Genomic DNA, 72,089 nt, shown 5'->3' with positions numbered 1-72,089 from the left:
TCTGCCGCTGAATGAGCTCCTCTGCCTGGTGATGGTGCTGTGCAGAGGGTGGTGAACATTGTCCATGATGTTCAGCAGCTTGCTGAGGGCTCTCCTCTCTGCCAGTGGTGTTAAGGACTCCAGCTCTAATCCCAGCACAGAACCAGCTTTCCTCACCAGCCTGTCCAGTCGTCCAGCATCCCTCTTGCTGATGCTGCCTCCCCAACACACAACAGTGTAAAAGAGGACGCTGGCTACCACAGACTGGTAGAACATCAGCAGGAGTTTCTGGCAGATGTTGAAAGCCCTGAGCCTTCTGAGGAAGTACAGTCTGCTCTGAGCCTTCCTGTAGAGGGAGTCAGTGTTCACTGACCAGTCCAGCCTGTCGTCCAGGTGCACACCAAGGTATTTGTAGGATTTGACCACCTCCACGTCGACCCCCTCGATGGAGATTGGCTGCTGAGCAGAGGGCCTGGACCTCCTGAAGTCTATGCACATCTCCTTGGTTTTGGAGATGTTCAGCTGCAGATGGTTCATCTTGCACCACATCACAAATTCCTCAACCAGGCTTCTGTACTTCCTCTCATCATCATTACGCACACACCCCACAATTGCAGTGTCGTCAGAGAACTTCTGCATGTGGCATGACTCCGAGTGGTATTTGAAGTCTGATGTGTACAGTGTGAACAGGACTGGAGAGAGAACAGTCCCCTGTGGTGCTCCTGTGCTGCTGATCACTGTGTCAGAGGAGCAGTCCCTGATCCTGACATGTTGTGGTCTCCCAGTAAGGTAGTCAGTGATCCAGGTGACCAGGTGCATATCCACCTCCATCACCATCAGCTTGTCTCTCAGTAGTAGGGGCTGTATGGTGTTGAAGGCACTGGAGAAGTCGAAGAACATGACCCTCACAGCACCTCCCCCCTTGTCCAGATGAGAGTGAGCTCTGTGCAGGAGATAGAGGATGGCATCTTCCACTCCCACCTTTTCACGGTACGCAAACTGCAGTGGGTCCTCAGCATGGTGGACCTGAGGTCTGAGTTGGTCCAGCAGCAGTCGCTCCATGGTCTTCATCACATGAGATGTCAAAGCAACAGGCCTGTAGTCATTCAGCTCCTTCGGGTGTGCCTTCTTGGGAACAGGAATGAGACAGGTTGTCTTCCACGTGGCAGGAACTCTCCCTATACGCAGACTCAGGTTAAAAACATGTTGGAGGGGCTCACCCAGGCGCTGTTCCATTCAGTATTCAGTTAATAATATGATTTTTTAATAAAATAATAATGTACTAAAAATGTAATGTAACATAAAAATACAGAAATGTAACTAAACACGTACCACGATATGAGGATGCAGAATATTTAGAGCATGCATATAAACTTCAAACATGAACAACAATGATACAGAAATACTCCGAAAGCTTCATAGACTGCTTTTAATAAAAAATACATAACTTTCTTTATTGTTTCAGAAATTATCACAATGCTATGTTCAATCTCTAGTGCTGAGGCTGTGCTATTGAACAAAAACTGCTGTGGATTAATTAAATAAGAACATACAACATGTGATCTGCTCTCACCGTCTGTGTGAAAGTGTGATGGAGTGATGATCAGGTTTGCAATTTAAAAAGGAGGGTAGTCTTTACCCTGTAAGGATCGGGGGTGACACCACATCTCAATTTCACATATTAAGGGATAAGAGGGGAAAAAAGAGAAAAGAAAAACTGTGAAAAAAAAGCAAAAAATACACAAAGACATTATCATTGATCAGGAACTAACATGCATTCTTTCCATGATTTCTCAGTCTGTTTCTCTGCCTATTTAACCCTCCTATTATATTACGGGTCAAACTGACGTTTTAAAGTTTGAAGATCTAGGAAAAAATAGTTAAAAGTATTTTATTTCAGTATGAAACTTCTTCTGCTGACCTTAATCAGTGTAATCAACATATAATATGAAAATGGTTCATCTTACAAATTCACAACCAGCCTTTGCTAAAACTAAAACTAAATTGTAATGTTACGTGTGAATGTTGTGTAAAACTATTGTGTTTTATATGTCTATAGGTCTTTTGAAGGTAATAAAGTAGTAAAAATGTAAAAAAAAAAGTTTGAACATGTATTTTTTTATGAAAAACGAGTGAATTATCCTAATTAAAGTATTACCTGTTAGAGGTGAGGAACACCATTGCACTAAATATTGATAGAATAATTAGTAATGGAGCAAATAAAGAAATATTCACACTGTTTTTTGAGATTTTTTTGGTTTCAGACATCTTTTGGATAATTAAACATGCAGCAGTTAAAATTAACCCAGGAACACCATTGCTGTTTTTGACAAATGAACATAACATAACCACGCCCCGCCCCAACCAGTCAGCCCAGACCAATCTTCTGGCTCTTATTGGTGTTACATTGGTGCACCATGCACTACATGGGTTTCAGGTGAACCCCCTGTCAAGTCATAATGTAAAAAGATAAATTAATCAATAAAAAAATAATAATGGAAAAAAAGTGAGAAGGCCAAGCTCAGTGTGAGTAAAAGTGAAACTTAGCACTGCACCAAAAGCCAGTTTCTGAAACTGAATATGTTCTGTTTAGTTAAAAATTAATTGATGTTTTGCAAATGGCATGCCAGGTGTTGCTACAATACAAAGTTTATGTGACATTACATGTGAGAGACGTGGGTAGATTGAGCATTCCCCTTTAATGATGAATGTTTTTTTTTTTGTCAGTCAGAATGTGAAACAGTATCACATCACATGTTCCATTGTATCTAAATTCTGGAAAGATTTTTCTTCTTTGTTTTTAAAGGAAACTGTTGAAAATGTTGGTGAATATGAACCTTGGTGATATAATGTTATTTTTTCATACACTGATCTTGATATAGAGTATATTACTAATTTTATTATTTTATTGATAAAATTTTACATTCACCGTAAATAGTTGATATCTGCATACTGGACTTTACTCCCCTTTTGAAATCCTTTAGAATTGCTAAGAATAAGAATAAGAAATGGCTAAAAACTGTAAGAATTTATGATGAGCTTTCACTGGCCCCTCGTTAATATTTCTCTATTTTTATCTCTTTTTTAAACTTATTTAAAGTTTCAAGATGATACATATATACAACAATAAAAGACAGCATAAAAATATACATTAAGGAAACACCTTATATATAATTACACCTCTTAATTGAACGAGATTCACACTGTATAACTGTAAGTAATAAACCATGTTTATCCAGCGCTCATAAAAGAGCACTTGCCTTTCCATTCCGCTCTTGCTCAGTGTAAACTAGAGGTCTGCACTCCCGCGGGAGCAGAGGCGGTTCTTTAATTAGGCAAACCTAGGAATTTGCCTAGGGCCTCAACCAAATCTGTCCCTCATAGGGGCCCCCAAATCTGACCATCCCAGCTACAGTAAATACACCAAAAACAATGTTAATTTGTTACTTATGTAAAGTAAAGAAAAAACATTTCTATTCATATTTCTATTAAAAAACAACAGAAATATCAGTAGAATTAATGTCTAAATACTAATTGTCCAAACACACATACCCCCATCCGTTGCTTGCATTGAACTACTCCATAATATGATGACGTAGCAATGTGCCACACGACGTGACTTCAAACCAAAACAGCGGGAACTGTACAAGACTAGAGTGAACTACAGCTGTCACAGTGAAAATGAAGCGGAGTTATGAAAGTGGTTCTGCTAAACGAAAGAAACGGGCAGAGAGCAAAATTCACCTCCTTTTTCTACACCTCCTGGACCGATCAGTGTTTTTGGGGCAGATTCCGGTCGTCTTTCACCACGATCGGCCGATCGTCGATGCCGATATTGGGCGGGGCCAAATGCCACATTAATGCCACACAGGTGCCTGACAAACCTGGTACAGATTCCTCTAATTACATCCACGCCAAATCAAACACTGGTAATTTACGCTGCTAGTAAATAAACACGAGTGTGACTGACCAAAATAAACGCTTTTTAGGAGAGATATAAGTTATGTGTAAATATTTATAAGATAATACCTGACAAAATCAGTTTTAATGATGTTAATAAACATCACTGTGACAGCGCTAGTCGCAGTTTCACCGCAGCAAAGTACGAGGAGGTGAATCACTTATCTAACCAGCCTGTACTGATTTCTGCTCCAATAACCCTTTCAATAACCTCCAATAGCCTTTAATAGTCTTCAGTAGCCTTCAACAGTCTAACCTTGCAGCCGTGGTGTGTTCTAAACTCCGTAGTTATAAACATCCTGAGGTTAGCAGTGCGCTAACTGACCTGTTTATAATGTAATCCGAGCAGTGACTCCGTGACGGCTGCTCTAAACTGCTGCTGTTAGCTGCTTGGGCTGAAAGATGAACTGTAGAGAGCTGTATTATCCGGTTAGTGGGGTTAAAACCTTTATTTCCTACACAGATGAACTTAAGAAAACTGATAACATAATGATTAACTGCTTAACCCTAAACTCCTGAATCAGATCGGCTAAAATCAGAAGAATATCTGCCGATCGACGATACCGTATTTTGGCTGAAAATCGTCCGATACCGATACACTGCCGATCGATCGTTCTATCTCTAGTTATTTGGTTTGTGTGTGTTTCAAGAATGCCCCTTGTTTATATTTTGCCTAGGGCCCCAAAATGGCTAGATTCGCCCCTGCGGGGAGTCCTGAAGGACTCGCGGGACCCGTCAGAATATGTTGCGGTGCAGTACAGAACTGAATTGTTATTGGCGGGAGCGGGAGTTTAATCAATCCAGGCGATGTGGGAGCGGACGCACATTAACATGTAGTCCCGCTACCGCAAATTAATAAATAGTTAAGAAAATTATAATAATCACACTATGATTCCCATGCGAGCAACAATAAAAACCCTCAAGAAAAATCTCTCAGAGGGTGGACTGACACACACAGACACACACTCACGCACACACACACACACACACACACACACCAATGGGAGATTTTCAGCATGTCCAACAGGCACGTGCAGAGGGGGGTGGCGGAGGTTGCTTGAGCACCTGCCCATTTGGGTCGTTCTCACCTGAATAATTCCCCCAGCAGTACATTTGAAGCATTAAATGTGATTCATTCCATTCCTATACGGACCGCGGGGCGGGAGCGGCAGAAATGTGTATGTGGCGGGCGGGTGCGGGATTAAAAAAAGAAATTTTTGGCGGGAGTGGGCAGGAGCGGGTTTAAAAAAGCAGTCCCATGCAGACCTCTACTCCGTAGGACTGTCCCGTTTAAATATTGCCATCGCAGCCTACCCATCTTTAGAAGAACACACCTTCGTAGGCCACGTCCTTCGAAGGATGCAGCCCCTGAATTGGGACACACTGATATTCTGACCCAGAGACTGTAAAAAAGATGGACGCCATGTCGCCGCTCCCATTCATTCAGTGAAAATGAAGCCAAAATCTTCCTCCATGTTGGCGATCCTGAAACCCGAGTCTGTAGAGCGCAGTAGAGACCAGAGGAGGGAGAAAGACTGTGGAGAGACCGCCTACTCATTTAAATAACCCCGCCCCTGAGGGCTGCCTCCACAGAGCTCACACAGTCTATAGTCCCGCCCAAACAGTCATTGGTCCCGCCCCGGCTAGGTGTAACCCAGCCCTTTTACAATAAACACACCTTTTTTAATTGAGCTGAATAACATTTAAATAACAAATTTGGTAGGGATATAAAAATTTGACAATATAAGCAGAGGTTACACTAGCTGCTGCATTTAAATAATTCAAGATTCAAAGAGTTTAATGTCATGTGCACAGTAAGAAACAAGTTTCCTCGTACAATGAAATTCAATGAAAAATAATGGAGGTAGAATTACAGTATATTAGAAAAAAAAATGTGATTGAAAGTTGTCTGTTTCTCCATTGAAACCTATGGGGATGGGTGGGGTTACACAGCTTTCTGCAACCGAACAGCAGGGGGCGCCCGACCTGTGGTGGCTTCACACTTGAGAGACTATGCTCTGTCCAGCTATACACAGTCTATGGCAGGGGTGGGCAATTAATTTTCACAAGCGGCCACATGAGAAATTGTAACAGTTTTAGAGGGGCAGACTAACACACTTAGCTCGACTCTGCTCAATACATATATATAGTGTAGCTTCACTATCAGAACTTTACACAAACAAAAATACTTTTCAAAAGACCAGCATCATTTCATACAAAAAATTGCAATAAATGCTTTTGTATGTTTGTTCTACATCAGTTCTTTTTTTGTCTTCAGTAAAAGAAATCTAGCATGTTTTGGGCTTGAACAAGAGCATTAAAGTCAGGCTGAAAACCTGATGTGGAAATGTGGAGGACAGCACAAAATTGTGATCAAATCTATTTTATGAACAACTGAATATAGATTTTTCCTAAGTTTGGTAACTTATCCCATTATTCCAAAATGATACAGATATATCACTTGAAACATATGTTTTGAATACATGAGAAAGAAATCTTTAAGAATTTAGTGATGTGATATAATAACCCTTTGATGTTCCTGTTTTATTTGACTCAAAACTCTTGTCTCATTTTTCAGTAATATTACTGGAAACATACATTATGAATACAGTTGGCAGTGTTAACTGTTAATAACTGACTTTTGGGCTATCATTATCATTTTACAGATAGGTAGTTGTATTTCTGGTGTACATTAGTTGATTATATCTGGTAAATCATGTTTATTTAGCTGTGAAACTCGTTTCTGTTCCATTTTCAGTGTCTGCAGGAGAAGCGCGAGCCTCTGCTCCTCCAGCACCGCTGTGCACGCGGCCACTGTAATACACCGTTTAGACGCGCACACCGGTTTTTGGTGCGGATAGCGCAACTTACAGTTTTACTTTTCCCTTCTAATAAATTTACCAAAAGTCTCACGCGTCTCACAAATAGTCAGAGGGTCGGTTGTGGCCCGCGGGCCTTAAAGGTCACCTTCCGCGAAAATCCGATTTTTCTTGTTTTTTGTGGAATACAGTAGGTCTCTCCGAGTTGAATGTGTACACCTGCACATTAAACTGTTTTGCAGCCCCATTGTCTGCAGGAGCTAAGCAAAGAAATCCCCCCTCCCCCCCTCCGAAAAACGGGTGAATTTTGAATTATCTTTCTGCCTACGTAGGCAGAAACTCACAGACCAGCCCACCTTGGCTCGAGAAACTCCCAGAGGCGGAGCTGAAGCGACGCAACATCACCGCTCATCAGTTAGGAGGTGGGAGGCAGTGAGCGGCAGAGCGGTGGAGGGGCGTCGCAGTGCTCCTAGCCAATCAGAGGAGAGATATTTGCATGCTGTTTGCATGTATGAATATTCATGAGCAAAGCTGGAATCCGGTCATTTTGGACACACCCCTAAAACAGTCCATTAAAAAAGAGCTATACAGAGACACCTGAGCACTTTTTTTTTACAAAAACGGCTCACATGTCATTCATTCATACTAGAGACCACAACTAGACATTTTAAAATGAAAGAAAAAACGACGGAAGGTGACCTTTAAGACACCAGTGCAGGATTGGAGAAGGAGACTGTTGGACAGGCGCCCACACGGAGGAGAGAGGAGAAGCTGAGTTGTGCAGAGAGGTGTTTCAGCTCGTGTTTGACTGCAGAGAGGAACTGGTAGGATCTAACGTGCCACCGAGCACCTGTAGAAGTTTAAGTATTGATATAATTTGCAATTGTTAGTGAAATAGTACATGTATGGTGTGTATTTGGTGTATATTTTAGGTTATCAACATGTTAACTGAATCCTGGAAGTAATAAAGATCCTAAAAGGAGACAAAGTTTCGTCTGTTGTGGGGAAATTGAGTAAGTGCGATTACTGTTTTCACACCTGCTCAATCAAACCGCACTAACGTTACAAATGGACCAGAGTTCATTTTACCCAGATCAAACAGTGCTGGTGCGAAAACGCCCTAAGATAACTTGACACCCACACATTCACCTCATGGAAACGTGAGGTCCGATATAGGCGCTGTTCCATTCAGTATTCAGTTAATAATATGATTTTTGTATAAAATAATAATGTAATAAAAATGTAATGTAACATAAAAATGCAGAAATGTAACTAAACACGTACCACGATATGAGGATGCAGAATATTTAGAGAATGCATGTAAACATCAAACATGAACAAAAATGATACATAGCTTCATAGACTGCTTTTAATAAAAAATACTGTTATTATCATCATATTATTTTCTTTATTGTTTCAGAAATTATCACAATGCTATGATCAATCTCTAGTGCTGAGGCTGTGCTATTGAACAAAAACTGCTGTGGATGAATTAAATAAGAACATACAACATGTGATCTGCTCTCACCGTCTGTGTGAAAGTGTGATGGAGTGATGATCAGGTTTGCAAATCAAAAAGGAGGGTAGTCTTTACCCTGTAAGGATCGGGGGTGACATCACATGTCAATTTCACATATTAAGGGATAAGAGGGGAAAAAGAGAAAAACCGTAAAAAAAGCAAAAAATACACAAAGACATGATTGCCATGATTTCTCAGTCTGTTTCTCTGCCTATTTAACCCTCCTATTATGTTACGGGTCAAACTGACGTTTTAAAGTTTGAAGATCTAGGAAAAAATAGTTAAAAGTATTTTATTTCAGTATGAAACTTTTTCTGCTGACCTTAATCAGTGTAATCAACATATAATATGAAAATGGTTCATCTTACAAATTCGCAACCAGCCTTTGCTAAAACTAAAACTAAATTGTAATGTTAAAATATATAAAAAAAGTTTGAACATGTATTTTTTTAATGAAAAACGAGTGAATTATCCTAATTGAAGCGTTACCTGTTAGAGGTGAGGAACACCATTGCACTAAATATTGATAGAATAATTAGTAATGGAGCAAATAAAGAAATATTTACACTGTTTTTTGGGATTTTGTTTAATTAAACATGCAGCAGTTAAAATTAACCCAGGAACACCATTGCTGTTTCTGACAAAAGAACATAACAGGGGGGTTAAACACCACGCCCCGCCCCAACCAGTCAGCCCAGACCAATCTTCTGGCTGGTAGGGCTACATAGAAAAAAAATAAACAAACAAAACCTTAACACGATACGCAATAAACACATAAAACTTACAGTACACTATTTCATACCCCGGAAGTATATACAATTATTTTTTTTCAGTTCTAACCCTTCTCCTCTTTTTCTCCACAAGTTCCCAGACTTTACCTCTCCCGTGGGCTCTTCCAGACAGTATTAGAAGAAGGCATCCAGCATCAGCACTTCCCCATAGGATCAGCACAAAGATCAGCCCCACAGGTAACACAAGTAACACATGTGCACCACTTACCATTACATTCCTGTTATCTAGGCATTTTACTATACTTTACTATACTTTAACCCTTTAAACTCTAGTCTGTTTTGGTGTGTTTTTTATTCTTCGTTTTTGTCAGTTCTCTCTCTTTCAGGTTTTATAACACAGTAATTATATCAGACAGACACATGCCCTGATCTCTTTTACTCCAGAAGACATACGGCTGCTCAAAAATATCATCATTTAAAATGTAAAAGGAAGCAGAATTGTTATATTTTCCTGGAACTGATCATGATTTGCTCAAAATTTTACCAAGCGCCTGTTTTTTTTATTTACTTATTTTTAAATGTATAGACTTTAAATATTTTCACACTTAAAATATATTTTCAAAAATATAGGTTAGACTAGAGTGTTTATAAGTTATGAGAAAGCATAAGAATATTGATGATTTGAGTTCATTACATGGCTTATTAATTATTACTTTGATAAAATACATGGAGAAACAGCATCAGGTGGAGTTATTTAATTTTTCTTGATAATCAATAATCACACCTCTAGGATACATGTAGATACTAAAAACCTGACCCTCAGAGCAGCCTATGCCTTTCAGTATTTTAATCAGGACACACAAAGAAAACTAAATACAAAAATTAAAACTTTTAGTCTAAATAAATAAAAATGTTTAGTGCAAAATAAGTACTTAGTAAAAATGTGCAGGTAAATTAAAAACGATATAAAGTAGTGCACACACCATACCTAGCTTTAGTTTGAGTAAAGCAGGTAGTTTCACACTTTTTCTGTGGACACTTTTGAGTCTTTATTTACTGATATTATTTGGTTTGAAACATCATATAAATATGTTTGAAGCACTAAAGGTAAATAATATTGGTTGGGGAAGGAGATTTTTCACTTTTTTAGGTGTTTTTCTCTCAGTGGGTTTCTTGTAGATTTAGCTTTACTGCACTGGGATGTGATTCATCACTATTTTTAGAAAGAGTAAGCTCCGCCCTTTCTAACCATATATGGATTATGTTTATGTGTGAAGGGATTCCTGAGTAATTAAGCTGAGATGTAAAATCTGTCAGGTAGGGTTCTATGGGTTAAATCCCAGTGTCCTTTCACAGTCCTCACTAACCCCATCACAGTCTGCTATAATGTGTTATTTCTCATCTTTATTTTAGAAAACTACGTCTTAATAGAAGAGTATGAAGACCATGATCTCACTCCTGTACTCTGCAGCTGTTTCATGGCTTATGCTCTGTATAGGTGAGTAAACAAATAAACACTTCTTCTTTTTTTGCTGAAATCAGCTGTTTTAAAGCTGTTTTAAATTTCTGAGATGGGAAGCGACAGAGTATTGTAATGACTGATATCACAGCCCTGCAGCATGTCGTATATTCATTCTAAAAACAGAGTGGTCTGGTAGGTTTGTTGGATGTAATCATTCTCTACATTTTGAAAGGATTTCATAAATAAACTAAATTAATTAAACAATTTTATACTCAAACAAGTACTCTTCCAAATGATCTGTGCAATTACAATTCTCACCTAAAATCTCCAAATCCTAAAAACTTACAGGGTGTCTCTTTAAGTTGCATCCTTTGCTGATACAGATGTGCAAATGCACAAAAACAGCTGGTCTAGTCCCTGAATTATCCCTGGTTTAATATATTAAACCGTGGGCTATAGAGGGGTATAAAGCCTCCAGTAGTGGGACTGGAGCAGTAGAACTGTGTTCTCTGGAAAAATGGAGCTTCATCCAATACTTTTAGGTGAATGAGCGGCTGAATGCAGTCAAATCCTCACAGCAGTGACTCAGACAAATCAACTAGATGGTGTTCTCTGAACAGTAGATTACTGCGTATATAATATCTCCTAATATGTCCCAAAACATTCTAAATGGGTTCTAATTTTTCAATGCTTCCACCACAGGTTGTCTTTCAGCAGAGTCTCGGATCGTAATGACGGTGAAAGCCGGCTCCTCGGCTGTTCTGCCGTGTGATTGGACAGCAGTCTCCAACATTCAGCCGTCCAGCCAAATTCCTCACGTTGAATGGAGGTCGATTGCTGGGACGATTTTTGAGCGAAGGGGTACAGAGCAGTATGCGGGTGAGGGGTATGAAGGTCGGGTGGACGTTCCTGAAGATAAACTGGTCAGTGGTGATTGTTCCCTGGTGCTGAAAAACGTCAAACCTGAAGACGCTAGAGTCTATGAGAGTTACCTGCTGATGAATCGAAAGAAGAGATCTCTACAGTCCAAACGAGTTCCCATCCAGAGGGTGGAGCTCTCAGTAGATGGTAAGCATAAATCCACTGTATGTATATGTATATATATAGGGACTGGACAATGAAACTGAAACACCTGGTTTTAGAGCACAATAATTTATTGTGGTGACGGACAGTTCTGGTGGAAACAGGAGAGTTGAGGTGCACATTGAATTCTGCCGTGATTTGATCAGTTTTTTGGATACAATCCGGGTTAGCACCCGAACATCCCTTTCAGACAGCTTCCTCTTACAGCGTCCACAGTTAATCCTGTTGGATGTGGTTGGTCCTTCTTGGTGGTATGCTGACATTACCCTGGATACCGTGGCTCTTGATGCATCACAAAGACTTGCTGTCTTGGTCACAGATGCTCCAGCAAGACGTGCACCAACAATTTGTCCTCTTTTGAACTCTGGTACGTCACCCATAATGTTGTGTGCATTGCAATATTTAGAGCAGAACTGTGCTCTTACCCTGCTAATTGAACCTTCACACTCTGCTCTTACTGGTGCAATAATGTGCAATTAATGAAGATTCACCACCAGGCTGCTCCAATTTAGCCATGAATCCTCCCACACTAAAATGATGACAGGTGTTTCAGTTTCATTGTCCAACTCCTGTATGTAGCCACGCCTGTTCTCAATCAATAAATCACTTAAATAAAACCTGTCTGACAAAGAGAAGTAAACCAAAATATCCTCAAAATCTAGACATCATGCAAATATCCAAATAAATTCAGGAACAAATGAGAAAGAAAGTAATTGAGATCCATCAATCTGGAAAAACTGAGCAGGATATGGGTAATCCATACTAGATCAAACTAGATATATTTATTTTAGTTAAATGCTTAAAGTATATCTGTCTCTAAATTAAATACAATCTAAACTATCCTTTCTTTTTATTTTCCCCCAAAGAGACACCTGAAGAAATTCAGGAAGAAAATCCTGTAGCAGGTGAGTGAACACTGAATCTAACACTACTGATTATCATATTTCATCATGTCAAAAATGTTTCACCTCCATTTTTACTACTTTTACTCATTAACATGAATGGGGCAGTACTTTATGTTGAGTCAGAATTTTATGATGAATGGACCAATAGAAATGCTCTTGGAAAATACAAGTATATAAAGTAAAAGTCACAGTCGTTCCTTTGTGTGTAACCTAGTATTATGATGGTTCCTGGGGGATCTGATTGATTAGTATGAAGTGCAGTATAAAGTGTGAACAGAGCCCAGGAGGGGCTGTGGATAAAAAAGATTAAATCAAATTAATGATATAGCAGTTCATGCTCACTTTTTCTTTAATTCAAGTGAATGATTTTTATGTGCACGAAGACAAGATGCTCAGAGTGAAAGAAGCATTTCCCACTCATGATCTGTTACAGGGCTGCTGTGATTATCATCAGTTAATGCTCTAGTTTTACATTTACATGTGCAGATTTTGCCGTAGTAATGGCGTCCCGGTAGCGGAGGCACCTCCCGGGCTCACATATGTAATAACCACAATACTATACCATCCACCGTCCACGCGGGTTAGCTGAGCACGCTCCAATAACAAGCTAATGATAAAAGATAATGGTGATACTTTTAGCTGCAGCACAAGCCAAACTAGCTGCTCATTTGAACTGAGGACTAAATGTAACTAGCCATGCCTCCAGTGTAAATGAAGTGACCAGAAATAGCAGATGTAAATTGGTGCGTTTTGGGGTTTGGATAACATTTGTGATCAGATCATTCAGGACTCATTAATGCCAGGTGTGAACAAACCTGTGCTAGTACAGTGGGGGGAAAAAAGTATTTAGTCAGTAACCATTTGTGCAAGTTCTCCCACTTAAAAAGAAGAGAGAGGCCTGTAATTGACATCATAGGTAGACAGAAAATCACATTGTCTGATTTGTAAAGAATTGATATGCAAATAATGGTGGAAAATAGGTATATATATCGTTTGTTGGCGATGACAGAGATCAAATGTTTTCTGTAAGTGTTTATATGGTTTTAACACACTGTTGATTGTATGTTGGCCCATTCCTCCATGTAGATTTCCTCTAGAGCAGTGATGTTTTGGGGCTGTTGGCGGGAAACATGGATTTTCTACCTTTCCTTCCAAAGGTTTTTTTTATGGGGTTGAGATTTGGAAACTGGCTAGGCCACTGCAGGACCTTGAAATGCGTCTTATGATATGTACTGGCTTAAGCAGGGGGACACGGCTACGTCCCTGGGGGTGTAGTGTGTTACTGACGGTAGCCTTTGTAACGTTGGTCCCAGCTTTCTGCAGGTCGTTCACTGGGTCCCCTCGTGTGGTTCTGGGATTTTTGCTCACTCTTCTTGTTCTGAGATCTTGCGTGGAGCCCCTGATGGAGGGAGATTAGCAGTGTTCTTGATGGTTTTTCTTTCATTTTCTGATTTTTTCTCCCACAGTAGATTTCTTAGCACTGAACTGCTTACCTATTGCAGATTCAGTCTTCCAGCCTGGTGCAGCAGGTCTACAGTTTAGTTTCTGGTGTCCTTCCACAGTTCTTTGCTCTTTACCATAGTGGAGTTTGGAGTGTGACTGTATGAGGTTGAGTTTGAGGTGTGTTTTATACAGGTAACGAGGTCAAACAGGTGCCATTAATACAGGTAATGAAAGAAGAAGTTGTTACATGTTTGTGACAAAAAATGGTAAAAACCAGCAGCACTTGTTGACTGGAGAATTTCAGATTTATTGACAATACAAAAATAACCAACGTGTTTCGGCGCTCAGGCCTTCATCAGGGTTAAAAGACGAAAGTTAATAGCATTCCTGCTTTTAAAACACACATGATTACAAAACAACCAATGAGAACACTCCAAATACTAAAGGTCACATGATCAGCCAATGAGAGGCTGGCTGCTCAATTCCACAGAGGAACCACTTCCGCCCAAAACTTCTTAAAAGTCCTTCTGAAATTCATAAACACAGTTAATCCATTTTAGGGAAAAATACTTTTGCTCAAGAACACAAACACACATACAGAGGTAAAAAGGTAAAAACAACCAAACTGACGATACAGACACACATTTCCCCAAATTACCTAAAGAAACTCTTTTATTGTAAAATCCTCGTTCATACCTTCAGGAAATAGACTTTTAAGATAAAAAATCCAGAAGGCTTCCCTCTTTTTTCTTTTTTGCTCTGTATTACCTCCTCTTTGTGTAGTTTGTATTTGTTCAATACCCAAAAAAGAAAAAGAAGAAATAGAATGGCCTTTTCTTTAAGGTGTCTTGCTACAGGGTTGGTTAAATCATTCCTTGAAATCGAGCTTCTATGTTCTGTAATTCTGTCTTTTAGTGGTCTAGACGTCTCTCCCACATATACTTTTCCACATGGACATTGGATCATATAGATGTTTGTGACAGACAGAAATCTTGCTGGTTGTTATTGACCAAATACTTTCCACCATTATTTGTAAAAAATAATGGTGTCTCTCTTAGTTGAGGTTTACCTATGATGTCAGTTACAAACCTCTCTTGTCTTTTTAAGTGGGAGAACTTGCACAATTGGGGACTGACTAAATACTTTTTTCCCCACTGTGTGCTTTATATCTGCATGTATGTTATAGCTTTGAATTGACCTGTAATTGATCCCTCCTCTATCTCAACTAATGACATCTCTATCTCTCTCTCTCTCTCTCTCTCTCTCTCTCTCTTTCTGTCCAGATGATGCTGGAAGAAACTCTCCATATCTGCTCATCTTAGCCTCTTATCTATTAATCTATTATCTTGTCCAGCCCCTCCTTTAGCTTAACTTGACAGAAGCAGTCATCATCTTGACTGGCTTCTGGAATTGCAGCTCGTAAATCTGATGAATCAGATGAGTCAGACTTTAAATAACTCCGACTCGTTTACCTCGCTGAGCGCACGCATGTTTTCATGCAAGTATGAAAAATAAGGTACTCAGTGGTACAGATATATTTTGGTCTGTATTTCCTCATATAAAGTTTAAATGGCTTAAACTCACAGCTTTGTGATGATCAGAGAACATGAATTCATACACAATGAATATTCAGGTCCCCAGATTTGAATATTATTGTAAATCTGTGGTGTGATTTAAAGCGTAAAGGCTGTTCATGATCAGAAACCATCAAACCTGACTGAACTGGAGATGATTTATAAAGAAGAATGATCCAAAATACCTTCAACCAGAAGCCAGACTCTCACTGGAAGCTATAGGAAGAGTTTAGAGCCTTATACTTCTGTAAAAGGAGGATCTGCTTAATAATGATGTCAAATAATAAACAAAAGGTTTTTAGGAACTTTAAACAAAGATAAAAACAAGGATTGCAAAGATAAACCAAGCATTAACTAAAACAAAAAAGGTACAAGCTCTGTAGCAGCCTGGGCTTGTGGAAGTGAGGTAAAAGTCTTCCTGCTCTGGCCACGCCCTCCAGGTAGCAGCACCTGTCCTTATTGACAATGGCCCAACCATAGCAGCCAATAGATGAAGTAAACTCAAAAAATACACAAAAAATTAGAAAACACAAACTTAAAAATGACAATTTTGGCTCCTACAGCACCACAGTAATTTGGCCAACACTATTAATGACTAAACAAATGGTGCCCCCTACTGGACTGGATAATTTTGCACGTCATACTTTTCAGATTTCAATTACTTTTTTTTATGTGCTACTCCGTGTTGGTTTATCACTTAAAATACATTTGAGTTTGTGGTTGTAAGCTGACAAAATGTGAAAAAGTTCAAGGGGTATGAATACTTTTGCAACTCACTGTATGTAATAATTGTGATACCCCACCATCTACTGCTCAGGTGGGTTAGCTGACATACAATAACAAGCTAATGGATAAAGGCTGATCCACATCACCCTAGTAGTGATGAGGGAAAAGAGCTCCATCTACTGTACCCACCCAGAGAGAGCAAGACTAACTGTGCTCTTTCAGGGCTCTGGCAGCTGATGGCAAGCTGCATAACAGGGATTTGAACTGGATCATAGTGTCAGCTGTACCACTTGGAGCCCTGTTTTTTAAATCCCACATTTCCTTCTGGGTGGAGCTATTTCTTTAATAATTCGTGTAATTTGCACACAGGATAAGGAATATTTAAAATAAGTTAATAGTAAAATACATTTTAAACATAATTATCTGTATATATTCAATATCAACTGGGGTTAGTTAAATGAAAACACATTACAATTGCACAATATCTTTAAATATTTATTATTACAATGAACAGCAGCGTTTAGATTTTCAAAAAGTACCTAAACATGTCATGGGAATGTGTATTCATTTAAAGCCCTGCTGTGATTGGATAGACTGAATGAGTGCATCTGATTGGCTGCCAACTGATATCAATGTAACAGAACTATGAGATGAGACAACAGTAAAGACCAATATATTAGAAATCAGTTTAAAGATTTCTATTTCTATTGATCAGTCCGTGGCTTTTTTCTGTAGGGTTATTTTTGATTAAGAATTTTACATTTATTTGCAAAAAACAGGTCAGTGCTTTTTTTTTTAAACAATTTTATCTGGTCTTCCCCTAATGGCTGTGTGTGGAAAAGGAAGATAAAGGCAGAATTAAAGCATGTGTTTAATCATCTTCAACATTTTACAACCCAAAGCACAGATGTTTTTATTTATTCATTTACAGTTACATTTATTTATAACTAAAGAGAAGTACGGCTACCTAATAATCCTGATTAAAACTGCAGATTTAGGAGTCTTACCGTTTTATTTATACAGCAATTTTAATGATCAAACTGAAATAAAAAATAAAATGAGCCACATTTCTACCATCACGATTAAAACTGAGAGCAATGCAGTGCTGCACTGTCTCAACGCAGAAGTACCAGATGTAATGTAAGAGAAATGCAGTGTAACTGAAACATAATGTAACAGAACTGTAGTGTAACAGAAATGCAGTGTAACAGAACTGTAGTGTAACAGAAATGCAGTGTAACAGAAATGCTGTGTAACAGAAATGCTGTGTAACAGAAATGCAGTGTAACTGAAGCATAATAACAGAACTGTAATGTAACCAAATGCAGTGTAACAGAAATGCAGTGTAACAGAAATGCAGTGTAACTGAAAAGCAGTGTAACGTAAATGCAGTGTAACAGAAATGCAGTGTAACTGAAATGCAGTGTAAGAGAACTGTAGTGTAACAGAAATGCAGTGTAATGTAAATGCAGTGTAACAGAAATGCAGTGTAACTGAAATGCAGTGTAAGAGAACTGCAGTGTAACAGAAATGCAGTGTAACTGAAATGCAGTGTAAGAGAACTGTAGTGTAACAGAAATGCAGTGTAATGTAAATGCAGTGTAACAGAAATGCAGTGTCACTGAAACGTTATCTAACAGAACTATAATATAAAAGAATTGCAGTATAACGGAAACAGTGTATAAGAAATGTAGTGTATAAGAAATGTAGTGTAAGAGAACTGTAGTGTAACAGAAATGCAGTGTAACTGAAATGCAGTGTAACTGAAACGTTATCTAACAGAACGATAATATAAAAGAACTGCAGTATAACAGAAACACAGTGTATAAGAAATGTAGTGTAAGAGAACTGTAGTGTAACGGAAATGCAGTGTAACAAAAAAGTAATGGAACAGAGATGCATTGTAGCTAAAAGATAATATAACAGAAATGTAGTGTAATAGTAATGTAGTGTAACTGAAATGCAGTGTTACTGAAACGTAGTTTAACAAAAATGTAATTAAACAGAAATGCAGTGTAACAGAAATATAATTAAACAAAATGCAAAGAAACAAAAATATAATATTACACAACTGTAGTGTAACAGAGATGCAGTGTAACTGTAACGTAATGTAACAGAAACACAGTGTCACAGAAATGCAGTGTAACAGAAATATAATATAACTAAACTGTAATGTAGGCCTCACTGTAATCGGTGAGGAATACAGTAAAGACACTTCCCCACATCTTCCTTCAGTTTGTCTTGATTGATGCATCTCTTGTGGTGATTGGCAGCGGTCACTGTCCAGTTAATCCCTTGCAGTGATGTTTTACTCACTGTAAAACATCCAATACAGCCTCAGCACATAAACTTAACTGAATGTGGTTTAATTAATTCAGAAATTTGATCAGAAATTCCCATAAAATTAAGAGGTTGTGCAAAATGTGTAAACGTGTAAATAAAAACAGAATGCAATGACTAGTAAATTGTGTGGACCCATAAATATTTCACAATAGAACTTATAGAACACATATCAGATTTACTATTTCATATAAATCAGATAGAACTTAATGCAGCAGCAACACGTCTCAGTAAAGTTGGGACAGGGCCATGTTTACCATGGTGCAGCATCTCCTCTTCTGTTAGCAGCAGTGTGTAAAAGAAGTGAGGAGAGCAGTGCTGGAGTTTTACATTGGTGTCTGATTCTATCTGATCAAAAGTCCTGGCTCTTCTTTACCAGACTTTTCCTTTTATGAATGCCAAATATTTCCCAATTCAGCCCAAGACTCTTCTTATATGAATGCAATGCTGTTATCCTGTCCCAACTTTCAACATCTGATGTGTGTTCTACGTCCTGTTATGAATAAAATATGGGTCTATAATATTTGCAAATAGCAAAAAAGAGCAGGACTGTGGAGCAATAATATGATCCTTATAAGCCGGTGCTCCTTATGTATGAATTCTACCAGTCAGGTATTAAGGAGCAGTAAAGTAAAGAAGTAAAGACACTCTGCTGAAGTACAGAGTTATAAGGATGAGTTTTCAGTGAAGTTTCTCCAGCACTAAGGCTGGAGCAGCAGCAGTATTAGCATTAGCCTGTAACCCACATGTGTCAAACACAAGGCCACAAAGCGAGAGCTTGTAAAATCTTAGTGTCTATAATAAATAGGTCAGAAGCGTTCTTTGACCAAAAACTACATTTCCCACAATGCTTGTCGATTGTATTTCCCGCGAAGTTACGGCTTACTGCCACTACACGGCAGTGTAGTCATTGATGTGGAAACCCTGCCGGAGGGAAGGCGTAACTTCGCGGGTGTAATTGAGACATACAAATGTTTATCCCATAATGTCCAGAAAAAGAGAAGCTGATGCAGACGGACGGCTGTGCTTCAAGGCGAAAGACCGGTATGCCTTTTGTGTTACGAAGAGTGTTACTGACCAAAATAAACGCTTTTTAGGAGAGATATAAGTTCTGTGTAAATATTTATAAGACAATAGCTGACAAAATCTGTTTTAAGTACGTTAATAAACATCACTGTGACAGCGCTAGTCGCAGTTTCACCTCAGCAAAGGACGAGGACGTGAATCACTTATCTAACCAGCCTTTACTGATTTCTGCCCCCAATAACCCTTTCAATAACTGGAGGTTAGACTGTTGAAGGCTACTGGAGACTATTAAAGTCTATTGGAGATAGACTTTAATAGTCTCCAGTAGCCTTCAACAGTCTAACCATGCTGCCGTGGTGTGTGCACTAAACTCCGTAGTTATAAACATCCTGAGGTTAGCAGCGCGCTGACTGACCTGTTTATAATGTAATCCCAGCAGTGACTCCGTGACGGCTGCTCTAAACTGCTGCTGTTAGCTGCTTGGGCTGAAAGATGAACTGTAGAGAGCTGTATTATCCGGTTAGTGGGGTTAAAATCTTTATTTCATACACAGAAGAACTTAAAAAATTTAAAAACGCTCCAGACTGGCTCAGCTGAGCCCTGTAGCCCGTGGCTGGGCTGTAGCTCTGACTCAGTAAAGACTGCGGGCTTGTGCTGCTGCTGCTGCTGCAGCTCCAACTAGTGGTTGGATGAGGAACTGCTAAATCTGAGGAAACGCTAAATCTATCACTAAATGCTAAATGTTCTTAACAGCTCACAATTTTTGATTATATATTTATTAAGCCTCTTTTCAGTATCAAATGCTTTGATCAAAGTTAATATAACTTGTATTTTATGTCATTTCTATTCACTTGAATAGTTTGGTTCTTGATTGATGGAGTTTTTGGATTTCATAACATGACAAATTAAAAGGATTTATGTTAATAGAGCAACAAGCAACCATTTTGTCCATGCAACTGTAATATTTGATTGAATAAATAATATATTGAGAGTTATTTAACATTAAGGAGTAATTACTAGGGCTGGACCCGAATATTCGGGTATTCGGATATTCGTTCGTTGAGTAGGTATTCGGTTTTTAATTTTGGTATTCGGATATTCGTTTTTTTTCTCCTTTCCAGAGTTCCACCTCACTCTAACCACTTCTGTTTTCGCGGGTCCCGTCAGAATATCTTGCGCGCGGGACAGAACTGAACTGTTATTGGCTGGAGCGGGAGTTTAATCCAGACGATGCGGGAGCAAGAAAACTGTAATAATTGTAAAAGAAAAAAAAAAACCTAAAGAAAACTCTCAACGCGCAGGATGGACCGACACACACACGCACACACCGATGGTGTTTGGACTGGGGTAAGGAACGGGACCACACTATTCAGCGCTGCTGTTTTAATAAATATATAAGTAAATTTGAAGCATTAAATGTAGTTTATTTAATTTATATTAGGAACGTGGGGCGGGAGCGGCAGAAATGTGTATGTGGCGGGCGGGCGCGGGATTAAAAGAAGCTATTTTTTTGCGGAGCGGTAACGAGACAGAAACGCGGGAGCGTGGAAGAGTGGGTTTAAAAATCAGTCTCGCGCAGACCTCTATTATACATGATAAAAAAAATGCAGGCTCTTCGAAACTGATTTATATAATAAAACGTAAGGGGTAATGTGGCAACAGTAGGGGCTAAATCGGTTACAAAAGCCTGGCCTACAAAAAAGATGTTTGAACGAATTTCCTCTTATCTAATATAATTTAAAATGGTTTAAAAATATAAAATAATTTCTAAGCAAACGAAATATTTAATATTGAGCTTATAGCCCAAGTGCAAAAATACAAAATCAGTAATACGGCTATGCCCTGCACAATGCTTAAACCGAAATAGACCAAGTACAATAACGTCATTAACAATGACTTTCCTCTACTCTAATATAATTTAACATGGTTTAAAAATATAAAATAATTTCTAAACAAACGAAATATTTAATATTGAGCTTATAGCCCAAGTGCAAAAATACAAAATCAGTAATATGCCCTGCACAATCCTTTAACCGAAATAGACCAAGTACAGTTTACAATGACTGTCCTCTAATATAATTAACAATGTTTAAGAATATAAAATACTTCCTGAACAAACGTTTTTTTTTGTTTGTTTTTTTAAGCAAATAGCCTAAGTGTGAAAACACAAACAGCAATTTACTGGGCTGGCTTGCGCAGCGGAGAAACCGTGCAGCAGCCTCCTAGCCTGCTTACGCAGCGGATAAGCCGCGGTGTGGGGCAGCAGAAATTCCGGGATGAAAACAAAGAAATCTGGGCTAAAAACACAGAAAAAATATGGGGTGAAAACACAAAAATCCGGGATAAAAACACCAAAAATCCGGGGTGAATATGTCTCGTCGGTCAGAGCAAATTGAACATTTTTCAGTGGATTAAAGGGGCCGTGATTTCCTTTTTTTTTTTTTTTTTTTTTTACCTCTTTTTTTAAAAACGAATATTCGAATATTCGCTTCGAATCAGTGCCGAATATCCGGAGCTCAAAAAACGCTATTCGGGCCAGCCCTAGTTTGCAGAAGGTCCTCAGGGACCGCAGGATCCATTTCGCCCGTTCCGCTCCTAAGAGGACCCTCTTTTCTCTCTTACTCTCCTCAGACGCCGCCATCCGAAGATCCCCCGCGACGTCACCTCAACTTCACCCAGGCGGCGCGGCCGCCCCGCCCACACTCCCTCCAGCCGCTCCACCCCCCCCCGCCGGAGAGGCGGGCCCCTCCCTTTCCACCCGGCCCATTACCACTCTTTCTTCTGTCTTTTCTCGCCTTTCTCCTCCCTTCGTTGCTCCTCTTCCTTCTCTCTCCTCTTTGCCCCCTCCTGAGTTTTCCGCTCTTCCCGCCAGTGGCCTCGTTTCTTCCTTTTTCCCCCCCGTTTCTGTTTCCGCCCCCTTGGTTCCCGTTCCCGCCCACAACCCCCCCGTCCACCGAGTTCCCCGAGTCCCCCAAGCCCCCCGAGTCCCCCAAGCCCCCCGAGTTCCCCAAGCCCCCCCTGTTCCCATTTCCTCTGATCCCCCCCAGGCCGTTCAGCAGCTAACATCACTTTCTCTTCCTTTCACTCTCTCCTCAGGTGCTCCGAGTGTACAAGCTGCCCAGCCTCTCCTCCCCACTCCTCAGGTCCACGACGGCTCCTTCTCCCTCTCCACCGCAGCTCCCGCTCCGCCTCCAGCCGGCGCCCGCTCCTTCTGCCCTCCTCTGGTTCAGCCATCTCTACGCCAGCGAATTCTGCAAGGTGCGGACTTTCCTCTCTCCTACGTCCATCAGCTGCCGCTGCGGCGCCCCGCCTTCTCGATGTCGGGGGCGTATCGCTCACGCTCGGATCTTCTGAATCCCGCGCCTCCAAGATCCTTACCGTGCCTGAGTTCGCTCTCGCGTTTTCTACCTTCCGCGATGTTATCTGCGCTGTTTTCCCTGCCCGCCGGCAGGAACTCGATGATTACCTGTCCATCATCCTTGACATGGCTGTGCGATACGGAGGATCGGGATTTTATGAATACCATCGCCTCTTCTCCGCACAGGCGGCTGCGCGCCTGCAGCAATGGAACATCGCTACCTATTGGGGCACCCTGAACCTCGAGCTTTATTGCCGTATTTTCGCTGGCCGTCCTTCCCTCTCCTGCGAACTGTGCGGTCAGCCGTCACACCCCGTCTCAGCCTGCTCACTGGTGATCTCTGCTCCTGTCACCGCTCCTTCTCCTGCCCCCCCCCTCTCTCCTTTCACTCCCCTTTGCCGGCGCACCTTCGGCTGCACCGCGTCTCAATACCTGCAGTTCTCGCGATTCGCGCGGAAGGCGCCTTTATTTTCTCGGGACTCAGGCTGTGTGCAATAATTTTAACATGAACGGGTGCCGTGCATCTTCGTGTCGTTTCCTGCACATCTGCTCCTATTGCGCTCAGGCTCACGCCCGCCCTTCCTGGCCCCACCATCCCCCCAAGTTCGGGCGGAGCTGACTGCTCCGCTATCTGTCAACCCCGGTAAACGTACCTGAACTCGCTGCTTGCCTGTCTTCTCACCCTGACCCTGTATCTGTACGCTACCTACTCGATGGTTTCACTTTCGGTTTTTCTCCTGGGCTCGTTTCATTGCCGGACTTTTCTTTCTCGGCTCCCAATCTCCTGTCAGCAGAATCTGAACCCGACGTTGTCTCCTTTCTCCTCGCCAAGGAGGTTTCTGATGGTTTCATGGTCGGCCCCTTTTCCTCTCCCCCTTTTTCTACTTTTCGGATTAATCCCATCGGCATTGCCACGCGCAAATACTCGGGGAAGAAACGCCTCATCATCGACTTATCCGCTCCCCATGGCTCTTTTGTTCCTTCCGTCAATAGCCTGGTGCCCAGTGACGAGTTTTCTTTGTGCTATGCCCGCGTCGATGATGCGATTTCCCTCATCAAACTCGTCGGACGCAGCACTTGGATGGCCAAAGCAGATATCGTCTCAGCTTTTAAGGTCTTACCCATCCATCCTGACTTTTGGCACCTATTTTGCGTGCGCTGGAAGGGGCGTTACTACTTCACCACCCGGCTCGTTTTCGGCTGTAAGAGCAGCCCCAAGATATTTGACTGTTTCGCTGAGGCACTGTCCTGGATCCTGCTCAACGTGTGTCGCATTCCCTATGTCGTGCACCTGCTGGACGACTTTCTGGTCCTCGACGCCCCGTCTTCTCCGCCCGCTCTTTGCATCACCTCCCTAGCATCAGTTTTTCACCGCCTGGGCTTTCCGCTGTCCGCCGAAAAGACCGTTGGTCCGTCTACATCGCTTGAATTTTTGGGGATTTTGCTGGACTCTGTCAACTTACAGGCTTCTCTTCCCCGCGATAAGCAAACTTGCATCTCCCAAGTTCTCTCAGAGTTTCTGCAACAGCCTCGTTGCACCAAGCAGCAGCTCCTGTCGCTTCTCGGGCATCTGAATTTCGCCATGCGCATCATCCCACAAGGTCGCGCTTTCATTTCCCATCTCCTCCTCCTCGCTTCTTCAGCTACATCCTACTTTCAGTTCGTCACCCTGGATGAGGCTTGTCTGCCCTGCTATGGGGACACGAATGGACGCGACGCGTCATTTTCACACACTCTGATAATCTAGCCGTAGTAAACGCAATCAACAAGGGTCGGTCAAATTCCCCGTCCTTAATGCCATTGCTCCAGAGGCTCACGTGGCACTCCATCATGCATCAGTTCATTCTCAAAGCTGTTCACATTCCTGGTTCATCTAACCCCATTGCTGATTCTCTGTCTCGTTTCCAATTTCAGAAATTCAGGACCTTGGCTCCACTCTCAGACCCTCATCCAACCCCAGTTCCACCTTATTCGGACACCATCTTCCCGCTGCACATGCCTTCTACAATTTGACTCTCCAATCCCAGGACCTCATTCTTAACGCCGTTTCCCCTAACACTCTTTCAACTTACTGGACAGGATGGCAATGTTTTCGTCGGTTCCACGTTTTTCTTTCAATCCCCTTTCCCTCCTTTGATCTATTTAGCACGGCCAACTTCCTCACCTTTACCAGCTCCCGCCTCTTCATTCGATCATCCTCCCTCAAAGTTTACCTGTCAGCTATCAACTTCTTTCATAAACTCCTCCATGGCTCACCTCATCCTTTCATTAGTCATCCTCAGATCACACTGCTTTTAAAAGGCATTAAAAGGAGCTAACCTCCTCTCACTCACAAACGTCTTCCCCTAACCTCTCACATTCTCTCCTGCTGCATTTCCACTCTACGTTCCGGACAATATTCTCCCAACATTTCTCAAACCTTGAGCTAGCTTTCTTTGGTTTTCTCAGAGTTTCAGAATTTACCACTCCTTCCACCACTCATCATCCCTCTCTCCACCCCTGTCTGTCTGATATCACCATCCTGGACACCGACACCCTCATTTTCAACATCAAGAGAAGCAAAACTAACCAATTTGGTATATATACTCCAGTTTACATATTCAGACTTCGTTCATCTCTCAGTCCTTACGAACCTCTCCAGCTCTACCTCCAGTTCCGTCTCTCCCAAGGTGCTCGTCCTCATGACCCCCTGTTTATCAGCGAATCCGGTTCCCCTGCTACCAGTCATTGGTTTCATTATCACCTCAAGAACGTACTCAACCTCAGTGGATTCAACCCCGCACATTTCTCCGCCCATTCTCTCAGAATCGGAGCAGCCACTACAGCTTCTCACCAAGGTTTACCTGACCACACCATTCAGATCCTCGGCCGCTGGTCCTCCCATGTCTATCACAGCTACATCCGCACTCACGCCCGAGACCTATTTGCTGCCCACGAACTTCTAGCTTCTGTATTTCCTTAATTCCATTAGTTGCCATACTTTCTTCCATTGTTTTGGGGTTTACGCTTGAGACCCACTCAAGCAGTACAGAACTGTGCCCAAGCATACCTCATACAGTTCACGCCCCCCCGCGTCGTCTGGCGCGATCCATTATGGCAAACCTGTATTAATTACACCTGTTTAAACTCGTAAAAATCCACCAATCACACTCCAGCCTCTCCACCATGACCAAGATCAAATATCTGTCTAAGGACACTTTACTGTATTGTTGGGAGCAAACTGCACCATGTTTAAGGGAGGATGGATGAGGTCATGTAGCGCAAGATTTTGGCCAACAACCTCCTTCCCTCAGAAAGAGCATTAAATATGGGTTGTGGCTGGGTCTTCCAACATGACAATGACCCTGTAATGTCTCTGTAAGAAGCATTTTAAGTTCTTGGAGCGGCCTAGCCAGTCTCCAGACCTGAAGACCTGAAGGAGCTAAAACTCAATGTTGCCCAGCGAAACAGAGATCTGGAGAAGGTTTCTGTACCAAATATTTAGTTTTATTTTTCTATTGTAACAAATACTTATCAGTTTGATACAGTTTACATACTGATCTACCAAAATGAAAGGATGTGTGTTTAAGGAATGGTAGAAATGTACGTTTTTGGTGATGCTAACACATGTCATTTGATATTTTCTGCTGGTTTTGACTGAATTTTCCAGCATTTTTCTTTACATTTCTAACATGAAGTTTGAGAAAAGTTTTAAATTCTCTGCAGCAAGCCTGGGCAATACACACACACACACACACACACACACAGCTTAATAATGCACTGGGATAAAGTTACAACAGAAGAAAAAAAGGTAAAAATTACATATACCTCTTATTTTAATGTAATTTAGCAAGCTGTTAAAAATTAGACTGGAATAATTCATTATCAGTTTGCTTTCTCACATTTCCCCACCATACTGATTAACGTGTGTATTGCAGTAATATTGTATTACCTGTTGTGTTGTTCAGAATACTTGAGTTAAGATGTTCTGATCTATAACGTTTTAATTTCAGTTTACTTTATTAATAAGCATCCTCAGATCGCATTGAGTGCTGTGTTTTTAATGTGTATATTTGATATATTTTAGTGCTTATGCATTGAATGTAGACAGAAGGGAAATTGAGTGTTATATTAAGTGTTACTCTGTGACTCAAACTGTTTAAATTGTGGCAGATAATAGCCGTTTATTTTCATCTTAATATTGATATAACAGAGTCTGAGTCCAGGTGCTTACTGTTTAAATATCAGCTGTTTATATTTTTTATTATATGTATTTTTACTGTTTTATTTTCTGTCACATTTTTACATTTGCTGGATGAGCTGAATATAGCCACTTTACCAAAGCCTTTTCATTTAAATCAACTATTGCACTTTTTTATATATATATTTTATTTGTATTTTTCTTTTACAGTGTATTTTATGTTTACATATTTGGTCAAAATGTTAAATCTATGCTGGAATTCTCTGGATTTGAACCAGAAATTAGAGAATTACCTCTTAAAAATAGAGAAACGTTATAATTGAAAGGATTGTCTATCAGTAACCCGGTACAGAATTGTTTTTTACCCTGTCATTACATATTTTGTATTTAACTTTTAATTCGCTGGCATCTGTAGCATTATTTTATTTCCTAGGGACTTCTGGTTACTTTACCTGCCCAGTGTTTCAGAAAGTGTAGGAGCAGTGTAAATGTTTATGATCTTCTGCTGCTTTTTTAGCTTTTAAATTAGATCTATATATTACTATATTTTTCTTGATGCACTTTTTCCTTAATTTGTAGCATAAGAACAGATATATAAACGTGTGGTTTGATGTTTATGGAGATTGGCAGCTTTTGATCTGATGCTGTATTCTTTATTATATTGTACTTTGAATTTCACTGAGTACTGTTTTTATTAATAAATAAAGGATTTAATTTTTGCTTATCCACGTGTCCCTGAATTAATATGATCTTTTAACGTTTGTAAAAAATGGGGCTCTGTAGAAAATAACTTCTTTTGTTGATACTTTAGGAAATGTCACTGACTGTATATGTATGTGTAACATATGGACGTAAAAATAAGGACATATTTAATATTATATTTAATAATAAAAATAATAATAATATTACAGTTACAAATTACTTATTTTCTTTGTGTTTCTGTTTTTTAAACAGTAACTTTTAAAAGATACACATCCACTGACAAATCTTAAGTTTCTAAAGATCAATCACACTGTCTGATTAAAGTTGAATTGCATGTAATTAGGTAATTTCTACCACATTACTTTTTTTGTAAAGTAAATGAAAAATAATATTTTTAATTATTTACTATATATTTATGTAGTTTATTTTTTCTTTTTTTTTTTCAAAAAATACCCTAAATGTGTACCTTTTGTACACATTTAAAAATGATGTTTTTCTTTGATTTTACCAAATTGAAAACCTCTGGAATATAATCAAGAGGAAGATGGATGATCACAAGCCATCAAACCACCAAACTGAACTGCTTGAATTTTTGCACCAGGAGTAAAGTAGCATAAAGTTATCCAAAAGCAGTGTGTAAGACTGGTGGAGGAGAACATTCCCATCAAGAGCTTACCATTTAGACAAGATCTCAATAGTTTAGTTACGTTCCACTGTGTTCCTGTTAGTGATATATATATTGCCTCAAATTACTAAAGTATCAAAAGTATTGATATTTTGATTTGAAAATCGATTTTAGAGCATAAAGATGTGGTATTGGAGGTATTGATATTTCAGAATCTATCTGCGCATCACTATTGTACGGCCAGTCGGTCACTCTGTAAATGCCTGGAGTTGTACCAAAGATAAACTGAAACTTAAGAATTGATCTTATCACACAAGTATCGATCAATACCAAATACCAACATTAGTATCGATACTATCAATGTTTTAAATCGATCCGCCCACCTCTAGTGGAGGGTCATCTATGGGGCCTTAGCCACTAATAAGCTCCTTGTTCACCTGAAGCCCCTTATTGATGACGGCTGTGCTTTTTATGGGAGGCCTGAGACTGTAGAACACGTGTTTGCTGTGCACCCTGTATCTGTTGGCAGGATTGTGTGAAGCGTTGGAGGTTATTTTGCTTTGCCTTTGTTTATTCTGGGTCCACGCTACTCCTCCTCTTTCTTTCAAACTTTCTGTTTGGACAAGCAAAGCTAGCAATCTGGCTCACAAGCATAATAATAACCTTTGAGATGAAGGTGTGACGGACCCTGAGCTGCTGTTTAAAGCCCTGGTCAGATCAGGTATCATCAGTGTGGAGTTCTCATATTATAAACTGAGGAACGATGTGCTAACTGGTGTGTTTAGGGACAGTGGTTGATGTGTGTACATTGGATTATTAATGTATGAGCTGTGTTATTTGTGTGTTTTTATTTTTATGAGATTTGGTGCATCACCTTTCTGATGATATTTTAAAGTTCATGTAAAAGTAAAAATCTCTCTTTCTTCTCACAGGGTGAGGGTCATAGCAATTCAATAGCAATTTCCAGGCCTGGATAAGTTTTGGAAAAATAAAAATACCTAGAAAGTCATGGAAATTTGTTCTACCAAAAATATATATATATATTATATTTTTATTATTAAAGACGGCGTATCAGTATTTTATTTAATACATTTTAGGCCTACTATTATCAATTTTGATTATAGTTTTAGTTGATTGTTGGTTTTATTGTCCATGTCTGCACTGATGTTTTAAAAATCGTATGGTCATAAAATTTTGCCATGAAAATATCATGGAAATGTATTGGTTAAAACGTGTATGAACCCTGTTCTCGGTTTCCCCTCTATCGGTCTCTCTCTCTCTCTCTCTCTCTCTCTCTTCTTGATTTCTCCATCTGTCGGTCTATTTATCTCTTCCTCTCGCTCTCATCTCAGTCTGTCCCTCTATCATCTTTCTCTTCCTCTTTTTCTCTCTCTGTATCACTCTCTATATTTGTTTATCTCTCCCTCTTTATAATAAACATCTGAGCATTGTTACTTTTTGTGCTATAATAGTTTGTAAAATTCTTATGATTGATATCATAAACGTACCGCTGATGTTTCCAGCATTATTAAATATTAAATATTCTATAATCTCTAAGTATATAGGGGCGTTTTCTCCGTTTTACTGTAATTCTAGGCGGGTAAATATGTAAATATGCGCGCTGAAGCGTGGGCAGTTTGAACTCAGAGCTCAGAGCTCAGAGCGGAAAAACCAGCAGCGGCTTTTCTGAGGGGAAAAAATCCGCTTCTTAAACCGATTTAACCGGATCAGGAGCGGAGCGCGCGCAGGGATGGAGCTGTACGCGATCCTGTTCGTGATCGTGGTGTGCACGGTGGGGGTCCTAACCCGCGGCGGTAAGTCCCGAACCGACACCCAACACCCGACACCGACCCCGACACCGACCGCGACAAACGGAAACTAAAATATAGTATATATATTAATATTCCTAAATACCTGAAATACACAGAATAAAAGGATTATAGCAAACACAATTATTATTATAGACTATACTTAAATTAATTTGGTTAATGGTTATAATAATTATAATAATAATATAATTGGTTAATAAGGTTAATTCGTCATAAATGAGTATTTTACAGTAATTGTTAAACACGGCACTATCACACCCACACAAAGAAGTGTAACGTTAACTGTACACACACGTGTTTCTTTGTGTGTGAAATGAGACTTAAATACACTTCTAATACATTATTTATTTACATAAAACGCTTAATTATGTGTAAAACGCTTCTCAAACAGTTGCACTGTACATTAAGGAAATATATTTTTTATTGACTGCGAAATTTAAAACGTTTTTAAAAATATTATTTAAATATAAAAGCATTTAACATATATTTCTCTTCCATATGAGCAGAACAGCAACAATGGCTTCATTAAATTTGAAATATATTCATTCATTTTTTTGTTTCATTACTTTTCTACATATTAGACACATTTGTCACAGGAAATGTAATGGTTTGCTTTAGTATCAAGTGTTAGCTTCTTATTTAATGCGAATAATGTTGTAAAAGTGTACCTGTACAAAAAAATCAAATATATTGATTATATTTGAAACAGTTGCAGTACATTTTTGTGTATTATGACATTTTAATGTTTAACATTTAAATTGGTTTCTAAATTCATTTCACATATATTTTTTTCCATATGTGCAGACCAGCAATGGTATCATTATATTTGAAATATATTTATTTATCTATTTGTTTCATTACTTTTTTACAAATAAGACAAATTTGTCAGCGCATGCTGCATTAACACTCGACTGGTTTCCTTTAGTGTCAGGATGAGCGTTCTCCAATTTATTTAATGAGATTATTGTATATGATGTGTATTTCTTTACATGCGAAGTACACTTTAAATATATTGCTTATTCTCAAAATGACAATGCAATTTGTAGCAGTACATTAGGGATAATACATTTTTGAATGTATTTAAAATGCATTTTATATATATTTCTCTTTATGTGGGCAGACCAATTACATTATTTTATTATTAATCAATCAATCAGTATAATCAATTTATTTACACATTTATTTAGTTTGTTTACTTACTTACAGATTTATTTTATCACAGCTGGATTGTTTAGCACCCGACTGGGTTTATATTGTATCCGGACCAGTGTCATGCAGTTTATTTAATTAGATTAATGAGATTATAAGAAAATACATTTGAGATGTTCATACATTTCAACGTTTTCTATACACATATGTTACACATATTTACTTTACACATGGGTAAGCAGGCATTCAACAGTGTCAAATTTACATACATTATCTTAGTGTCTAGATCATCGATCTACGGTGGTGCTAAACAGTGTTTGAATGGCTGTTTCAGCCCATATGGAAAATTAATATATTTCCAGTATGCATTTCTAAATATATTTGCATTTGTAAAAAGTAAGAAAATAAAATCCCTAATATTTGGCAAGCAATTAAAAAAAAATTAAAATGTTTAAAATGTATTTCACATATTAAGAAACAAATGCCCACATATATACATTTTCTATGTGTGAAGAAAATGGTGTATTTACCATTCTGTTTGAACTCAGTCTAAACTGGTATATGATGTTCAAGTTCAGACAAAAAAAATCATACCCTGTACTGGTGAGACATCTAGTTGACCAGCTTAGCTCTTAACCAGCATTAAACTCCTGAGAGGGGTATCCAGTTAGTGTTCTGACACTGACTGTATTGGGCGCAGCAATGGTTGTGTGGACAGTTTGAATGATCTGTTTCTGCTCTCTCTTTCTGCTTGTGTGCTTCAACTTCCAGTCAGAACTAAACTTCTCAGCACAGGCTAAGAGCTAAGTCGGTAGGGAGTTGCTAATAGCAACAGTGCTACAGCTACATTTTCTGGGTTACGTTCATTGGATTTGCAATCTCAACAGACTGCCTATGTACCGTGTATTCTGCATGCGTTTACACGAACCGAACCGTGACCCCGTACCGTGACGGTTTGTAAAGAATACACGTACCGTTACCCCCTAACTGTACATGTTTTAAACTCAATACATTTAATATAGTTGTCTTATGTTGGTAAACATAAGACTTTTTAAAACCCTGTTTTAAATTTTCTTTACAGTATCTCCTCCAGAGAAACACTCCCTGTTCTACATTTACAGCGCCCTCAACAAAGACGTGTCTCTACCAGGAATCCACCAGTTCACAGCTCTGGGGCTGCTGGATGACCGAGAGATCGACTACTACAACAGTAAGGAGCAGAAGAAGATTCCTAAACAGAGCTGGATGATGGAGAAGATGCAGGAAGATTACTGGGAAAAAGGAACCCAGTCTCGCAAGAGTAAAGAACAGTGGTTCAAGGTCAACATGGATATTCTGATGAAGAGGATGAACCACAGTAACACTGGTTAGTGATTCATCAGATCTCATTGTTTCCTTCTCTCGTGATCTGTGTCAGTGATTGTGATGGTCTTTATTTTCTCCTTCTTTTCAGATCTTCATGTTCTTCAGTGGAGACACGGCTGTGAGATCGATGAGTCCAATGGAGAGGTGAAGTTTCTGAACGGGATTGATCAGTACAGTTATGATGGATCAGATTTTCTCTCCTTTGATAATTCGCACAGGGTCTGGGTCGCTCCGGTTCCAGCTGCAGAAGAAACCAAGAGGAAATGGGATGGTGTGGCCATCCTGAACCAGTACACCCAGGGCTACCTGGAGAAAGAGTGTGTGGACTGGCTCACCAAATTCATGGAGTACGGAAAAGAAACACTACGAAAACACTGTGAGTTTCCGTTTTTTCCATTTTTGGAAACATTGAAATTGTAACCCTGAGGTGAAGCTGGTACAGATTGTAGAAGGACTGCATGATACTGGGAAGAAATGCTTCTACATTGTGATATTGTAAGTGATACACACTGGTACTGATGCACTCTTGAGAGGAGTATCCTGTTAGTTTTCTGTTGATATTCTGAGTACTGGGCTAAGCAATAGACTCTCTAAAGGGGAATTCGATAGCAATAGACATTCAAAAGGGGGAATCCGAGTAGTGTTTTGATTATGCACACTGTATTGGGATGAATGATGCACTTTTTCAAGAGGGGTATCTGGTTAGTGTTCTAATGATACTTACTATACTGTACAGGGCTCAGTGATTAACTCTTTTGAGAGGGGTATCCGATTAGTGTTCTGATGATACTCACTATACTGTACTGGGCTGAGTGATGCACTCTTTCGAGAGGGGTATCTGGTTAGTGTTCTGATGGTAGTCACTGTATTGGGCTGAGTGATGCACTCTTTCGAGAGGGAAATCCGGTAAGTGTTCTGATGATACTCACGATACTGTATTGGAATGAGTGATGCACTCTTTCCTTTTTCAAGAGGAGTATCTGGTTTAGGGTTGGGCGGTATTGAAGTTTTTCATACCGTCGTCAGATTATATGGCGGTATACGGTGCAGCGCGCAGCGCCTCGCAGTCCGCGGAATTGCTTATATTTACAGCGCTCAAGCTAGCTGCGAAATAATGACAGAAAACTCTGAGGAAACTGCAGAATTCTGTACGGTATTAGAATATGAGCGCGAGTGAAATAGGAGATGAGGAATATTTAAGGAAACAGCTGTAACACACTGAACACCCCATGCTGCAGGATAAACTGATAAATTTGATCATTTCGGTGGTTGGTTGGTTGGTTAGTTGTTAGGGATTTATTGTCACTTCAGCACAAATGTGGTTATTTGTGGCGATAATTTTGGTGAAAATTAGTGAAACCTGTAGAGTTTATTGAGTTTTTGCTGTATGATCTCCTCACTGAGAATCCCCACCCCATAACCAATCAGGGAGCTCCAACTGCTTACCCCTCCTACTGCTCTTTCATTGTGGATGCGCAGAATGTCTTAAACGTCCGTTTTTCAAAGTTCAGGTTTGGCACGTCACGTGGTTAATATACCGTCACTATTTTACAATACCTTCACCATATTTAAATACCGTGGTATACCGAAATACCGTCATACCGCCCAACCCTAATCTGGTTAGTGTTTTCATAGTTTACTGGGCTCAGTGATGCACTCTTTCGAGATGGGTATCTGGTTAGTGTACTGATGATACTGTACTGTGCTGAGTGATGCACTCTTTCGAGAGAGGTATCTGGTTAGTGTTCTGATGATACTCACTGTACTGGGCTAAGCAATAGACTCAAGAGGGGAATCCGATTAGTGTTCTGATGATACTCACTGTACTGGTCTCATTGATGCACTCTTTTGAGAGGGGTATCTAGTTAGTGTTCTAATGGTAGTTACTGTATTGGACTGAGTGATGGATTCTTAAGAGTAGCATCTGGTTAGAGTTCTGATGGTACTCCCTGAATTAGGTTCAGTGATGCACACTTTTCAATCTGGTTAGTGTTCTAATGGTACTCAATGCATTGGCCTCAGTGATGCACTCTTTCAAGAGGGGTATCTGGTTAGTGTTCTGATGATACTCACTGTATTGGGCTGAGTGATGCACTTTTTTAAGAGGAGTATCTGGTTTGTGTTCTGATAGTAATCACTGTGATGGGCTGAGTGAAGCACTCTTTCAAAAGGGGGTATCTGGTTAGTGTTCTGATGATACTATATTGTACTGGGCTCAGTGATGCACTCTTTTGAGAGGGGCATTTGGTTATTGTTCTGATGGTACTCACTGCATTGGGATGAGTGATGCACTCTTTCGAGGGTGGTATCTGGTTAGTGTTCTGATGATGCTCACTGTACTGTGCTAAGTGTTGCTCTCTTTCAAGACGGTTATCTGGTTAGTGTTCTGATGATACTCACTATACTGTACTGGGTTCAGTGATGAACTCTTTCGAGAGGGTTATCCGGTTATTTTAAATGTATTCTTGTTCATTTTGTTTTTGCTTCAGCTCCACCAGCACTTTACATGTTTGCAAAAAGATCCAGGATTGCCCCAGGAAAGTTAACCCTGACCTGCCTGGCCACGGGCTTCTACCCCAAAGACGTGGTGATGACTATAAGGAAGTCCGGCACTGCCATTCCTGAACATCTAGTCACATCCTCTGGAGTCAGACCCAATGAGGATACGACCTTCCAGATGAGGAAGATTGTGGACATTCCGGAGAAGGAAAATGTCCAATACGACTGTTCTTTTACTCACAGCTCCCTCAAGGAACCAAAAATCGTACAATGGGGTACTACATTTTTTCGTAAATATGATATTTCTTACTGTTACCTGTTGCAGTTCTGGTCTTTCAGAGTTTAGAGTTATCAGCCTAATTACTAATTGTATTTAATAACCTGAATTGTGATTTTTGTCATTTATTCAAAGGTGAGGCGCCCGATACAACACCGGTCGCTGTGATTGTTATTGTAGCACTTCTGATTACGGCTGGAGTGTTGTGTGTCATCTTTGTTCTTAAAAAAAGGAATATAATAGGTAAGTTGAACTGCGCTAATGCTAATGCTCACTGATGTACAGTATATAATCATTGCATTATTATTATTGTTATAAAATTCTTGTTTTCTGTTCACTGTATCTAGAGGATGTGTTTATAGTTTAGATGCGTATCTTTTGTTACAGCAGGATGAAGGAATGTGTAAGTGTAAGCTGCTGTATTTATACTCTAATTCTATTCATTTTAATTGAACAGGTGCAGGTTGTCTTAATGGAGAAGATTCGGACAACAGTGAATATTCTTTAGCTCCTACAGGTAATGATTTTACTAGAAACTTCAGTGAGTAAAGCACTTCCATTTATTTACAGTAAGCTCAGATTCCCAAATTTCTCCAGCACTAAGGCTGGAGCATTAGCATTAGCGGCCAACCACTAGCACTAAGCAGCATATGCCGCCTGACAGCGCTACACTGAGGAACCCTGAATGTTCCGGTAAGCTAGGGCGCTATTAGCTAGCGGTTCGTCCCACATAGCTTCTGTTAATGCAGTACTAAATAATTAGACTGCAGGCTGATAATAGCCACCTCAGAACGGCAAAAGAGCTAGCACTTAGCACAGTTAGCGGCTAATGCTAATGCTGCTGCAGGAAAATTAATGCTGCTCTTTGGGAAAATTAAAGGATTTTAAGTGCACTTTATATTGTGAAAATACTAATTAATAATTAAATGAATTAATAAATGGCTTCTGCACATTTCGAGCTGTGCACGGCGTATTTTAAAGCAATTCACTGGTGCACTATAGATCACTAAAATAGAGCCCAAGGTCTTAGATGGGATATAAAGGTAGTAGAACAGCGGTTTTGTGGCAGAAGAGGAGAAATGGAATTTACAGGGTACATTTTAGCATTTTTACTTTATTACTAGAAATATGAGTTGTTTCCTCATTACATCGTATTGCATCGTGTTTTATCTTTTTTATATATTTATTCTTCTGCTGTTTTTCAACTTTTCGTGAATTGACAAATGGGACAGCTGCCGCCACCAATGGAGATGCTCTTCTGCATAGTAATAAAAATAGTTTATTTTTACATTTACAGTAACTTTATTCACATACAGTATGCATGCACTTAATAATCTGATTATTATTAGTTTACATGCACAAATAACTACAAAAATAATTAGATAATGCAGTAATCTGATTAAATCTGATCTAATACATTTTTAAAAGATGTGATTAAGAAATTGTAGAAACTTTGTGGATATTCTCCTACAGGTAACGGTTTTTACTACAAATATTAGAAATATTACATACAGATATGTATAATTTACACACATTTATGTTTGAATGTTGGGGACGTAGGGGAGATTGGAAATAGCTGACAAGTAGGGCTGCAATTTATTATTTTTTTAATAATCAAATAATCTTTCCTTTTTTCTATCTAATATTGAATCAGAGAAAAAGGAAAAAAAGCTAAATTTGATTTACAGCATTTTATTTAATAAACCAAACTTTAATAAACTAAACCGTCTCCGCACTGATGTTGTAATTGAATAAGCAACGCACAACCAACCATTATTACAAATATTAGCGTTTCCTTGAAGAAGTAAGCATACACTTTCACAAAACAGACATTTTTAGTAGTTTTAAGGGACACATTTGAGGGGGACAGCACAGCAACCACCTACCAACACCATAGCAACCACCTAGCAACACCACAGCAACCGTCTACCAACACCAACACAACCACCTACCAACACCATAGCAACCGCCTAGCAACACCATAGCAACCACCTAGAAACACCATAGTAACCATCTACCAACATCACCACTGAGCTGCTGGTGTATCTTTACCACCTAACAATGCCACAGCAACCACCTAGCAACACCACAACAACCACCTAGCAACACCACATCAACCACCTAGCAAAACCACAGCAACCACCTAGCAACACCACAGCAACAACCTTGCAACATCACAGCAACCACCTTGCAACATCACAGCAACCACCTAGCAACACCACAGCAACCATCTAGCAACACCACATCAACCATCTAGCAACACCACATCAACCACCTAGCAATACCACAGAAACCACCTAGCAACACCACAGCAACCATCTAGCAATACCATAGCAACTACCTAGCAACACCACAGCAACCACCTAGCAACACCACATCAACAACCTAGCAACACCACAGCAACCTCCTAGCAACACCACAGCAACTAACTGGCAACACCACAGCAACCACCTAGCAATACCACAGAAACCACCTAGCAACACAACAGCAACCATCTAGCAACACCACAGCAACCACCTAGCAATACTATAGCAACTACCTAGCAACACCACAGCAACCACCTAGCAACACCACATCAACAACCTAGCAACACCACAGCAACCACCTAGCAACACCACATTAACAACCTAGCAACACCACAGCAACCTCCTAGCAACACCACAGCAACCAACTGGCAACACCACAGCAACCATCTAGCAATACCACAGCAACCATCTAGCAACACTACATCAACCATCTAGCAACACCACATCAACCACCTAGCAATACCACAGAAACCACCTAGCAACACCACAGCAACCATCTAGCAACACCACAGCAACCACCTAGCAATACCATAGCAACTACCTAGCAACACCACAGCAACCACCTAGCAACACCACATCAACAACCTAGCAACACCACAGCGACCTCCTAGCAACACCACAGCAACCAACTGGCAACACCACAGCAACCATCTAGCAATACCACAGCAACCATCTAGCAACACCACATCAACCATCTAGCAACACCACATCAACCACCTAGCAATGCCACAGAAACCACCTAGCAACACCACATCAACCATCTAGCAACACCACAGCAACCACCTAGCAATACTATAGCAACTCCCTAGCAACACCACAGCAACCACCTAGCAACACCACATCAACAACCTAGCAACACCACAGCAACCTCCTAGCAACACCACAGCAACCAACTGGCAACACCACAGCAACCATCTAGCAATACAACAGCAACCATCTAGCAACACCACATCAATCATCTAGCAACACCACATCAACCACCTAGCAATACCACAGAAACCACCTAGCAACACCACAGCAACCATCTAGCAACACCACAGCAACCACCTAGCAATACTATAGCAACTACCTAGCAACACCACAGCAGCCACCTAGCAAAACCCACATCAACAACCTAGCAACACCACAGCAACCTCCTAGCAACACCACAGCAACCAACTGGCAACACCACAGCAACCATCTAGCAATACCACATGGTTCATGGCGAAGCTTTGAAAACACATTAGGCTGATTTACTGTAAACAGAGTAAACACTGTAAATCTGTAAATAAATATATTTAAGGTGAAAGAGTTTAAATAGATATATTATTATTATATTTTAGATGTTCTTCTCTGCTGTTTTACAGGTAATGGAGACACTAATGGAGCAGCGAATGGCGTTAATGGAACTTGTTAAATTGCTGTTTCATCATCTGTGACAAGCAAGCTATAACACTTGATCCTCAAAAATATATTATTTTCTATATTGTAGATTTTTACAATACTGATACTGAAGACATCAGGGGTGGGTTTCCCGAAAGCTTCGTAACGCTAAGAACTTCGTTAACTCGTACTTAAGATTGATCGTTAATTAAAGAGTGTTTCCCAAACCCGTGCGTACCTAAAGTACTACGTAAACTCGATCGCAGATTAACGAGTGCTCTCACCCAGTCGTTATTTTTAACGAGCTTCTTTAGGGGATCTCTACTTGCAGTTCAGCACCTTAAACACCAGGGACCGCCAATTTTGAGGAAGAAAAATGATAATTTCCGTGTTTGAAGCAATTATATTACATTACTATTAATTATAATCAATTATATTACTATATAATTATTAATATTATTATATTATATTATATTACTATTAATTATAATCAATTATATTACTATATAATTATTATTATATTATATTATATTATATTATATTATATTATATTATATTATATTATATTATATTATATTATTTCCCGTGTCTGCGGGTGCTCCGGTTTCCTCCCACAGTCCAAAGAAATTAGTTCAGGCTAATTATATGTCGGATAAAAATTGCCCCTTAGGTGTGAGTGAATGTGTCTGTGTGTCTGTCTGTGTCTGTCTGCCCTGTGATGGATTGGCATCCTGTCCAGGGTGTATACTGCCTTCAGCCCGATGCCGGCTGGTATAGACTCCAGCCACCAAGCATCGACCCCCCCCCCCCCCCCCCCCCGCGCCCCTTAACGGATAAAGCGGTTGACGAGTGAGTAAATGAGTGAATAAGTTATATTATATTATATTATAATGCCAACTGTGGCTTGTAGTCTAACTGGGCAATCAAACCCACGAGTAAATTATTTAAATCCAGATTAGCGATGATAGAAGTCTTGACATTAATGCTGCAAGAAATGCAATCAGTCAATTCCTGCAGATGATGCTCACGGTCTAAGCAAAGCTGCAAAGTCACCAAGTTCATCTGGGCAAACTCTGGGGTGTGTCAGCTCGCAAATATCAGTCAAAAGTTGGACACGTCTCATTCCATGTTTTTTTTTTGTTTTTACATTGTCGATTAATATTAAAACCATGAAAACTAATTGACGCAAATGGAATTAGTAGACAAAAAGGTGCATGGCCTTGACAATCCCCTGACCTAAACCCAACTGAGATGGTGATTTAGGATGAGCTGGAGCTTCACAGTATAAAGTACAAAACATATTTCTGTTGGTTTAAAATGTAATATGTATATATATATATATATATATATATATATATATATATATATATATATATATATACACACACAGGAACATATGTATTATTATATTATTTTTATAATATTAAAAATTAGAATAATAATAAATTAATATTACTATCAATATTACTGTTAATAATATTAGTATAATATCTATTAATATAATATATATTAACAATAATAGTTTTAAAAATGTAAAAATAAGTTTAATGTTTTAAAATAGATTAGATTTTCGAGTATTTATTTAGTCATATGTATCTTTAGGAGTATAATGTTGTTAATTACAACACATTTCTACGTTTTTAGGGTGTAATAGTGAATAAATACTGCATATTGCAGTGTTGAATCGATATTTGTGGATCGATTGAGCGCGCTGTTTCGAGGGAGGAGTCAACAAAGACGTTCTTTAACCTCGTTCGTTAATTTTCACGTTGCGAAGCTCTTTGGGAAACACTCGCAGAACTGGCTCGTTCTTTACACACGTCATTCGTTAGTTCGTTCGTTATTCGCTAAGATTGATCGTTTTCGGGAAACCCACCCCAGAACTATGAGGGACATGTAGAATCGTGTAATTACCAAAAAGTGCTTTTAATACATATTTTTTGTGCGTTCCTTCATAGTTGTGATGTTTTCAATTTTAATCTACAATATATAAAGTAATAAAACAAAAATTCCCTATATTAGAGATACTGAGATTACTGTAGAACTGTTAATCAGATTATATTGGTTAAAATGGTCTGATACATGTATTTCAGCTGGTTGCTTTTATCACTCCCTTGTTTTTTTTGTCCATACGATTTTGTTCACACCTGATATTATTGTAGTTCCTGGGTGATCTTTTTATAATCAGTGTCCTGCATAAAGTGTGAACAGGTGTGAACAGGATCCAGTGTGTAACTTAAGCAATAATACACTATATAACAGGTTCGTGCTGCGGTCGTAGATCACAAATCTCGAGTATACCTCGAGTGCTATAGATCACTAAAATAGGGTCCTAAATCTGTGGTATAATCACAATATTATATATACAAGTGTTGGACAATGAAACTGAAACACCTGTCATCATTTTATTGTGGGATTTTAGGTTTCATGGCTAAATTGGAGCAGCCTGGTGTTCAATCTTCATTAATTGCACATTATTGCACCAGTAAGAGCAGAGTGTGAAGGTTCAGTTAGCAGGGTAAGAGCACAGTTCTGCTCTAAATACTGCAATGCACACAACATTATGGGAGACATACCAGAGTTTAAAAGAGGACAAATTGTTGGTGCACGTCTTGCTGGAGCATCTGTGACCAAGAGAGCAAGTATTTGTGATGCATCAAGAGCCACGGTATCCAGGGTAACGTCAGCATACCACCAAGAAGGACCAACCACATCCAACAGGATTAACTGTGGACGCTGTAAGAGGAAGCTGTCTGAAAGGGATGTTCGGGTGCTAACCCGGATTGTATCCAAAAAACATAAAACCACGGCTGATCAAATCACGCAGAATTCAATGTGCACCTCAACTTTCCTGTTTCCACCAGAACTGTCCGTCACCACAATCAATTATTGTGCTCTAAAACCAGGTGTTTCAGTTTCATTCTATTATATATTATTGTTATTATACCACAGTTCCATTATCACTGTTTATTGAAAGATTGAGGGCCCTATTTTAGTGATCTATAGCGTATCGGTCAATTGCATATGGCACAGCTGGATTTAGGGCATGTCAGAGTGTTTTTTTTGCTATGATAACGGCGGGAAAAGTACACCATGTGCAGCTCGAAAGATGCAAAAGTCATGTACTAATTTTCTAAATTAATTCTGGGCGAAAGATGAAATAAACCAATCAGAGCATCTCTTGATCATCATTCTCTTTAAGAGTAAATCAGGTGAGCTCTGTCTTTGGTGGATTGCTATTGTAACGGTGCAGCTACCTGGACGTGTTCAACAAACTCTTCTCTGCAGAGGAAACTGAGCTGCTGGTTGACGCTGTGAAGGAGCTCCAGCAGCTCAGGTATGCTCTGACTTTGGCAGCTAATTCACAGGAACAGTAAATGTTATTTTATTTAGTATTTTGTTTATTATTGATGTAAAAGTTGGGTTTGTAAACCAGAACACCACGCCCATCAGTTTAGATAAATTCAGAAGAACTGTGGCTATTTTAATTATACTGGCTGTTGGTTGGTGTAAGATAGCGATGAGCATCACAATGCACCTTGTGCAGGGTGTAAGATATGATCTATACACTGTTTGTTCTTTGGTGAAGTACAGAAATATAGATTTACTGGATCTTTTTCTGGTATTTCTTTTTATTGATCATAAGTGTGACTCATTAAAACACCAATCTGTCTAATACTAAGGACCTAATGGCACATTGTTATTGTGTCACGTCTGGTGCTGTTAGCTCCTCTGTCCCTTCCACACCAAGCTCTAACGGAGGTTCTCAGGTTAACAACTACACTACCCAGAATGCACTACCCGCTGACATCACGCATTCACCTGATCACGTGACACCTCACCTGCTTCCACCAGGAAGTCCCGAATACTGATTACTGGCACTATAAAGGTGCACGCCAAACAGACTACCACGCCGCGTATTGTAGGTTCTCCTCGTACAAAGCGTTACTTATCTCTTGTCTCAGTTTACTTTGTGTATGACCTTGCTTTTTGTTTTCTCGACGCCGATTCTTGCCTCTGCCTTTGATATTGGATTGTTTGTGTATGACCTGGACTGTACTTTCACCACCGCCTCTTGGATTACCTCTGATACTGGATTGCTTGTGTATGAACTCTGGACTGTCTCTCGTTTATGGTATGGTTTTGTCTTCATTGCTCTGTCTACTGGTGATCACCCTTGTTTCTGTATCGACCCTGATTTCATCTGTTTATTCCTATAATAAACATATATTGTTTTTATCAGTATCTGCGCTTGTCTGCTATTCTGTTCTGACCATGACATATTGACAGTATGGCCATTATTATTTATTAGTTTATTATTGTTGTTTATTATTATTTTGTTTTTTATTATTGGCTTTTTGTGTTTAAATATTTTTTTCATGCTACATTTTATTTTATACTGGCTTTGTACTTTTATATCAAACGATACATGTCTTGAGATTTTGTATTTTGTATATTATGAATTATGTTTTTACACTTTTTTTACCAAATTTATTTTACCAAAGATTGCAGGCACTGCTAAATGTGTTTACTAATAATGTTTTCTGTTCGTTTGGTTAGCAGGATTAACTGGTTAATTTTTATTATGTGTCTTTAAAAGATTGAATTTGTCTTTCAAGCTGTCCTTTTTTGCTATTATTTAAAAAATTCGGGTAAAATTTGTTTATTTTTTTCCCCACAAATACTGGTTTACGCATGATGTATTACAAAAAAAAAAAGTAAGAAAAGTTTACTTAAAATATTGTATTATCAGGAGTTCTTTAGAAAATCTCATAGTTATGTCCTATAAATGTATTTGAAGGTTTGTGAAATATATCACATTTCTTTTTTAAAAATATATGTATCAGTCTGATGTACGTTTAATTATGTATCAGTAGTGTCACTATTTCATTTTTTTTGTTTTGAGAATATTTCTTTAAACATTTTCATAGCATTAGTGGGGTTTTTTTTCAGAATTTTCCTAAATAGGAATTATTGCATCACACATTTTCATAATATTGCTGGAACATTCTCTGTTACATTACAGCCTAAAGAGCCTCAATAAAAGCTTTTTTTGGAACGTTTAAATAAATGTTTGTATTATTTGGTTTGAAAACATTATACCACATTCATAAATATTATGGATCAGTGTGAAATCTGTAATTATCAGTATCAGCTGTATCATTGTTTGTTTTTTCTTATTTTTGAGATGGTTTCTTTAAATGTTTCAACAGCTTATGTCCTTAACTGGTTTATTCTTGTAAAATAAAACATAAAAACACTTTAAAAATGTGAAAAAATAAGAGATCACTTTAAAAATGATGATTTTCTTTGATTTTACCAATTTAAAAACCTCTGGAATATAATCAAGAGGAAGATGGATGATCACAAACCATCAAACCACCAAACTGAACTGCTTGAATTTTTGCACCAGGAGTAAAGCAGCATAAAGTTACCCAAAAGCAGTGTGTAAGACTGGTAGAGGAGAACATGATGCCAAGATGCATAAAAACTGTGATTAAAAACCAACCAGGATTATTCCATCAAATATTGATTATTTCTGAACTCTTAAAACTTTATGAATATGAACTTGTTTTCTTTGCATTATTTGAGGTCTGAAAGTTCTGCATCTTTTTTTTTTTGTTATTTCAGTAATTTCTTACTTTCTGTAAATAAATGCTCTAAATGAGAATATTTGTATTTGTAATTTGGGAGAAATGTTGTCTGTAGTTTATAGAATAAAACAACAATGTTCATTTTACTCAAACATAAACCTATAAATAGCAAAATCAGAGAAACTGATTCAGAAACTGAAGTAGGCTCTTATTAATGATATATTGGGTTTATAAAGGGGCTGTATTTTGTTTTTTTAGGGATAAAACACAGTGTGCACTGGTCCAGCCCCTCAGAGTGCAGAGTGGGAGGGAGCTGGACACTCAGAAGGAACATCGGGAAGGATCTGATCTGATCTGCTGAACTTTATTTACTGAAATCAGTTTTTTTTTTTTATGAAATTTTAACCCAATTTAAAGATCAGAAGGAGGAGATGGGGGTCTCTACAGCAGTGTGTGTTTTTCTACTGACTACAATCGTCCTTTCTACACTCGGAGGTAAGTGCGTATGTGCGCGTGTGTGTGTGTGTGTGTGTGTGTGTGTGTGAGACGTTAAGAGTAAACGAAAGTAAAGATTTAACAGAAATCTGAACAAAATAAAAATAAGACCGAACTTTAAAACTAACACTTTAATTATTACACTTTTAAAAACAATAATCCAGGGTTTTATTCTAAATCCAGATTCTAACGGTCTCCAGTAAACCGTTATTTGTGAATCACTGCAGTAAAGTTAGTTTCACAATCGCAAATCCACAAAAGTTTCCTGTACAGTTTTTTATTATTCAGCAAAAAAACTGCAACTTTTAGCAAAGTACTACCAAAATCATTGGCAATCAAAACAAGCAGATTTTACTGCGTTTACACTGGAAATATATATATATATATTTAACTGCAGAGATCCTGTTGTTTGAACTGTACTTATGTTGCAGTTACCAGCTTAAGGCACCGTCTACAAATTACCATACACTACCCTGGTGAAAAAAAAAAAAATATATATATATATATATATATACTTAATTGTACTTAAAACATATTAAGACATGTGTAAGTATGCTGTAAATATGCTAACCGATGTATGTATTTACTTAAAGTATATTAAAAGTACATTAATGTTAAGTTTCATCAAATGTTTGAAAGTAAACTTTGATCATACTTTTTAAAAATTGCAATATAGTGTATTTTTAAAAAATAGACTTCTATGAAGCACACATCCAGTTTAATGAAGTTCAATATACTTCGAAAATACTAATTTCCAAATATACTTTTGTACATTTTTAGCAAAGTGATTCATTAGTTCACATTAAAGGCACACTAGGTAGGATTTCCTTGATTTTTTATATTTTTAAAGAAGTGAAATTACAGCTTGAAACTCACTGCAGCGCTGCATTGAGGTGTAATAGGAGGAATAGTGGTGTTTCTCGTGTCTGTGCCGGAGCTCCTCTGAGCTCAAACCAGACTCTGTACGTTTTCCTAGGCGATAAATTGGGTTTAAGTGTTTGTTTTAACTGCTAAAGCTGAAGGCTAGCAGGCGGAAGCTAGCAGCGATTAGCATTTGCGATTAGCATTAGCGATCGGGTTAAATGTGTAAATATATCATGTTAAGTGTAAAATATGGCTGTTTGTAAGCTTAGCTTGCAGTATATTGCTCCAAACTGAAACCACATTTGAGTCTGGGGCTTGTAAAATCTGATTTTACTGATACTGTGTTTTAGTTTTAATATTATTTCATGCTGTTCTTGTTTGGTGGAGAGGGCTAACAGTGCTACTCTGTTTAAAACACGCTGTTTAATCAGTTCTAGAAACAGAAGAAATGTCTTGTTTCAGTCCTGATTACAATTAAGTAAACATTTCATGCTAAAAGTGACAAATTGATGATGGTTATAATTATTTTCCTGTGCTTTTTACTTTCTGATGGAAAAAAGTAGCTTACATGCAGGTGGATTTTCCACTATTTATGTAGTACATAACAGTCTACTGTATATATATATATATATATATATATATATATATATATATATATATATATATATATATATATATAATACATTTAAAATTGGTTGGTTGAGTTTAAATATCTATAACAGTTTTACAAAGCCTGCAATTTTAAACCTTTACTTTATATTAATGGTGAGACTCAAGGAGTGAAAACTGTTGTAATAAACATATTGAAGGAAGTATTCTATAACAAAAGGAAAATTAAGGTATGAGGGAAATCTTACTTAAATTCTGTTTTTCCAGAGATATTTTGGAGAAAAAGCTTACTTATAAGTTTTATAATTATTTATACTCTGCATTATATATACCCACGTAGTTTTAATCTCAGTTAATTTACAGATATAGATCAGAACTGTTAATTTTTCTCCAAACATCCAGAAAAACTACCACATATTTTTTTAATGTTGTTATACAGAATTTATTTGGAAACCTTTGGATACTTGGATTTTTGCATAAATTGGTGATTAAATGTGTTCTGATTGTCACGTCTTAGCCCTCTCTCATGTCTCTCTGTGTTTTCCCCACGTGACCTGTACTCCTCTGTGTCTCTTGTCAGTAGATTTCCACCACGTATTTCTCATTTGTAGCTCCGCCCCTTCCCCAGGTGTTTCCGATTCTAGTGTGTTTCCTGTTTCTTTAAATAGATCCCCTGTGCCACTTTGTCTCCGTCGGTCTTTGCACCTTCCTCTGTTGTTTTGTCGTTCTCGTGTTTTCTAGCCTAGCCCTCGTTTTCTTAGCTTTAGCCCTTGTCCTTTGTTTATCTCTTGTTTAATGTTTCTAGTTTCTTGTTTATTTAAGTGTTCCCTAGTTCCTTGTATATACCCCTGCTTTGTGTTTATTAGTTTATTGTTTATATTTCCCTGCCCTGTTTGGTTTGTTTATTATTATCGCTCGTTTGTTTTGGTTATTTGTGTTTCTTTGTTTCGTGTTACTCGTTCCTTGTTTCTTTGTTTATTTGTTATTTATTTATTAAATTATTATTTATTTTCACCCTACCTGCACTTGCGTCCGTCTCCTCGTCTCCCTGCCTGGGTCATAACTGACACTGATCTTCATCTAAGTCACAACAATAGACAAACACAGTCTGCTTAAACTAAAACCACACAAAAAACATATGTTTGCATGATTTTATTAAACACAACATGTTAATATTCACAGCGAGGGGAAAAGTATGTGAATCTTTGGATTTAATAACTGGTTGATCCTCCTTTATCAGCAAAAACCTCAACCAATGGTTTCCTGTAGCTACAGATCAGACCTGCAGAACGGTCAGGAGGAATTCTGGATCATTCCTCTTCACTAAACTGTTTCAGTTCAGCTATAATATTATGGGATATCTGGTGTGAATCGCTCTCTTGAGGTCATGATGCTGCAGCATCTCAGTTGGGTTCAGGAGGTCAGGACTCTCCAGAAGGAGTATTTATTTTCTTCTGTTGAAGTCGTTCGGTTGTTGATTTTGGGTCGTTGTCCTGTTGCATCATCCATCCTCTGTTGAGCTTCAGGTGGCAGACAGATGTTCGCAAGTGCCAAAGATTTCTGTATTCAGTCTTCAGCTGACACTCTAGGATTCTTCCTCACCTCATTGATCATTTTGCATGTGCTGTGCTCTTACAGTCATCTTTACAGGACTTTACCACGCCTAGAGAGAGTAGCAGCAACAGTGCTGAACTTTCTCCATTTGTAGAGCGTCTGTCTTACCGTGGACACGTGAACATCAAGGCTTTTAGAGATACTTTTATAACCCTTTCTTTCCAGCTTCATGCAAGTCAACAATTCTTGAACGCAGGTCTTCTGAGAGCTTGATCTTTTGTGTGAGGCATGATTCACATCAAGCAATCAAGCTTCTTAAGAAGAGCAAACTCAAAACTGCCGCTTAAACCAACACATCCTTTAATCTCATCACAACCTGCCTCCAATTAGCTCTTAGAAAAGATCATCATTAGTCTAGGGGTTCACATACTTTTATCCCCCTCACTGTGTGAATGTTAACATGTTGTGTTCAATAAAACCATGCAAAGATATATAATTTTGTTTTGTCTGGTGTTAGTTTAAGCAGACTGTGTGTGTCTATTGTTGTGACTTAGATGAAGATCAGAATACATTTAATGACCAATTTATGCAGAAATCAAAGTTTAATCCCTTAGTATAAGGATTCACATACTTTCTCTTGCTACTGTATGATTTTTCAGACAAACTAAGTCCTTTGCTCTGTTTTTTTGAGGTCTGTAACCTGTTTCTCCATCTCTCCTCCAGAGAGACACTCCCTGTACTACATTTACACCGGCCTCAACAAAGACCTGGATCTACCAGGAATCTACGAGTTCACAGCTCTGGGGCTGCTGTGTGACCGAGAGATCGACTACTACAACAGTAAGGAGCAGAAGAAGATTCCTAAACAGAGCTGGATGATGGAGAAGATGCAGGAAGATTACTGGGAAAAAGGAACCCAGTCTCGCAAGAGTAAAGAACAGTGGTTCAAGGTCAACGTGGATATTCTGATGCAGAGGATGAACCACAATAGCACGGGTTAGTGATTCATCAGTTACACAAGTCACAAAAAATAGCTGAGAAGAAAACTAACTAACTAACTAACTAAAACTAAAAATCAGCTAATGAAAATCAGCAGAATCTTGGATTAAAATGATGGTTCCCGTTGAAAAGATTGGAAATAATTTGGGAATGTTAAACTGTAATAAGCATCACAGGTGTCTTTAAACTCGTCTTCAAAATCAGTCAATCTGCCCATTTTAACCCTCCTATTATGTTCGTCAGGAACAGCAATGGTGTTCCAAGGTCATTTTAAACCAGTTTGTGTTAAATTAACAAAAAGACGTCTGAAACCCCAAAAAATCCTAACAAGCAGTGTGAATATATTTTATTACTAAATCCATTACTAATTGTTCTATCAATATTTAGTGCAATGTTTTTTTTTACCTTTAACAGGTGGTAATGTTTCAATTAGGATAATTTACTCGTTTTTCATTAAAATACAACAAATACCTGTTCAAACTTTCTTAATGTTCCCTACTTTATTACTTTTAAAAGACCTACAGAGATATAAAACACAATAGTTTTACACAACACTGAAACATAACACTGCAATTGTGTTTTAGTTTTAGTTTTTGTAGGGGGTGGTTGCAAATATGTGAGATAATTCATTTTCATTTTATATGTTGATTAGTCTAATTAAGGCAAGCAGAAGACGTTTCATACTAAAAAAATACTATTTTTCTTAGATTTTCAAACTTTAAAACAAGTCAAATTGACCTGGAACATTAAAAGGTAAATACTTATCAGTGGTAAAAGCTATAAAACCGTCTTCTGAACTGTAGCTAACCTCCCTGGACGTGACCGTAAGAGGAAAACTGAGGAGACGTTTAATACGACCGCTAATCAAAGAGCCCAGAACAACTTCTACAGAGATTCAGAGATAAAATCCAATATCAAAGTACATCAAAGTGTCAGATCACAAAAAAAGACACTGTTTTAGTAAAAGTGAATTCAATAAAACATGACTTAGGAGGAAGGAAATCACTGTTAAGGGGACGAATCATAAAAAGGTGAGACTGGAATTTGCCAGAAAGCATATTGAAAAGCCAACAAGGCTACGTTCACATTACCAAGCTGAAGTGATTCAAAGCAGATTTCTTTTGCTAAATGTGTCTCAGATCTGATTTTTTCATGGCTGTGTGAACATGCAAAATCCGACATGAATGTGAACAGTCAATCTGAATTAATGCGTCTTTTTGCTTTTACACATTAGCATTTGCTAGTATTGACCCACGCCCTTGACTGGGCAAAGAAGAAGAAAAGAGGGGGAGCGAACTCAGAGTATTGGGGTGGAGTTCGGGGCAGCTTCGCTGTAAAGCGTGAAGCCGAAGCCCCCCCTCAAACGAAGAGAAACACGAGGAAGGAGGAAGATGGGGAGGAGGTGGGTGCGAGGTTTGTTCAATGAGCAGGTAGAGAGGAAGTGACTGTTTAAATAGGGAAGGAAGTGGGAGGAGTGAGGGCGTGGATCACTCCCAAAACTTAGTTATGACTTATAACTCCACTTAGCATTAGCGCTACGTGCTTCTCTCTTGTACTCACACTTTATCTCTTAGTGCAGCTGTGCAGCTATAGCTGCAAAAAAAACAGCAAAAGCAAACCAAAGCCTGGCATTTTTTTCACCTCCTCGACCTGAGTATATACAGTGCCTTGCAAAAGTATTCATCCTTGATCTTTTCAACCTTTTGCCACATTTCAGGCTTCAAAATATAAAGATATGAAATTGTAATTTGTTTTTGTGAAGAATCAACAAATGGGACACAATCGTGAAGTGGAACAAAAGTTATTGGATATTGTAAACTTTTTTTTTAAATAAAAAACTGAAAAGTGGGGCGTGCAATATTATTCAGCCCCATGTGTTAATACTCTGTAGTGCCACCTTTTGCTGTGATTACAGCTGCAAGTCTCTTGGGGTTTGTCTTTATCAGTTCTGCACATCGAGAGACTGAAATTTTTGCCCATTCTTCTTTATAAAACAGCTGGGGCTCAGTGAGGTTGGACGGAGAGCGTTGGTTTGTGATGAACAGCAGTTTTTTTCAGCTCTTTCCACAGATTCTCCATTAGATTCAGGTCTGGAATTCGACTTTCTGCCATTCGAACACCTGGATACATTTATTTGTTTATTCCATTGTAGAGTTTGCTTTATGTTTTGGATCATTGTCTTGTTGGAAGATAAATCTCCGTCTCAGTCTCAGGTCTTTTACAGACTCCAACAGGTTTTCTCTTTCTAGAATGATCCTGTATTTATTTATCTCCATCCATCTTCCCATCAATTTTAACCATCTGAAGAAAAGCAGGCCTAAACCATGATGCTGCCACCACCATGTTTCACAGTGGGGATCAGGGTGTGTTCAGGGTGATGGGCTGTGTTACTCTTCATGGTTATGGGTCCATCAACAAGACAATGACCCAAAAACAGTCTGTTCAAACCTGAGACAGCTGGAGGAGTTTGTTAAACTTGTATTTATTATTTCAGTGACCAATATGTTCCATGTGTGTGTTGATAATTATTTGTATCCACTGTATGTTTTTTAATGTTTTATGCTGTGATTATGGGTCTTTTCTGTTCTAATTTCAGATCTTCATGTTCTTCAGTGGAGATACGGCTGTGAGATCGAGGAGTCCAGTGGAGAGGTGAAGTTTCTGAGAGGGATTAGTGAGTTCGGTTATGATGGATCAGATTTTCTCTCCTTTGATATTGAAAACAGGCTCTGGATCACTTCAGTTCCACAAGCTGAACCAACCAAGAGGAAATGGGATTCTGTGGCCATCCTGGGACAGTACACCAAGAGCTACCTGGAGAAAGAGTGTGTGCTGTTGCTCACCAAGTTCCTGGAGTACAGAAAAGAATCACTGCAGAAAGCCGGTGAGTCTCAGGGTGTTTATATACAGCTGCAAGAAAAAGTAAGTGAACTCTTTGGGATTATACTTGGATTTCTGCATAAATTGGTGATTAAATGTGTTCTGATCTTCATCTACATCACAACAATAGACAAACACAGTCTGATTAAACTAAAACCACAAAAAAATACATGTTAATATTCACAGTGAGAGTAAATAAAAGTATGTGAATCTTTGGATTTAATAACTGGTTGATCCTCCTTTATCAGCAAAAACCTCAACCAATGGTTTCCTGTAGCTACAGATCAGAGCTGCAGAACGGTCAGGAGGAATTCTGGATCATTCCTCTTCACTAAACTGTTTCAGTTCAGCTATAATATTATGGGATATCTGGTGTGAATCGCTCTCTTGAGGTCATGATGCCGCAGCATCTCAGTTGGGTTCAGGAGGTCAGGACTCTCCAGTAGGAGTATTTATTCATTTTCTTCTGTTGAAGTCGTTCGGTTGTTGATTTACTTCTATGTTTGGGTCGTTTTTCTGTTACATCATCCTTCCTCTGTTGAGCTTCAGTTGGAGGACAGATGGTTCTAAGTGTTAGCATGTGCCAGAGATTTCTGTATTTAGTCTTCAGTCGACATTCTAGGATTCTTCCTCACCTCATTGATTTACCTCATGCTGCGCTGTGCTCTTACAGTCATCTTTACAGGACTTTACCACGCCTAGGGAGAGCAGCAGAAACAGTGCTGAACTTTCTCCATTTGTAGAGCGTCTGTCTTACCGTGGACACATGAACATCAAGGCTTTTAGAGATACTTTTGTAACCCTTTTCAGCTTCATGCAAGTCAACAATTCTTGATCGTAGGTCTTCTGAGAGCTTGATCTTTTGTGTGAGGCATGATTCACATCAAGCAATGCTTCTTAAGAACAGCAAACTCAAAACTGGTGTGTGTTTTTATAGGGCGGGGCAGCTTTAACCAACACATCCGTTAATCACATCACATCACAACACATGTGTGGTATTAGTTTAAGCAGACTGTGTTTGTCTATTGTTGTGACTTAGATGAAGATCAGAACACATTTAATGACCAATTTATGCAGAAATCCAAGTATAATCCCAAAGGGTTCACATACGTTTAAATGCAACTGCACTTATTTTCACGGTATGTTTCCTTTTTTCTTAGCACCACTGGATGTTCAAGTTTTCGCAAAACCATCAGTAAGTGACTCGAGTAAGCTGACGCTGACCTGCCTGGCTACTGGATTCTACCCCAAAGACGCGACAGTGATCTGGAGAAGATCCAGCTCACCTCTATCTGAAGATCTGATCACATCTTCTGGAATCAGACCCAATGATGATGGAACCTACCAGCTGAGGAAGAGTGTGGAGATACTGGGAGCTGAGAAAGACCAGTACGAGTGTTACGTGACTCACAGAACCCTCAAAGAACCAGTCATTAAAAAACTGGGTAAATATATCAGATTTTTTAAACATTTGTCATTCTCTGTAAAAAACGTCCATTTCTTAAGTACTGCATGAACTTTCTCCAAAATTAAAGTGACATTCCCTAGATTTTTGGTGAGAATTTGTAATTGCATTGAGAAAGGGTCGGCAATAGGCGAAGCACATTGCATGAAATTGCATCTGGCCCGTGAGGTTGTTTGAACTATTATGAACGATAAAAATAAAAAAATGAATATGTAAATAAAATGTTTCTCTGGTGAGCTTTTGTTTACGTTCCTCTAATAGTGAACAAATGCTGTATTATTAGACGTGGTTGTTGCAGGGTGGAGATATTCTTTTTTTTTTTTTTTTTTTGTATTTCAAACATTTTAACAGATTACAAAGGGAAATTTCAGCAAAATCATTATTTTCCAGTCCTTTCTTATTTTATTTTTTTTGTTGTTGCTAAAATTTATCGCTATTGGGAAACTCACCCTTATTGAAGTTTAAAACTTTAGAACCAAGTTTAGAAAAAGTTTGCGTGCAATTAATCTGTTGTTTTTGTTTCAGAATTAACTACCCTGTAATTCTTTTTTTTTATTTTTTTTATACAAATCTCCCAGTAACTTTTTTTATACTTTTTCTTTTCAGGTGGAGCACCAATCAACACCAATCTCCCAGAAGAGTTAGGAATGCTTCCATCCTTTTAAGCTTCTGCTCACCTGATGGTGATTAATGGGGTGAAACATGGTCAGATTAAGAAAAATAATCACCATTTACTGAAACTGAGCTGTCTTTTTTCTATTGAAATAATTCAAATAAGTTTACTTATACTTATTGTGGAATTAATGCATTTAAACTACGAACATATACATCTAAACAAGATTTTAGGATTTTAAAATAGTCCTGATGTGCTTTTATATCTTCTAAACACAAAATCTGCATGAAATTATACATACCTTTATTTACACTGCTGCCATATATAAGGGTCATTCCACTGAATAGGTGCCATTACTGTCCCCAGGAAATGACATGTATAAATGTGCACACAAAATAACTTTAAAATACATTTTATTACTAAGCATAGTGTGTTGTACATTGACCTAATTCCAAAAGAAAAATATGTAATTAAAAAAATTATTAACATCTACTTACAACACTGAAAAAATAGCATTTGTTACCTGTTACTTCCACTCTCTAACTATAAACTTTACCATAAAATATAATGATTAAAATCCTTTAGCATTGTTGTGCGACTCCAAATCCCATCTATGCTTTAAAAATATTTTTTCATAATAAATTCATAATATTTAAGTTAAAATACACAATTTAGTTGTGTCCCTGGGTTTCACTCAGTCCTGTTACCGTAACACATTACCCCTGAATCTGAAACACCTGGAACATTCTACAACAGGAAGTCACATCTACAACAGGAAGTGACATCAGCTGGTTCTGGTTCTGAAGATCATGTGAAGAACAGAATTAAGTTCCTCGTTAGTTTTTTTCTGTATATTTGATCTTATTGTAATGATGACTGAGGAGCTCAATCTCAACACATCCCATTTTTTTATCTTTAAAATACAAATTTTGGGGAAAAAATCACTAGAATGAGCTCAGTGTCCTCATGCTATTAGCATAGCCGCCATTTAGCTATCATTCATGTTTTTGCTAATTCTATGCCAAAAACGTATTTGTTACTTTAATTCATGTTACTCATAACATAAAAAGTAACAGGAGTGAGTTTCAGTAACAGGAGTGAGTTTCAGTAACAGGAGTGAGTTTCAGTAACAGGAGTGAGTGCCAGTAACAAGAGTGAGTTTCAGTAACAGGAGTGAGTGCCAGTAACAGGAGTGAGTGCCAGTAACAGGAGTATTTTTTTTTGGTCATAGATATCAATTACTTCAACATGCAGTCTATAATTATTTCTTTAAAATAATGTTTTTCTTGAGAGAAAATTAAAGGAATTAGTGGACTTGCTTTTAAACATGCTTTTTAAATTTATGAGTTTTGTAAAAATACTCAGATTAGAAACCTTGTAGAAAAAATGAAGTAAAGCTGCCTGAGTTTGACCAGTACATGTTATGAATAGTTAAATATATGTGTTATTAGATTCAGAGTTGAAAAAAGATAAAACATTAAGTTTAATTTGGTTTAATTCAGAGTTACAACAAGCAAATGGCACTGATTCGATGGAACGGCCCATATATATATAATCACAGCCTCTGCAGGCATTTAATCCAGTATATTACTAATGCATTGTTATTCTGTGAATTTTATTTCAGAATATAATAAATAAAATATCTACACCATCATTGTGGTCTGTTTCTTTTCTATTGTTTAGTTGTAATTCTAATACGAGATCCATTCAGAAAGCTTCAGTTTGTGCTCCTCAGGTAGTGCAGGGTGGTTTATAGGGTCAGTATCCTGTTTTAGATCAGATCTTTGAAGGAATTGATTTTTGTAACAGATATTTGCACGCCTGCATTCAGGACTGTATGTATTTTTGGAGATTAATGATATAACAGTATGTCATTTTTTAGATTTAGATCTTTAGCATTATTGACAGTAATGAAGTACATTTAATTGGTTGTTGCACGTATTATTGTACACCCATTAATATTATGCAAATTGAGTACTCTATGAACTCTATTATATATTATATTTTATATATTCACAAATTCAATAGCATTTCAGCAACTGTGTTTAATACAGTTAGGTGGCAGCAAACGCACACACACACACCCTTTATATTTACAATACAAGCCAAGCCTATAGTATATTAAATGTAATATATTTAAAAATCAATAGAATTGAAACTATATTACACAGAAAATTAAATACAAGTGCGTATACATTTTTAAATAAAACACACAATTTAAAGAATTGGCACTTTATTCAAATTCTAAAGGTGTGTGTTTTCATACACACTTGTCTTTAGTTTTCTGTGTTTTATGTAGTTTAGATTCTATTGTTTTTAAATATATAACATTTAATATACAATAGATTTGGCACCTGTATTGTAAATATAAAGGCTGTGTGTATTTGCTGCCCCCTAGCTGTATTAAACACAGTTGCTGAAATGCTGTTGAATTCCTGAATATATTAAATATAATATATATTTTGCATAATATTAATGAGTGTACAGCCCCCCCTCCCCCCTTCTTAAAGTCATCTGTTCTTATCTGTGAACATTAATAGGTCATTTTATGCACTAAAAGTGATTTAGAGGTAAATAAATGAGTGTACAGATGTAAAGGTGGTCTAGAAATGTGCAAAAGTATATTTGTAAATAAGTAAATATTTTATAAGTAATAAGTATTTTAGAAGTATATTGAGTTACATTAAACTAAAAGTGTACTTCATAGTAGTATATATTTTTTAAAATACAATATATAGTACTTTTTAAAAATTATGATCAAAGTTTACTAAAAAAAATTAATTCAAGCATAATATTAATGTACCTTTAATATATTTTAAATAAGTACATAAATCAGCATACTTAGACATTTTTCAATATGTTCTAATACAATTAAGTATATTTTTTTCACCAGGATTATCCAGAGCAACTTTCTACAGTGATCAATCGCAATTAATCACAGAATGTTAGTATTTAATCGATCGGCAGCTCTAGTTATTATTTTTGCATAAATATTTTAAAGTAAAAAATGACATATTTGGTTATTTAACCAGATCTGAACAAAGTCATAAAAATGAAGACTGATATAAAGATAATATACAAACCGTTATAATCTACCTGGTAACAGCTGATGATTGAGTTTCTGATTGGTTCATCATTCTTTAAAATCCTCTTTAAACTGAAAGTGATTTATCAGTACATCTCCAGCGACCAGTACAGACCCTGATCTCCCCAACAGCACCAGTTAAACCAGTTCCTGCTCCAGTGCGGATCAGCAGAGAGACAGTGGAGCTGATGGGGGAGTCTGAGGTTTGGGTTTTGCTGGTTTTTGGGGTTTTTCTCCCGAGTTATGGAGGTAAGTTTTCTCCTGCAGAATCTCAGAATAATACTATAACTGGTTAAAGATAAAAAAGCAGAAGATATACAGGTAATTTAACAATAAAATATTGTATATAATAAATGCAGAACTTTCTGATCAACCATTCAAATAAATAACTAACTAAATAAATAAATATGAAAATCTCACATTAGCTAATGAAAATAATTTAGACTTTCAGGGTAGAAAAATGAACACAGAACGTGTCTTAATATTATTATTAATCCAAATACTAAATATGAGTTTGCGTATATTTTTTTGATTATGTATATTGAGTACCTTTATATTATTACTACTATTTTTTTATATTATAATTATATTATATATATATATATATATATATATTATATATTATTTTATATTATAATTATATTATTATTACTAATATTATTATGTTTATTTTCTTGGTCTTTTTATATTCTTAGTTTCTCTTATAATTAAAAGGGAAAGTACTTTGTACAATGCTCTTTTAGGATTTATTTTTTGTTTGTTTGTTCGTTTGTATACTTGGCATTACATTCTATTTGTGCAAAAAAAAAAAAAAGAGAAAAAAAGTTGTAATTGTAATTGCAATTTAAAATTTGAGAATTTTGAAAAAAATGTATATAGAAAAAATGTGCTTATTTTTTACACAGACAATATATACTCCTGTTTTTATCAGTTGCGCTCTCATTAATACAGATGTGTTTTTCAGAACCTGATGTACCTGTGTATGTTTTCTGTTTGCTAAAACGGGTAATAATATGTGGTGCACTTTGTAGACAGTCCCTTACTTCTCGGCTTTAAAGAACTCTATCCATCCTGTAAACGCAGGTCTATCTGTTTGTTTCGGTTTACAATTCTTAACAATTAGAATATATTAATATTAGAACTGTTGCACAGATTTTTATTAGCTTCCAAAAATAATGTAGATTTTCATGCTGGAATAGAGAACACTGAACGTGTCCAGTGATTAAACACTTTTATTTTATTTAGAGAAATGAAAGTTATTGCATTAGTGATAAATGAGGTTGTGAAGAAGAGGATTTGTGGTGTGAGCGTTCTGTAGTCTCGGTTTGAGTGTAGTTTGTGTGGTAAAGTGTAAAGAATGCAGAACAGACTCTAAAGAGAAGAGCAGAAGGTGGAGTTTCACATCTGAATTCAGTGGTTTTAATATATGTATACTTACTATATGTTCATTATATTTCATTGCATAATGTTGCTGATAAAAAAATAGAATATACAAATTAATATTAATAATTCTAAGGGTTACATCTAACAATTACTAGAGAGATCAATAGATAAACAGAGAGGCAGAATGAGGCAGGATGGCTGCACAGCAAAAAATGGCTCCCACCAATCGCTATTGTCTGGCGCTTGCTACAGTGTCCATGGTGGTTACTAAGGTGTTGCTTAGTGGTTGTGAGGTAGTGGCTAAGGTGTTGCTATGGTATCCTTGGTGGTTGCTATGATGCTGCTAAATGGTTGCTAGGTGGTTGCTAAGCAGTTGCTATGCTGTCCATGGTGGTTGCTAAGGGGTTGCTATGGTATCCATGGCGATTGCTAAGGCATTGCTAAGCAGTTGCTAGGTGTTTGCTAAGGTGTTGCTTTGGTATCATTGGTGGTTGCTATGGTGCCGCTAAGCAGTTGCTAGGTGGTTGCTATGGTGTTTTTTTATGGTGTCTGTGGTGGTTGCTAAGGTGTTGCTAAGCAGTTGCCAGGTGGTTGCTAAGGTTTTGCTATGATATACATGGTGGTTGCTAAGCTGTTTGCTAAGTGGTTGCTATGGTATCCGTGGTGGTTGCTATTGTTTTGCTAAGCAGTTGCTAGGTGTTGATATGGTATCCATGGTGGTTGCTAAGGTGTTGCTAAGCAGTTGCCAGGTGGTTGCTAAGGTTTTGCTATGATATACATGGTGGTTGCTAAGCTGTTTGCTAAGTGGTTGCTATGGTATCCGTGGTGGTTGCTATTGTTTTGCTAAGCAGTTGCTAGGTGTTGATATGGTATCCATGGTGGTTGCTATGGTGTTGCTAAGCAGTTGCTAGGTGGTTGCTAAGGTGTTGCTATGGTGTCTGTGGTGGTTGCTATGATGTTGCTCAGCAGTTGCTAGGTGGTTGCTATGGTGCCTGTGGTGGTTGCTATGATGTTGCTTAGCAGTTGCTAGGTGGTTGCTATGGTGTCTGTGGTGGTTGCTATGCAAATTATAAATTGTCCCTTTTATTTTTTTTAATTTGGTCTACAGTGTAAAATATATAATGTGCTATATAAAAAACTCACAATAGTGAAGAAAATTAATTTTAAATGTAATTTGTTTCTTCTTCTGTGAATATTATAAAAAAGAACAAAACAAACAATTCCCCTATATATAGTGTGCATTTTGTTTTGTATTTATTTTTATATAATTTCATGAATGTGTCTACCAGCCTGCCAAAAACAATTTTACATTTAATGTCATTTTCTTTTTTTTATCTTATATAAAATAACTGATTGCTCTTAAAAGAGAGACTTTTTGTTGGTATATGGTGATTTACTGAAATGTCTCAGATATGAATAAATATAAAAATAATGTGTGCAATAATTAATATTTAATAGGATAATCATTATTTTATTGTTTATGATGGTAGTAAAGTTTAATCAGAAAGTTCTCTGTCCAGAATTCTTCTATATCACGTGATTTGTGGTTCTACAGTTGGTGAAGACATCTTGAGTAAGAGCTGATCTCAGGTCTGTCTCACCTCCACACTTTGCTTGCTCTGTGGTTTCAGATCCTTGGTTTGGGTCACGTACCATACTGCTCACGGAAACCCCGCAGCGCGTGTGCTTCTGAACAGGAAACAGTTAAAGCAGATTAATCCAGCTTTTGTAGAATAAACCACTATAAAGAAATCCGGTGTTTAACCAAAAAACTGTCAATATATTCAGAAGTCATTATGAAGCTACACACAGACTACTTTTCATTGAGTCAAAGTGTCGTTTTGTCAGTGTTTCCCATCAAAAGATGAACTTAAATATCTGCAGAAATGTGGGGGGTGTACTTACTTCTGTCATACACTGTAAGAGAAGAGGATAGTGAATTAAAATAGACAGATTTTAGGGGTATAGCAGCACCCTGGCCAGTAGAGAAGGCAGTAACTGAGATTTATGTTGGTTTACTTTCATCGTTTTAAGCCTTTATCCAACAAAAAGACACAATACTGTAAATCCTGTGTTCCTGTTTGAAGTTTGGGGTTCTTCCTGGTGCGATTCTAATCACTATTTCTCACAGTTTCAGATCCGCCAGTGGTTTCTATGTTTATCGACTCTCCTCCACCTGGACCGAACCTGCAGAGCCTGACCTGCGTGGCCACAGGCTTCTACCCCAAATCCCTGAAGATGATTCTGAGGAAATCTGGTGCTCCAATATCTGAAGATCAGATAAAATCCACTGGAGTCAGACCCAGCGGTGATGGAACCTACAATCTGAGCAAGACCCTGGAGGTTCTGGAGAACGAGAAGCTGAATGAATACGACTGTTACGTGACTCACAGCTCCCTCAAAGAACCAATCATTGTACATTTAGGTAAGTATTTTCGTTACAGTTACAAGAGAAAAAATACAAAAACCACACAACCCTAGTGAAAAAAGTAGATTAAAGTATACTAAGCATTATTAATTATGCACATTATTAATCAGTATATTTAAAGAGTGATAAAATAGAACAATTTTTTGTACTTATTATACTTTAATTGTATAAAAAAAGTTGTGCTAAGTGAACTTAACTGTACTAAAATGGAACTATTTTAAATATACTTAAGTAACATTTAAACATTCAAACTACATTATTTGTAATTAAAATGATATAAATTAGCACTAAATTCATATTGAGTATACTAGTCGTATGTTATTTTCGCCACTATTTAATATAATTTAAGTTTATTTGTGTGAGCTGTCCGACTGAACATTAAAAATATATTAAAAATGTGATTAAAATATTATAGATTTAACATCACATTCATTTTGAGGAGTGTGTAAAAACTGGGGAAAACAAAAGCAATATATCTCATCGCTACACAAAGTAAACTTTTTAAGTATAAATTTAACACATAAAAGTTCATTATTAAATTTGCAAATTTGACTCATTAAGTAAAAGCATTTTCATAAAATAAAAAAGTAGATTAAAGTATACTAAGTATTATTATGCACATTATTAATCAGTATATTTAAAGAGTGATAAAATGGAACAACTTTTTTTGTACTTATTATACTTTAATTATATAAAAATAAATAGTACAAAAAAAGTATTATTTAAATTGTGCTAAGTGTTAACTAACTAACTATTTTAAATATACTTAATAAGAAACATTTAAACATTTTAACTACTTCATGTATGTAACCCCATATTTTAAATATGTTTACAGTAAAATTATAATATATTTAATAATGAGTATTACAACTGTATCACTATTTATTATACACCAGATTTATTAGATTATATGTACTAAGAATTGATGTTAAATATGTTAAATATGATTCTTGCTCCTGTATTTTGTTAATAGTGTAGCACACTTCTAGTATACTTTATACGTTGGGTATAAAAATAAATTTTAATATACTGCACTACAATTTTTAGCGTGTTACAAACGTACTATTATTTTTTTTATTTGACATTTAAATGTGTTATTTAACACTGTATACTATAATTTGCTTATATTTATAATTACAGAGTGTTGAAATACATTTAACTGTTATATTAATGTAATACATAAATATATTTTTGAAAATGTTACCAGTGTAGTGATTTAAATTACTTTCTAAAAAAGTTAAATGATGATACATTCACGCTCACTTTAAGTGAACTACTGTAACAGTACACTCTAAGAAATGAAACACTGATATTGTTCTCATTACATAAATGATTATGCTGAAATTACTCTTACTTTTTACATTTTTACAGTCAAAATAATCAAGTTTCATTGCATTAAAATAATAGTATGAGATTTCAATGCAACACAATACTGCAGATTCAAACCAATGTAACCAACTTACTTTAAACGCACTAGCACTTGAATTGTCCCATTGCGGTTTCCATACCCGCAGTTTCGCACATGCACGGTATTTCTGAGGGGCACAGACGCCATTTTCACCACCCCAAAAGCTTGCGAGAGACCTCCAGGTGTGTCTCGGGTTTCAACGGTAGCCATCCATCATTTATTCGGTAAGTACAAAGTTTTACTTAATAGTGCTTTTAAAACGGTACCTTTGAGACAACAGATAAGTGTTAATTTAGTGTTTTTTTGCTCTCTGCTGTACGTTTTGACGGCATTTAGGGCTCCACACAAAGTCAGTCAGTATGTATTTTTCACGTGCCAAATCGTATCTTGCCAACTGTAAATATTCCAACAACACACCTAGGTTTGCTTGTAATGTCTTTAGTTTTATGTCCATTTCAATTCGTTTAGAACTAATTCTGACTCTAACTGTGTACTTTTTAAGCAGAAAATGTGCAGTAAATATGAGACTAACAGCCGGTGTTCTGTCGGTTTGTGCTACCTTGTCAAACCTTGCTACCCCTGTGTATTTAAATGTAAAAACACCAAAAATTTTTATATTCTCGCAGAAGCAGGCTCTGTATGGTAATTCAGTAAGTCTAAATCGCTGTATCAAAGTATATTTAAAGAAATATAGGTGATAGTTGTTTAATTTATAGCTAATACATATATGTTTTTATATTACATTTTATATAGCATTTTTTACACGGGTTTAAACCTCAATCAAACAATGAGAGTGAGCTCAGATTTGTATGATGCACCTGAAAATACAAACTAACAAAATTATCAGGGGAAACGCTTGAAAACAGTAAAAAAAAGATGAGTTGACGCATGCGCAGTGCCGCTAAGTAGCACGTATCGACGGGTAGCACAACTCGGCAGAACACCGGCTGAATGTCAACACTGTGTCGTTTAAGGTGGAAAAAAAATTACTTAAATATACAGGGTGTGTCAAAAGTCTTTGGACATCCTTTTATTTAGAAACAAAAAGTGGAAATTTCGGCGTGAAACTGTTCCTCGCCCCCCCCGCTGCTTTTTTTTCTCTCGTGATTTGATTTTTTCCGTCGGCTGCTCTCTGCGCGCGAGAGAGATTTTTGCCCGCGCGTTTTCAAAGTTTGGGGGCGGGACATGTGCCGGACCGCTATTGGCTAATAGAACCTGTTGGTTTCGTGACTGCCTGCTCACTTCGAACAGCCTCTCATAGTACAACTAAAATGGTGAGGGCAGAGGAGCCGACAGGAGAGAGAGATGGATAAAACTCTGGTTTATGTCACTTACAGTAATGATTTCATAGTCTTATCACTTCTTATTAGCACGTATTCACTCGTTGCCGCTGCAGCTCGGCAAGATTTTGCTTTAGACTAGAATGCGTTATTTTTGCATAAGGCAACATTTTAAGAATCATATTTTATCATATTTAACTGCTTAAATAGTCTTTATAAAATAATAAATAATTTTTCAGATTAAAATTCTTAAAGGCATAATAAAATAACCTTGTGAACTTTTCATGTTTGTCTTCCCATGAAATGTTTGTGATCAGTAACTACAAATTGTCTGGATTGCAGGTTTGTCAGCAAGTGTCTTACCTCACTGATGCAAAGCCAGTAGCTCAAATGTAGTTGTAAGTATTCTTTACTTCTTAAAGCAATTATTTTAAGTGCTATAGATTCTTGAGGGATTGTGTAACAATATCTGTTATTTATAAATGATACATTTTGATAGTTTCAATTATTGCAGATCATTGACACATCCAACTCTTGTTTTCAGGCTCTGAATGTGGAGGTGCAAACAGTGTTCTGAAAGTGCATCTACGAGGTACCAATTACTAAAACATTATAAACTGAAGCATGGCCATTATGGTCAGAGACACCCATATCCATGTGCATACTATGAATGCCCATGCTCATTCAAAACATGGAATGCTCTTAAAACTCATTTGAGTCGATTTCATGTTGATACACATCAAAGAAGTGCAGAACTAGTAATATTTACGTGCCTGTTGTGTCCTGGAAGTGAAATACCATCTAGCAGAGAATACTTTTCTCATATCAACAATAATTTGAGGCATTATGAAACAGTAACTTGTATGTTTCAAAATTGTTCTTTTCAAACTAATATTTATGCTACTTTCAAATCCCATAAGAGTAGGAAACATGCTAATTGCACAGTAAAAGACTTTAAAGTTGGATTGGTGAGGTAGGGATGAAAATGATGAGCATCAGCTATCTGAAGAACATTCAACTGATCTTGGAGAAAGTACTTCTGACTTAGTTTGTCACAATTTGATTGAAGCTAATGAAGAAAATGAGAACTTGCAAGACACAATAACTAAAAAATTAGCATCTGTCCTTTTGAAATTAGAAGTTTTTTCCCATGTATCATGCTCTGCAATTCATTTTTACCTCTACTGCACTGCCTGTCTCTCACAGTGCAACTTTAGACATTTTCAAAAAGCATAACCTACAGGTTAATCAGTCAGTAATTGATGAACTCAGCCTTGCCATTTCTACTAATAATCCATTGATAAAAGCTATAGGTAACGGTGGTCCACTAGCTTCAGCCTTCAAAAGTCAAAAGTCACAGGACACCCTTTTACCTAAATGCTGAGAATTACCTGACAATGCTACTTGAAAGATGATCAAAGATGGCAGTTTCCCCATTTGTTATTTTATTCAGATACGTGTTCAGGTATTTAGATATGTTGTCATTTTCCGTTCGTTTCTGAAACAAAAAGGTGTCCTGTGACTTCTTACTTACCCTGTAGATGTAAAAAATGAACCTAAATCTGGAAGCTTTGGTGCATTTGTAAAGACTTCTAAAACTGTTCTCCCACAGAATCCCAGTATTGAAGTACGACGGGAGTGCATCCTGAAAGCATTGTGCATCTACTTGAATGAAAAGTCTGACAGCCTTATGAAGGAGTACTTGGTAAGTTGCAACTTTATTCAGCTATAGCGAAACTGATACAGAAAATGTATAACTTTTTTTAAACATGCTTGTTACATGTTAATTTAACAAAACTATGTGAATGGCGTATCCTGGAAATTCTTGCTAATTTATAGCCTCAGCAACTTTTTCACTTGTAACTGCATAAGTGCTAGTATTTGCATGTTATGCAAAACTGATTTGGCCAGTAATACAGCGTTACATTTTCCAAAAATAAGAGACAAATGGTTGATGCAATTAATCATCAACCAAAAAGGGCAGCAGATTATACATTAGTGGTACCCCTGTTCTTTAATTTCTTTCTAGCTTGTTGAACTACAATGCTTGGCTGCTGTGTGCCTTTTTAAGGGAGAAGTTTTACAGTCTTTGTAGAGTAGGGCCTTTGTAAACTGAAGATGTTTTAGGTATATACAGTTAGTTGGACAAATGAAGGGGCATTTATTATTGCGTCATGGATGCATAATTAATACTAATATCTATCTATATATATATATATATATTTTTGTTTGTTTTGTTTTTTTCAGGATTTTGATCTTGCTTCAGTGAGAGAAGTGGAGAAAATGGTTTTGGGCGTCTACATCATCCGACATGAGGGAGCAGACTCTACAGATGTACCTGAGGATGTTGGCATAGTCATTGAGGGATGCACAGTCCTGCAAGATCTGGGAGATGTGGCAAATGGATGTGCGGTCTTGCTTGGCTTGATCTACTGTTTAAACTTGAGCTATCCCAAGGACCTGCGATACACGTTCGAATTTTTTCAGAAAGTGTTGATGGAACTGGATGGGAGCAAGCTCTCCAATAAAGTGCAGGTCCTCAAAAACAAACTGCTTGAGTAAAATCACGTACAGTAGATACGACTTCTTGGAGTTGGAGGACTTCTTGGACATGGAGTTAGACTTCTGTTGACTCTTGATTAGGCAGAGATATTGTCTTTGGATTTTGGACTAATGATGGACAAAACAATGTGAAACATATTTTGGTTGATTTTGTAATATCTGCAATGTTTCAAGTTTTCAGCTGTGATGCATGTTTGAATTTCTTCAGAAAGTGATGGGAGTTGGATGGGAACAAGCTCTCTAAGGTGCAGGTCCTCAAAAGTGAAAATGCAGTAAAATCACCTGCAGTAGTCAAAACTGGGAATGAAGTTAGTCTAGTCTTTGGATTTTGCACTAATGGTGGAAAAAAACAATTGATCTATAGACTTTTTTTTTTCTCAATAATAATTGCTGTTTCAGCTGTAAGCACATGTAACTTTTGTTTTCTGAGCTGGACCCAAAAACAGTTTAAAAAGGACAGCCAATTTTGATATTGTTGAAGCTGTCTCAATGCTAATGTTGTATGGTCAGTTTTATTATTATTATTTTTTTTTATAATAGTATTGAAAACTGTTACAATAAGCTTTAGGTCTCAGGTCTTCTAATCTGGACATCATGAGTCAGATATTTTATGAGACATAAATGTAGCTTCGAGGTACTTTAGAGTTTTTTCATGTTTGGAAATAAAACAGTTAAAAGGTATTCAACTTTAGTATAAAGAAATTGACAACCCTCTTAAATATGTGCATTGAATAAGTTTATTTATTTATTTTTAATTATTTTTGGACTATTTGTTTTAGTGAAAGTACATTTTCAGTTTGTAAATTTGTGCTTAATTTGTTTATGTATTAAAGAGCAGGTTTTATTTTGTATTTGTTTTTTTACATATTGTCTTTGATTTATAATGGTCTTAATATAATACCTAATGAAATACCTTTCATAACTTTTGACAAAATGTAATGTTTGACAAATTCCTCACTGTTTCTGAACCTGATTGTTTAATAAAGTCAGGTGAACAAATGTGACTTAAGTTGTATTTATTTAACCTACTGCCTTAAATGCAGCAAACCAGGGTTCAGTCATTAAGTGCAATCAACATGAACCTAAAACATTAATATAGCTTATTTACGTTGAGTAAATTGAACTTAATCATGTTAAGTTAAGTCAACCTGTTCTAAGTGAATTCAAGACAACATTGTTACATTAATCCAACATAACTCCATGATGTTGCATTTAATTAAAACAATTTTGTTAGATTTACTTAGAATATGTTGTTGCAATTAATTGAATATTGTTTTCCTGATTTAAGCAACCAAGTTTTGTGGGACCGGTTGACATAACTAGATTAAGTAAATACAGCGTTTCATTTCTTAGAGTGTAGAACAGCTGTTTTTAACACACTTTTCTAAAAAATGACAAAAGTATATATCTGGAAATAAGTATTTTAGAAGTATATTGAATTATATTAAACTGTATTAAAGTGTACTTCATAGTAGTCTATTTTTTTTGAATGCACTATATTGTACTTTTAAAAAGTATGATCAAAGTTTACTAAAAGCATAATACTAATGTACTTTTAATATAAATCATTTATATAAGTAAATCAGTTTTATCTGTATTATTTACAGCATACTTAGACATTTCTTAATATGTTTTAAGCACAATTAAAGTGTATTAATTTTATATGTTAATCAGGGAACAGCTGCTGGATTGATTTTATTTTAATTGAGTTTTTAATGTTTTTTCTCTGTTTTTTGTTGAAGGTGTGCACTGGGTGTTTTGGCTGCTGCTCAGTGTAGGTTTGCTGATTGGGATCATTGTACTCGTGTGTTGTTGTCTTTGTGTTGAAAACAGAAAAGACGCCTCTGCTATCTTCGTGTGTTCTGATCTGATTTGTTCCTGTTTGTCTTTGTGTGACTCAGTGTAAAAATCCAATGTTCTGTAATCCGGTGTAATCTGATCGCTCTTTATTCATTATGTTGTGTTAATAGTGCTGCATACAGTGAAATAGTGAAAGAATCGTTCACTTTGTGGCACAAATCCTCTTTTAACTCCTAGTTTTGCGGAAAAAAAAAAACACACACTGCAAAAAACTAAATCTTAGCAAGTGAAATTTTCTAAATTTAAGGCAATAAATCTTATTTTCTTCTCTGATAAGACTGATTTTTGTCTTACTAAGCATTGTGTAAGTATTAGATTATTTTGCTTATTTTAGGGATAATTATCTTAATCGTTCTTACTTAGAATTTGTACCTTATCTTTTAAGTAATTTGAACTCAAAATAAATCACACAATCAAGCAGCAATCAAGTTATTCTGATTCTTGTGTTCAAAAACAGTGACTTTTTTGCTTGATTTAGGTGTTTCTTCACTCATTTTGAGACTTTGCCATTGCTTTTTGTAAGAAATCTTACTAAGAAAATTTTGCTTACCCCATTGCCAGATTGTTTTGCTTAATATACATATATTTGTCTTAATTTGCATAGATTTTGTCTAGTTTTTGCCAATGGATTTTTTGCAGTGTAAAAAAAGTCCTTTCTATGTGTTTGTTTTCCCTGAATGTGATTGACTGATCAATATTTTGGTGTCTAAATCTACGTTTTTAAGGATGTGAAATACATTTCTGCTTCTAGAATTTCTAAATTGTGGAATCTTATTAATATACAAGCCAATTAACTGTATAAACAGTATAAATAATCTGTTTTGGCACTGAATTTGAAACAGGACATACAGAGGACTGAAATTATGTTACTCTCATAAAGCGATAGTTTACTAAAATACCACTTATATATTTATAATAAAATGATAAATAACATAAAGCATGAGATAGACACTAAAAGTAAAATACAACAAGGTCACAGAGAAGACAAGAGACAAGAGAATAGTGTAATTTAAGAGTAATAGTGTACCAGTTAGGTATGATGGGGGGGATACAGTGGGAATAACAGTACCAGTATAAACACTAGTGCAAAATGAGTGCCAGTACTGTACAGTACTGTAACAGGAGTGATTATATTTGTGGTAAATATCCATTATTTGAACATACTATCAACCATTACTTTAAAATAAAAACTTTCTTAAGAGAAAATCAAAGGAAATATATTAGTGGACTTGCTTTTAAACATGCTTTTTAAATGTCACATGAGTTTTATAATCATATTCGAATGAGAAACCTTGTAAAAAAGTAAGTAAAGCCGTCTGAGTTTGATCAGTGCATGTTTTGAAAAGTTAAATATATGCCTCTGCAGACATTTAATGCAATATATTGCTAATGCGTCGTTATTCTGTGAATCTTATTTTAGATATAATAAATAAAATAAATAAATCATCACTGTGGCCTGTTTATGTTTTGCATTGTTTTGTTGTAGTTCTGATATTTTCTGAGATTTCCTTGTTTTTTGCTGCACAGCTTATTTTAGATCAGGAGATATGAGATCCATTCTGAAAGCTTCAGTTCGTGCTCCTCAGGTAGTCCAGGGTGGTTTATAGGGTCAGTATCCTGTTTTAGAACAGATCTTTGAAGAAATACATTTTTGTAACAGAATTTAATGTATTTTTTGATGATTAATGATATAACAGAATGTCATTTTTTAGATTTAGATCGTTAGCATTACTGACAGTAATAAAGTACAATTAATTGGTTATTGCACGTATTGTACACTCATTAATATTATGCAAAATGAGTACAACTCTATTATGTATTATATTTTATATATTCACAAAACAAATAGCATTTCAGCAACTGTGTTTAACACAGCTAGGTGGCAGCAAACACACACATCCTTTATATTTACATTACATACCAAGTCTATTGTATATTAAATAACAGACCGAATTTAAACTATATTACACAGAAAACTAAAGACAAGTGTGTATAAATTTAAAAATATATAAAATTTAAAATATACAGCAGAATTGGCACTTTATTAAAATTCTAAAGGTTGTGTATGTGTGTTTGCTGCCATCTAGCTGTATCATACACACTGGTATGCTTCATTGGGTATAAAAATATATTTTAATATATTGTACTACAATTTTTAGCTGGTTAAAAATGTACTTGTAAATGTGTTATTTAACAATGTATCCTATAATTTACTTTCCTAATTATAATTTTAGAGTGCTGAAATACATTTTAACTGTTATATAAATGCAATACCTAAATATATTTTTAATAAGTTTTACCAATGTAGTAATTTAATTTACTTTCTAAAAAGTTACATGATACATTGCACTTTAAGTGAACTAGTTGTAACAATTGTAACAGTTGTTGTTAACACACTTTGATAAAAATGTACAAAATATATATCTGGGTATTTTAGAAGTATATTGAATTACATTAAACTAAAAGTGTACTTCATAGTAGTGTATTTTTTTTAATACACTTTATGGTACTTTTTAAAAAGTATGATCAAAGTTAACTTTCAAACATCTGATAAAAGCATAATATTAATGTACTTTTAATATATATTTATGTAAGTTCATACATTTGTAAGTATAATTACAGCATACTTAAACATTTCTGAATATGTTTTAAGTACAATTAAGTATATTACAATGGTGCTTTGTTGTTTACTTCAAAATATTAAGATAAATCACAATTAATCACAGAACGTTGTTAATTCTTTAAATCGATTGGAAGCTCAAGGTTTTTTTTTATATTTGCTTCATTATTTGAAAATAAAAAATGATAAAAAAATGATAAAAAATGGTTATTTAGCCAAATGTGGCCACAGTCATATAAATATGAGGATCTCCTGAAGACTCTGATATAAAGATACAGACCGTTATAATCTACCTGGTAACAGCTGATGACTGAGTTTTTTTCTGATTGGTTCATCAGTCTATAAATTCTTCTTTAAACTGAAAGTAGTTTATCAGCGGATTTACTCCAGCGACCAGTACAGACCCTGATCTCCCCAACAGCACCAGTTAAACCAGTTCCTGCCCCAGTCCGGATCAGCAGAGAGACAGTGGAGCTGATGGAGTCTGAGGTGTTTTTTTGGGTTTTGCTGGTTTTTGGGGTTTTTCTCCCGAGTTATGGAGGTAAGTTTTCTCCTGCAGAATCTCAGAATAATACTGTTACCAGTTTAAGATAAAAGGAAGAAATAGTTGATATTTGGTTATTTATTGAAAGGTCTCGAATATGATTAAATATAAAATATATAAAAAACAATGTGTGCAATACATGCAATATGAAATATATAATAATTAATAGGTAAATTGTTATTTATGATATATATGTACTAATATATACATGTTGTTTTGCTTTCAGAACAGCACTGCAACAATTTCCCTTCAGGTACTAATAATATCCCTGATAGCAGACTACTCCGATCCGGATCCGTTTTACCTCCGGCAGATCCGCGCTACAGTCAGGTCTGTTTAGTGGATCTGGTCCGGCTTCACTCCGGGTTCGGGTTATGATTGTGACTCACGTTCAGATCCGTTTTACTGACGGTAAATCCGCATAACAGTCCGTCTCATTTCACGCCTTCCATATGACTTCGGCACGGAGTCAGATACCAGATGTGAGTTCAGTGTCGTTTTGCGGATCCGGGCCGCATCGGCGGAGCGGCACAGGAGCGGGAGAAATTCAAACTCAGCGCGAGGACCAACTGACATCTGCTGAATCTGCGCTTCAGGTGAGTTAACTAGCTAACTAGCTATCAGCGT

General features: G+C 37.2%; 3 protein-coding genes, 1 long non-coding RNA gene and 1 pseudogene across 4 annotated transcripts; all 5 read left to right on the top strand.

The window, feature by feature from the left end:
- Nucleotides 1-24,817: 24,817 nt before the first annotated feature.
- LOC125788851 (uncharacterized) lies at nucleotides 24,818-25,887 on the top strand (annotated as a pseudogene).
- Nucleotides 25,888-30,182: 4,295 nt separating this feature from the next.
- Nucleotides 30,183-39,275, top strand: LOC125788850 (class I histocompatibility antigen, F10 alpha chain-like). Its single transcript, XM_049472727.1, has 5 exons — nucleotides 30,183-30,246; nucleotides 32,492-32,776; nucleotides 32,864-33,151; nucleotides 35,265-35,539; nucleotides 39,204-39,275. The coding sequence occupies exons 1-5, from the start codon at nucleotides 30,183-30,185 to the stop codon at nucleotides 39,273-39,275; spliced, it is 984 nt and encodes a 327-aa protein (XP_049328684.1).
- Nucleotides 39,276-45,093: 5,818 nt separating this feature from the next.
- LOC125788874 (zinc-alpha-2-glycoprotein-like) lies at nucleotides 45,094-55,946 on the top strand. Its single transcript, XM_049472822.1, has 5 exons — nucleotides 45,094-45,308; nucleotides 49,059-49,331; nucleotides 51,931-52,218; nucleotides 53,375-53,659; nucleotides 54,286-55,946. The coding sequence occupies exons 1-5, from the start codon at nucleotides 45,245-45,247 to the stop codon at nucleotides 54,342-54,344; spliced, it is 969 nt and encodes a 322-aa protein (XP_049328779.1). The 5' UTR covers nucleotides 45,094-45,244; the 3' UTR covers nucleotides 54,345-55,946.
- A 4,968-nt stretch (nucleotides 55,947-60,914) lies between these two features.
- Nucleotides 60,915-68,470, top strand: LOC125788849 (T-cell surface glycoprotein CD1b4-like). The gene is made up of 2 exons (XM_049472726.1): nucleotides 60,915-61,185; nucleotides 68,181-68,470. Exons 1-2 carry the CDS (start codon nucleotides 60,915-60,917, stop codon nucleotides 68,342-68,344), a joined length of 435 nt encoding a protein of 144 aa, XP_049328683.1. The 3' UTR covers nucleotides 68,345-68,470.
- LOC111196381 (uncharacterized) lies at nucleotides 62,479-67,364 on the top strand. The gene is made up of 5 exons (XR_007429859.1): nucleotides 62,479-62,820; nucleotides 64,219-64,274; nucleotides 64,421-64,468; nucleotides 65,489-65,581; nucleotides 66,124-67,364. It is a non-coding gene; the product is annotated as an uncharacterized LOC111196381 (long non-coding RNA).
- Nucleotides 68,471-72,089: the final 3,619 nt, after the last annotated feature.

This window comes from Astyanax mexicanus, unplaced genomic scaffold (assembly GCF_023375975.1).
Source record: "Astyanax mexicanus isolate ESR-SI-001 unplaced genomic scaffold, AstMex3_surface scaffold_31, whole genome shotgun sequence".
Taxonomy (NCBI): Eukaryota; Metazoa; Chordata; class Actinopteri; order Characiformes; family Acestrorhamphidae; genus Astyanax; species Astyanax mexicanus.
The sequence above is the reverse complement of the archived record's forward strand: the minus strand, read 5'-3'. Positions and strand labels throughout refer to the sequence as shown.

Bases quoted from the DNA above. Each gene is read 5' to 3' on its own strand.
- LOC125788850 (XM_049472727.1), top strand. From the start codon at position 30,183: ATGGAGCTGTACGCGATCCTGTTCGTGATCGTGGTGTGCACGGTGGGG. The intron at 30,247-32,491 runs GTAAGTCCCGAA...TTTTCTTTACAG, and splicing joins GGGGGTCCTAACCCGCGGCG to TATCTCCTCCAGAGAAACAC. The intron at 32,777-32,863 runs GTTAGTGATTCA...CCTTCTTTTCAG, and splicing joins GATGAACCACAGTAACACTG to ATCTTCATGTTCTTCAGTGG.
- LOC125788874 (XM_049472822.1), top strand. From the start codon at position 45,245: ATGGGGGTCTCTACAGCAGTGTGTGTTTTTCTACTGACTACAATCGTC. The intron at 49,332-51,930 runs GTTAGTGATTCA...TTCTAATTTCAG, and splicing joins GATGAACCACAATAGCACGG to ATCTTCATGTTCTTCAGTGG. The intron at 52,219-53,374 runs GTGAGTCTCAGG...CTTTTTTCTTAG, and splicing joins AGAATCACTGCAGAAAGCCG to CACCACTGGATGTTCAAGTT.
- LOC125788849 (XM_049472726.1), top strand. From the start codon at position 60,915: ATGTTTATCGACTCTCCTCCACCTGGACCGAACCTGCAGAGCCTGACC. The intron at 61,186-68,180 runs GTAAGTATTTTC...TTTTTGTTGAAG, and splicing joins ACCAATCATTGTACATTTAG to GTGTGCACTGGGTGTTTTGG.